The 65,585-nt window shown below is 37.8% G+C and overlaps 1 protein-coding gene and 1 pseudogene across 2 annotated transcripts; both read right to left on the bottom strand.

Annotated features, from left to right (window-relative positions):
- Window positions 1–37,175: 37,175 nt before the first annotated feature.
- On the bottom strand, window positions 37,176–38,284 carry LOC116136677 (GDSL lipase-like). Of its 2 annotated transcripts, XM_031422353.1 has the most exons (4): window positions 37,985–38,284; window positions 37,786–37,901; window positions 37,532–37,595; window positions 37,176–37,403 (listed from the first exon to the last, which is right to left on the bottom strand). In XM_031422353.1, the coding sequence occupies exons 1-4, from the start codon at window positions 38,238–38,240 to the stop codon at window positions 37,282–37,284; spliced, it is 558 nt and encodes a 185-aa protein (XP_031278213.1). In that variant the 5' UTR covers window positions 38,241–38,284; the 3' UTR covers window positions 37,176–37,281. The 2 variants fall into 2 exon arrangements, with proteins under 2 accessions (XP_031278213.1, XP_031278212.1); XM_031422352.1 differs by having other exon boundaries at window positions 37,176–37,595.
- Window positions 38,285–49,621: 11,337 nt separating this feature from the next.
- On the bottom strand, window positions 49,622–58,969 carry LOC116136555 (annotated as a pseudogene).
- Between the last annotated feature and the right edge of the window lie 6,616 nt (window positions 58,970–65,585).

Raw genomic sequence — 65,585 nt, 5'->3', positions numbered from 1 at the left:
GAACATTCAACTAAATTAAATACAACCGCTTGTGTTTGTGTTGTTTAGCTTCATCGATTTCTCTAATTCTTAAGGCTGCTATTAGATTAAATCTTTAGCGCTTGTCTAGGGTTGTTTAATGGTAAGATTAATTAAGATCGCTTGTTTCCTAATTAATTACAATTAAGGAGAGATAGGAAAATAGTTCCAACGGTGAATATTCAAAGTAAGAATTGATTTACTTTTGCATCAATGATCAGTTGTAAGATTCCGATGGTGGATGTTGACGGAGACCAAGTTTCGTTATATTAATTGATTTCGAATTGAATTGTTTTTGTTTTTGTTTTTGGCTAAGATTGTTTTCTGTTTTACTCAAAACCCCCCAGCCTTATTCACATCATAGAAAATTCGGCTAGACACTCTTCGTGGGATCGACTCTTGCTTACCCTATTTACAGTTCAGTAGTTAGGTTAGGAAGGTTTTTAATCTTGGTTGCCTACGACAGCACACCACTTATGATTTGGTGAATTGGGACTTCATCATCGAAATTCTTAAGAGGTATGGTTTCCCTCCTAGAGTTGTCCATTGGATTGAGCTTTGCATTAAAACGCGTATGCTTCCTATTGCCATTAATGGGGAGTTAGGAGGTTTTTTTGATAGCTCTAGAGGTTTGAGGCAAGGGGACTCGATCTCTCTGTATCTTTTTGTGATTGCTATGGAAGTTCTCTCTTGAATCCTTGGAAAGTGGCTATGGACCCTGGGTTCAAGTTCCACTCGAGTTGTAGTGTAGAAAACAGTACACATCTTTGCTTTGTGGATGATTTCATGATTTTTGTAATGGGGACATGTTATCTATTGGGTTAATTAAGCAAGCTCTGGGAACTTTCAAGGTATGGTCGGGGTTAGAGGCTAACTCTAGTAAGCAACTTGTTTTGTTCCGATGTCTCAAAAGAGGAAAAAGAGAATATTTTGCAGGTTATCAACTTTAGAGAAGGAAATCTCACAGGCTGGTAGTCTGGGCATCCCTCTTATTACATTTAAGTTGAAGTATGTTGATTGCAAAGTTCTTATTGACAAAATTCTTGCACAAGTTAATTCTTGGAGAAGTAAGTTTTTGTGGGGAATCTAAGTTTTTTGGTCCTCAATTTTCATCCTTCCCTCAAGAGTGCACAAGGAAATTGATGTTAGGATTTAATCAAAAAAATAGGCAACGGAAAACAAAAAATTTACTGATGTAAACCCTAGAAGCCCCAAAATCCATATATGAGAGTTATGTTCTTTACATGTTATAGATCATCAAAAACCCATTCAAGGTTTTAGATTCTTACCCACATTGATACTTTACTGCTTGATCATTGAAAAAAGTTCACACTCCAAGGATAGGAGTGAACCCATGATATCCACACAAAGGCAAGAATCAACACACAATCACTTTACTAGTTTGATTTGTGAAGTTCAAAGAAGAAGTGAGTGAGAAAAAGAAGAGAGAAAATTTCTCTTTAGTTTTTCTCTTGGGCAGTGAAATGAGCTTCCTAGGGAAATTTGGGGAAAAGTGCTATTTTATAGGCACACCCTAATTTCACTTATTTAGTTTATTACGAATATACCCTTCCATTTATTATTTAATTAGTTTCCATGATTTTTGAACAAAATCATAAACCGGGTATTAGGCCGTTATTATTTATTTATCTAATAATGATTTTTCAGTATTTGAAACATAGATATACCAAAATATATATTTAAAAAATGACGTTTTATTTATTTACAATATATATACGACAATATTATATTTAAATAAATGATCAATCTTACATATTAAATCCAATACAGGATTGGATCTAGGTAACAACCTTTTCAGCAAATTTAATTCCTTCGTAAGATTACAAAATACCCCTTTGTCAATAAATGACAAAAATGCCCCTCGCTTGTTATATATCTTCATTAAATTGTCTTTTAAGTGTGTGACATGTAGGCTCCTCATCATATTAGTAGTGAGTAATATCGCGATCAACATAGACCAAGATTGGCCTCTAGCAAGGCATCATGGCCACCTGATAGATTCAAATTCAGCGTACTCGCTACTTGTCAAAAGTATGGTTATTGTACAATCAAATCATTTCATCATCTATTATCTCATGATTAAGGTTTGAAGCATAGAAATAATATCAGCTTAAAGTATAAACCACCTTGACATATTCAGATTTGATTATTGAACCAATCGACTAACCAAGCATCAACTCGATTCCACTGTAGCCACAGATTCAAGGTCATTGCCCTTTACCAAAAATCTCACAGAGATAATTTATCCTGCACCTAGGAGTGATATATCCTTTGTCAATCTACCATAGCCATGATGTACTTCTCAATGTAGTCAATCACTACCATACTGATAACCCTATTTAGGATTACGTTTGACTGGTGTCAAACTACACTAATAGTTACACACGACGCTCCGATGATTTCAAGTCTAAGGACCACATGCACCATCATCTGTTAGAGAATGAATTCTATAGACATTGGGGTTACCATCTATATGGAATCCTCTGATGGGCCAATCCGATGAACTCGTGAATAACAAGCATCCATGCATCGCACCAAGTTGTCATTAAACAATCTTGACATGTGAGATCTGTCATTATCTTCTGGTAGGGTTGTTCAACGCTACGATAGCCTTACCGTGTTATTTGTGCCCTAGGTCAAGATAATACTAGGGCTACAAACATTTATAGAATGGTCACCATAAGTGATCATATGGATCTTACAATCAAGACTTATCACTGCTTGATTCCCTCATCACGGTTCAACCACTCTAAAGACACATATTAATGCATACATATGGAATATGCTTTACATAATATAAACAATGCTTTTCATAAATTGAATAATCATGATTCATAAAGTCAACATATAATAATATGATTGGCTCTAGGGCACCTACTCTAACAATTGAGGCCTCCCTTAGGGCTTTCTTATGGTCCTACTTGGATTTGAAGAAAACTGAAGCAAAGATTGCTTGGGGAGATGTATGTGATCCTAAGGAGAACGCGGGTCTAGGCATTATGAGAACTAAGGAATGGAACAAGGCAGCGATGATGAGGCACGTTTGGAACATTGCCCAAATTAATCCCTCCTTGGGATGAGTCTTTTGGATCAAAACTTATCTTCTTAAAAACAAAAGTATTTGGAAATTTTCGATTCCCCATGATTGCTCTTTGACTTGGAAGAGCATCCTTAAGCTTAGAGGTGAGGCTAGGTTAAGAATCAAGTGTGAGGTTGGTGATGGGAGGCACATTCGGCTTTGGCATGATAATTGGCACAATCTTGGCCTGCTTGCCCTCAAATATCAGCCTTGGATTATTTACGAATTCGATTTATCTAATGATGTTTGAGTTAGTGAGATTTGCGATTGAGGTGAGTGGAAATGGTTGGTGGCAAACTCTTGTGGGTTGTTTGAAATGAAAAGGTTGGTTAATTTCAATCTCACCATAAAGGAGGATATAATTGTTTGGATCTCGTCTATGACCAAGGGTTTCTCTATTAGTTCGGCATGGAACAAATTAAGGATGAAGAAAGCTAAGGTTGATTGGTCCCATCTTGTGTGGTTCCCAAAATCCATTCTGGACATGCTATGAATTTTTGGATGGCTATCAAAGGGAAGCTAAACACAAAGGATAAGCTTGAGAGGTATAACATTTCACAAAACTCTTATTGTTTTTGTAATTCGGCCCAAGAAACCTTGGATCATCTCTTTTTCTCTTGCCCTTTCTCTAAGTTTATTTGAAGCCTGATCCTTGCCATTAGTTGTATGGGCTACAAGGTGGTGCCATGGAATGCTTATATTCATGGCTTATCCTTAAATTGGAAGAGAAATAAACTCAAGCATTTTTTGGCGAAGTTGTGTTTTAATACCACTATCTGCTGGTTTTGGAGGGAATGAAACAATAGGGTGTTTGGAGGAGAGTGTAAAGATGTGCTAACCATCCACAATATCATTAGGTAAGTGGTGAGGGATAGGGCCATGTAACTAAGGAAGATGAAGAGGACCACGGGAAATAGAAGCCTTGCGCGAATTTGGAGGTTACCAATGTTTATTTTTTATGGGTGATCACTCTGGGTCTTGTGGTATTGGTGGTGGTGGTGGTGTGGTTTTTTTTTTTTCGGTTCCTCGGCTACTTTTTCAGTCATTTCTGACTTTTTGAATGTTTCTTCAACCCAAGGCATAATATATATATAATTTTGGGAATAATGAGAGTAGGGTTTTTTTTTTTTTTTATTTATTTATTTTGGGTGTTGGATCCAAAGAGTTGATTTGGTCAAGGCAAGCCCTAGGGGAGGTTTTCATGCTCCAGGGAGGGGTGGAATGCGAGAGCTCACATGCAATGCTAGGTGTGCCAATCTGCACGTGTAAGCAACAGGGGCGTATTAGGTGGTTTTTTTTTCGGTTCTTTGGCTGCTTTTTCAGTCATTTCTGACTTTTTTAATGTTTCTTCAACCCAAGGCATAATATATATATAATTTTGCTCGGCGCCTTGAGATATTGGCATTGCGGGTGGAGTAGTTGCCATTTTCGATTCAAGGAGAGGTGGTTTTTTGGTTTTTTTTTTCACCTTTTTGAGCATTGTCTTCCTGACTTTCTTGGTTTTATTCCTAATCTGGGGCATGTCCTGAGGTAGGAAGAGACTTTTGTGTTAATAAATAGTCTTATAAGGGCTTTTTTTCTTTTTTTGTCCTAATCCAAGGGTTTGTCCTAAGATAGGTAGGCCGTTTTAATAGGCCTATTATACTTTTTTTTTTCTCTTTTCTAATGAAAGTTTGCTTATAAAAAAATATATATAAAAATATAAAAAGATTAAAGATAGTTAGATTAATGTAATCAGTTTGAGAAAGGATGATTGTTCGCACTTTGTGATTTCAAATAATAAATATGGCAGATGCACGCATTTGATGGAACACAACTCAAACCATTTTCTAAGTTTAATCATTACATCCATATGTTTCTAAATCAAACACACAAAAAAGTTGGCATTATGTATACAAAACATAATAAATAAAAAATAAAGGTAAATGAGGCCAACATTATGGGTTCCAATGAACATCTCTGGTTGCCTGAAGAAAAAGGAAAAACAATAATACTTTTGTAATCATAAATCATATGGAAGTGGCTATCAACGTAAACAAGATGTGTGATGACAAACACTTATGTCTTAAAATCGTAATGGCTCCGAGCCTCTATTTTAGTGATATAATGAAGAAGCTGTGAACAAGTCGTTCTATATGTCAGAAAAGATTTATAAAATCATAATGGCTCCTGGGTGACAGGACAATACTTCAATTGTTACCCGACTCCTGGGTGACGAGTTACGAGTCTCTTCACAAAAAAGATACTCCGGTGGTTTCTACAGAATCTACCATGCATGATAACAGTGACGGGACAACAACTATCAGATTTAAGTCTCCAGCAACTCCCAGTGCACCACCTTTAAGTTTTAGACAAACTCAATTCATGATTACTCTGGTCATGCCCACTACTGCAGTACGGGAACCTGGACTTTCCATTAATTCTTTTCAACAATCTGGTGCTCCTGTCTATCATCAATATGATCCAGTCACTGGTCACACTCCATTTGATCTTGACTGCCAATGCTCGGAATGCCGTGATGATCCTATTTGGGAAATCGATGAGCATTATCTTCCAAGACGAAACTTTTCCAACCAGAAAAAGAAGAAAGCTCGCTGCAGTCAGACAGATCTTCATTCCCGATTTGAAGAACATGATCCTGAAATTGGTCTTCTTGGTCAACCGTCTGGTAAATTTGACTATTATGTCAAATATTCTCCACCAGCCAGAAAAGATTCACCATCCAGTAATCCCTCATGGGACATCCCTCCTCAACCTCAACCCAAATCACTAAAACTATCCAAACTTGCCAAATCACCTTACTTCAAATAGCCTTTACCATGTTATCAATAGTCTCTGTGGTGGATTACCAAAGAAAATAAACCAACCCATTCACGCCTTGCTCATACTCCACCTGTTCAGTCTGTCATGATGATCCAATCCCCTGAGCCCACAAAGACAGGACAACATTTCAATTATGACATAGATTTTCCTTCCCTTCAAGAAACTGCCACTCAACAACCAAAAGTGGTTCCTTCCAAAGTTATACAGCCTGATGGATCCACACCCAAACTCTCCCAAGCTGAAGCAGTTCTCAATTGGTAGACTGAAAATGCTTTAGCCTAAAACAAAACCATGACCAGACTTGAACAAAAACTGGATTTAGTAGCTCATTAGGTGGACTCTCAGTCTCAGAACCACACTATGCTGATTTCTCGGCTACAAAAACAAATTGATCATCTCCAAAACCGGATTGATCAGCTCTATCAATAATTAATGCACATTGTTAGCAGCTCTCATGGCTATTCAGCTCAGTTTCTTTAAAAGGAAGCAGAAATGAAGTCATTAAAAACCCAAATGGCATCGCTTCAGCAGGAATATCTTAAGCAAAAACTCCGACAACCATAGACTTTCCCTGAAATGTCATTGGTACTAAACCCTTTTGATTCCACAACAGCATGGCCACAACCCTCTTTTTCCCCTTTCCCAAAAATTAGCCAACCGTTGGTCTCACCTCATATACCTTCTGGTGCTGTTCAAGCTTTTGGCAACACTGAAAAGTTATATGTCAAGCTCCGTAAAGAACGTGATGAAAAGATCAAGCTGGAATGAGACCAAAAGAAGTGAGAAAAGTATTTTGCTAGACCGCAGACCCCATCCGCTAATATTCCTGACTCTTTCTCTTCCAGTCACTCAGATCCTCCATCTCCTAAGCCTCATCGTCCTTTATCTAAGGATAAGGCTCCAATTCACATAATGATGATGGAAGACCGCCAACCTTCTGCTAATCCTGACTCTTCAGAAAATCCCGTCTCTTCCAATTTTATGAGCTCTTTTTTGCGAGACATGGCAGAAAGGCAACGTCTTGCCGCCTTGGGTCTTTCTTAGGATTCTCTATCTACCTTCCAAACAGAATCAGAAGCCGATATACCTTCAACTGATGAATCTTTTGAAAGTGACTTTGACTCTGACAGTGATACTTCTGATCAACATCCTCATGTTTATCCCCAACTGATGACCCATCAACTTGAATCGTCTAGACCACCTGTTGTTTTTGAGGTCGATGATGAGATGCTTGGAGGTGATGATTCCATTCCAGACTCTCCGCCTATGTATCGACAATCTCGTCATACTCCGGCTGAACGTGACTCTTATACAGCCTCAGCAAAGCTCCATACTTTTACCGTCGATGATCTTCCTCCACACAAATGGAGAACTCGAATGTATGAATTTCAGGCTTGGTTACAAGCTGAGATGCTGAAACCTAATGCCCAAGTCTTCACTGTACTTACGCAGTTTACTCCTAGATTTTGTGGCATTCCCCGTGATTGGTGGATAAGTCTTCAGGAGTATAGACAAAATTTGTTCATCCAAATGCCAGATATCAACCAAGCCCTGTATCTCCTGTATGATGAATTCTGTGGATTACCTCACCTTTATGAGAACCAAGTCAGAGAAGAATATTTCAAGATGCGATGCTGTTCTCTAAAAAAGAAAGATCTTGATAGGCATTACAAAGAGATGGTAAAACGATATCATACTTAGGGGTATGGATGATCCTAATATGAAGCAAGCCTTTTTGGCATCAATTCCTGAATCCCTAAGTCATGAAGCAACCAAGCTTATGCAGTCCCAGAACAAACAACTTGGATCCACTTCTCTTGGTGAAATTTACCAGTTTGTTATTCTTGCTCTGGAAAAGCTCTGTTCTCAAAAACAATTTTTTGACAATTATATGAAGCGTTCTAAACAGCTGACAAAGGTTTGTCAAAGACCAAACTTGCAGATTAAATGTAAATCTGATCGCTCATGTTCTTGTCCTACCAAGAAAAAGTTTCATTCCAGACGCATAAAGTTTTCTCCACCTAATGCTCCACGCAGACGCAAATTTCGACGTTTCAAGCACCGCAAGTTTCTTCGAAAAGGAAAACGCAAAGGAAAACGGTCTAATCAGTGTTATTTGTGTAACCGCCCAGGTCATTTTGCCAAAAATTGTCCAAACAAGCCCAAACAGTCAGTCAAAATGATGCAACAACTTTCTCAGCTCACAGATATCGATTTTTCTGATGATGATGTTGAAAGTTGGTTTTCCATGGATGACGAACCCACTTCAGACACTATTTTCCAGTTTGCCGCCACTGATACTGAGTACTCTGATTCAAATGATTGTCACTATTTCTACCATATCCAACAAGCACCACAATCCCTTCCATCATTAGCCTTCTTATGTCACATACTTACAGCAAAAGTTCAGATCTTCCCCACCAAATACTCCAAGCCCATTTCAGTCATAGCATTTTTTGATACTGGTGCTACTCGTACCATTATCAACCCTAAGATCCTTCCAGCCTCTCAGTGGAACCTCATCAGGAAATATTCTACACTGCTAATAGTAAGACTTTCACTACTCATCTGATTAGCAAACCCATTAAAATCCAAATTTTCCTAGGATGTTTCACTTTTCATAAAGTTCTTGGTTCCGATCTACATGGCAAAGACATGGTTCTAGGTTTTGATGTTTATTCTAAACTCAATAAACTTAGAATCCTTCCTGATGGTGTTCGGTACAAGATGTTTTTCCAATCCTGGACCACACAACCTAATTTATTCCAGATTGAAGGCAATCCTATTGAGCAAATCAAGACCCAGCTTATTTCTCGCTCTTGTGCACATTCTCATGCTGATTTTCTCACTAAATGTGCCCATCCATTATGGAAGAATTAGGATTTCTTTGTCCGTCTTCCATTCATCAAGAGCGAAGATATCAATCCCACTAAAGCTAGTCATTCCAGCATGTCACCAGAACATCTTAATCTTGCCCAACAAGAATGTTCTCAGCTTTTATCTCAAGGATTGATTGAACCCACAGACTCTCAATGGGCATGTGAAGCTTTTTATGTCAATAAACGGGCAGAANCTTTATGGACTCAATTCAACCATTGCCATTGAGATTTTATCAGAAGATAAACTTTCGTTTTCCATGTAACCCATCAAGTTAAATTGGGCAGACTACAGCCACATATCTTATGCTTAGTCAATAATTTACTGTAATTTATATCATGTCAATAACAAGCCCAAGCAATTAGTCAAAATGATGCAACAACTTTCTCAGCTCACAGATATCGATTTTTCTGATGATGATGTTGAAAGTTGGTTTTCCATGGATGATGAACCCACTTCAGACACTATTTTCCAGTTTGTAGCCACTGATACTGAGTACTCTGATTCAGATGATTGTCACTATTTCTACCATATCCAACAAGCACCACAATCCCTTCCATCATTAGCCTTCTCATATCACATACCCACAGCAAAAGTTCAGATCTTCCCCACCAAATACTCCAAGCCCATTTCAATCATAGCATTTTTTGATACTGGTGCTACTCGTACCATTATCAACCCTAAGATCCTTCCAGCCTCTCAGTGGAAACCTCATCAGGAAATATTCTACACTGCTAATAGTGAGACATTCAATACTCATCTGATTAGCAAACCCATTAAAATCCAAATTTTCCCAGGATGTTTCACTTTTCATAAAGTTCTTGGTTCCGATCTACCTGGCAAAGACATGGATCTAGGTTTTGATGTTTATTCTAAACTCAATAAACTTAGAATCCTACCTGATGGTGTTCGGTACAAGATGTTTTTCCAATCCTGGACCACACAGCCTAATTTATTCCAGATTGAAGGCAATCCTATTAAGCAGATCAAGGCCCAACTTATTTCCCGCTCTTGCGCAGATTCTCATGCTAAGTTTCTCACTAAATGTGCTCGTCCATTATGGAAGAATTCAGATTTCTTTATCCGTCTTCCATTCATCAAGAGCGAAGATATCAATCCCACTAAAGCTAGTCATGCCGGCATGTCACTAGAACATCTCAGTCTTGCCTAACAAGAATGTACTCAGCTTTTATCTCAAGGATTGATTGAACCCATGGACTCTCAATGGGCATGTGAAGCTTTTTATGTCAATAAACGGGCAGAACAGGCCAAAGGAAAACTCAGACTTGTTATCAATTATCAGCCCTTGAATTTCTTTCTTCGTGATGATAAATTTCCTCTGCCTTCAAGACAAATTCTTTTTGCAAATCTCCATAATGCAAAGATGTTTTCCAAATTTGATCTCAAAGCTGGATTTTGGCAACTTGGAATTCATTCTAATGATTGTCATAAGACTGCTTTCTGCATTCCCAATCAACACTACCAGTGGACAGTCATGCCTTTTGGACTTAAAGTCGCTCCTTCCGTATTTCAAAAAGCCATGACGAAGATTTTTGCTCCCCTTCTGCATACATGTCTCATTTATATCGATGATATCCTTCTCTTTTCAAAAGATGAGGAATCTCATATATGTCTTCTTCGTGACTTTGCTGATATCATCCACACTTATGGTATCATGCTCTCTGAGAAGAAAATGCAGTTAGGACCAACAAAGATTGATTTTCTTGGAATGGTGATTGCTGATGGCAAGTATGATCTTCAGCCTCATATTGCTAATGAATTGCAAAAATTCCCAGATGTTCTCACAACCAAAAAACAAATTCAACAATTCTTTGGAATTGCCAATTACATGCGCAGTTTTATTCCCAACATTTCTCGTTTCACTACTCCACTTTCCCAGATGCTTAAGAAGAATCCTCCAGAGTGGTCTGAAAAGTAGACAAATGCAGTCAAGAGTCTCAAGCGCGCATCCTTCCACACTCAGCCGTTGAAGATTCCTTTTTCAAGGAAACGCATTCTTTAGACGGATGCTAGTGATACTCATTGGGGTGCAATGCTTTTTGAACAAGATATGGACAAGGTACGACATCTGTGCGAATACCAGAGTGGACAATTCAAACCACACTAGCAGCATTATCATTCTACTTTCAAGGAAGTATTAGCGGTAAAAATGCCATTGAAAGGTTTGAATTCCACCTTGTTGGACATCATTTCTTTGTTGAAACAGATATGAAGTCTTTTGATCAAATGCTACGTTTCCACAAGAAAAAAGTTCCACATCAACAGTTACTTCATTGGGTAGAATGGTTCAGTAAATATTCCTTCACTGTCCAGCATATCAAAGGTCACACCAACACCATTGCAGATTATTTATCCAAACCTAAAACTAAACAAGTTGGTTTCATGAACCCTAGATCCAAACCTCTTCCATATTTCATGCTCCAACCATTAACCCAGTCCAGTTCATGTTCATCATCCTCTTCACCAAACCGTACTCCCGATGTACCTCCTAAATTCGATGACCTTGTTTGAACTCGTACCATTGATGAAAATGCTACCACCCTCATGTTTTCTTACCAACTTCAATGCATTGAAAAATGTGGTCAATCCATGTATGATATGTTAGGGGTCCATCCAGATTACCCCTTTTCAAAAATCTTTTGTTTACCTCCAGGTCTTGATATCATATTTTCAGAAGAATTATTATGGTTCTTTTGGTATATGTTACACCAATACCACATTGCCATTCAATTCCCGATCCATCATATGTTGAAAATAATTTCCCAATACCAGTCAACCTCAACCCCTGAATTGCACTCTTTGATGACTTTTCTCCGATGGTTCAAAACCCTTGACAAATGGAAATCTGTGTTTGCTCACCAACTTGCCAGATACAAAGGTCCTATCTCTACCAAAATGGCATGGTCTATATTGTTTTTTTCACAGACATCACTCTATCAGATTTGACGGCCTATATTTTTCACAGCATCAAGTAACATTTCATCGGTCCTATCCATATGACCTCGTCCATAATATGTTTGATCATCCTGTTGAGACTAGATCTATTCAAAAAATCCTTTTTGAAAAAAATCAAATCATTCCAGCTGCAATATGGCCATCCTTTCATGATGATGCTCCATGGGAACTCTTTCCTCTAGACTACACTGAGAAATTACTCCGAGCCAAATAGACATGCATACATTCCATCAATGCTCAATTCGATGACAATTCATCTTATCCAGAATGGTGGTACTCGGACTCACAGCCAGATACTGTGTAGGAAGAAGAGCTTCAGCAGTCTCGTGATTACTATCTCCATAAATCTAGGCGACAACAATACGTGAATGCACCAGAAGGTATATGAAGTGAGACCAACGGTTGGCTAATTTTTGGGAAAGGGGAAAAAGAGGGTTGTGGCCATGTTGTGGTGGAATCAAAAGGGTTTGGTACCAATGACATTTCAGGGAAAGTCTGGGGTTGTCTGAGCTTTTGCTTAAGATATTCCTGCTGAAGCGATGCCATTTGGGTTTTTAATAACTTCATTTCTGCTTCTTTTGAAGGAACTGAGCTGAATAGCCATGAAAGCTGCTGACAATGTGCATTAATTCCTGATGGAGCTGATCAATCCGGTTTTGGAGATGATCAATTTGCTTTTGTAGCCGAGAAATCAGCAGAGTTTGGTTCTGAGACTGAGAGTCCACCTTATGAGCTACTAAATCTAGTTTTTGTTCAAGTCTGGTCATGGTTTTGTTTTGGGCTAAAGCATTTTCAGTATGCCAATTGAGAACTGCTTCAGCTTGGGAGAGTTTGGGTGTGGATCCATCGGGCTGTATAACTTTGGAAGGAACCACTTTTGGTTGTTGAGTGGCAGTTTCTTGAAGGGAAGGAAAATCTGTGTCATAATTGAAATGATGTCCTGTCTTTGTGGGCTTAGGGGATTGGATCATCATGATGGACTGAACAGGTGGAGTATGAGCAAGGGGTGAATGGGTTGGTTTATTTTCTTTGGCAATCCACTGTAGAGACTGTTGATAACATGGTAAAGGCTATTTAAAGTAAGGGGATTTGGCAGGTTTGGATAGTTTTAAAGGTGGTTTGGGTTGACGTTTCGGAGGGATGTCCCATGAGGGATTACTCAAATGGTGAATCTTTTCTAGCTGGTAGAGAATATTTGACATAATAGTCAAATTTACTAGACGGTTGACCAAGAAGACCAACTTCAGGATCATGTTCTTCAAATCGGGAATGAAGATTTGTCTGACTGCAGCGAGCTTTCTTCTTTTTCTGGTTGGAATAGTTTCATCTTGGAAGATAATGCTCATCGATTTCCCAAATAGGATCATCACGACATTCCGAGCATTGGCAGTCAAGATCAAATGGAGTGTGACCAGTGACTGGATCATATTGATGATAGATAGGAGCACCAGATTGTTGAAAAGAATGAATGGAAAGTCCAGGTTCCCGTACTGCAGTAGTGGGCATGACCGGAGTAATCATGAATTGAGTTTGTCTAAAACTCAAAGGTGGAGCACTGGGAGTTGCTGGAGACTTAAATCTGATAGTTGTTGTCCCGTCACTGTTATCATGCATGGTAGATTCTGTAGAAACCACCGAAGTATCTTTTTTGTGAAGAGACTCGTAACTCGTCACCCAAGAGTCGGGTAACAATTTAATCAAATCATCTCTGGAAATTTGCCTGGGAATATTGATGCAGTGAGGAGTATTCTGAGAGTCAACAGTAAGGAGCAGTGCATCAATAGTCATAGGGATAGCGAGATCAAGAGCATCATCTTGGATTCACCACACCATTTGATAATGCAAAGTAGCTGCAATACTTCCTAGATTTAAATCTGCACCAACGATCCGTAATTGAACTTTAAGAGCCTTAGAGCAATGAACATCAGAGAGGGACATGTTGAAATTAGGAAACAGTGTCATAATGACTGTCCCAGCATTCAAAGTTGTCTGTGCTATCCCTATACAAGCATGTTGATATTGGACAAATCTGGTGTCCAATAAAGCAATGCGAACAGAGACTGGGAGTCCTTTTCTACCATGATAAGATAGGGCGAGCCGGATAGCACAAAAGTGCACATGAGAGTATCCTTCACAGATCCATTGAGTAATGGATTCTTGAGGGATTTCCAAAGTAACATATTGTTCTTGGGATGTGGCTGGAATGTGACACTTGTCAAAAGTACTAGTCTGGACATACTCTTTGACTGGCTTTCTGGAAGGATGTACAAGAGTTTTAAAGGTTTTAGACAGAGAAGACGAGGACTTGGAAAAGGCTGTATAAGGATTTACAATAGGAGGGATAGTGTCTTGGATTTTTTGATTTTCTGGGATATAAGATATTTCATACAAACTGTCTATCTTAGAAGAAGATCCAGATAAGCTAGTATTTATGGGAGCAGTAAACGTAGATAAAGCTGAAGAAGAGTCCATGTGCGTAAGTTCAACCTCTTGGATGTGTAATATCACCTCAAACGATAAGGATAGCGCAAGACCCAAATATTACATATAAACATAACTTAATAAACAGTGAAATAAAATATAACTAAAACTTAAAGGAGCCAATATCCGAGGGGAGGTAATCCTTCGCACACGCAGAGATTGGAACCGATAAGTAGCTTAAAGAAGTAACAATCTCGCGTCGTAATGGAGTTAGCACCATACACTTATAGGGTCTATAGACCATAAATTGAAGTTTACTTTCTTATCTCTCTAAAAAATATCCCTTGATATATGTATTGTCACTTCCAACTAGATACTTAATTGAAGGTCAAACCTACTAAACAACATAGACTAAGTTCTCAGCTTACTCTCTCCACCACTAAACTCTGCTTCATCGTTCATTTGTTGTAAAAACAAAATGAACTAAAACGGGTTTATGTAGTGTCCGGGAAAGTTCAATTGAGGCCAAAGTCCCAACTGGCAAATTTTGGAAAAGTTCCTCATCTTTGATACTTCTCAACTTGCCCCTTGGAAATTCTACACCTTTATTTGCACTCAAGTCCTCTTGCCAAATTACCTAACAGTCCTTACAACACCCTAAGAAGTTTCAATTTCTTACAAATCACCCCCAAAATAAATAAAATAAACTTTAATAAAATCCCATAAAATACGAGGTATTACAATACATTAATTCCCCACTATACAAATATACTAAAAACTCTTTTGTTGTGAAGTTTGGTAAAAAAAAAAAAAAAAAATAAAAAAAAATAAAAAAAAATTTAACTTAGATATGGACCTTTGACAATTCAAGAAAATTCTCATGTAGGTTAGAATTTTTTTAATTTTCAATAAGAAAAAAGTTTGATGACTGTTTATATGGACTTCATCTCGATCTGATGCTGACCTCTACAAAAAAGATAGATGTATTCATACAAACAATTTCAAGCCCAAGCAATTAGTCAAAATGATGCAACAACTTTCTCAGCTCACAGATATCGATTTTTTCTGATGATGATGTTGAAAGTTGGTTTTCCATGGATGATGAACCCACTTCAGACACTATTTTCCAGTTTGTAGCCACTGATACTGAGATACTTGATTCAGAGGATTGTCACTATTTCTACCATATCCAACAAGCACCACAATCCCTTCCATCATTACCTTCTCATATCACATACCCCACGCAAAGTTCAGATTCCCCACCAAATACTCCAAGCCCATTTCAATCATAGCATTTTTGATACTGGTGCTACTCGTACCATTATCAACACCTAAGATCCTTCCAGCCTCTCAGTGGAACCTCATCGAAATATCTACACTGCTAATAGTGAGACTTTCACTACATCTGATTAGCAACCATTAAAATCCAAATTTTCCCAGGATGTTCACTTTTCATAAAGTTGGTTCCGATCTACCTGGCAAAGACAGGTTTCTAGGTTTTGATGTTTATTCTAAACTCAATAAACTTAGAATCCTTCCTGATGGTTTCGGTACAAGATGTTTTTCCAATCTTGGACCACACAGCCTAATTTATTCCAGATTGAAGGCAATCCTATTAAGCAGATCAAGGCCCAACTTATTTCCCCTCTTGCGCAGATTCTCATGCTAAGTTTCTCACTAAATGTGCTCGTCCATTATGGAAGAATTCAGATTTCTTTATCCGTCTTCCATTCATCAGAGCGAAGATATCAATCCCACTAAAGCTAGTCATGCCGGCATGTCACTAAAACATCCAGTCTTGCCTAACAGAATGTACTCAGCTTTTATCTCAAGGATTGATTGAACCCATGGACTCTCAATGGGCATGTGAAGCTTTTTATGTCAATAAACGGGCAGAACAGGCCAAAGGAAAACTCAGACTTGTTATCAATTATCAGCCCTTGAATTTCTTTCTTCGTGATGATAATTTCCTCTGCCTTCAGACAAATTCTTTTTGCAAATCTCCATAGTGCAAAAATGTTTTCCAAATTTGATCTCAAAGCTGGATTTTGGCAACTTGGAATTCATTCTAATATTGTCATAAGACTGCTTTCTCGCATTCCCAATCAACACTACCAGTGGACAGTCATGCCTTTTGGACTTAAAGTCGCTCCTTCCGTATTTCAAAAAGCCATGACGAAGATTTTCGCTCACCTTCTGCATACTGTCTCATTTATATCGATGATATCCTTCTCTTTTCAAAAGATGAGGAATCTCATATATGTCTTCTTCGTGACTTTGCTGATATCATCCACACTTATGGTATCATGCTCTCTGAGAAGAAAATGCAGTTAGGACCAACAAAGATTGATTTTCTTGGAATGGTGATTGCTGATGGCAAGTATGATCTTCAGCCTCATATTGCTAATGAATTGCAAAAATTCCCAGATGTTCTCACAACCAAAAAACAAATTCAACAATTCTTTGAATTGCCAATTACATGCGCAGTTTTATTCCCAACATTTCTCGTTTCAACTACCACTTTCCCAGATGCTTAAGAAGAATCCTCCAGTGGTCTGAAAGTAGACAAATGCGTCAAGTCTCAAGCGCGCATCCTTCCACACTCAGCCTTTGAAGATTCCTTTTTCAAGGAAACCATTCTTTAGACGATGCTAGTGATACTCATTGGGTGCAATGCTTTTTGAACAAGATATGGACAGGTACGACATCTGTGCGAATACCAGAGTGGACAATTCAAACCACACTAGCAGCATTATCATTCTACTTTCAAGGAAGTATTAGCGTAAAAATGCCATTGAAAGGTTTGAATTCCACCTTGTTGGACTCATTTCTTTGTTGAAACAGATATGAAGTCTTTGATCAAATGCTACGTTTCCACAAGAAAAAAGTTCCACATCAACAGTTACTTCATTGGGTAGAATGGTTCAGTAAATATTCCTTCACTGTCCAGCATATCAAAGGTCCCAACAACACCATGCAGATTATTTCCAACCTAAAACTAAACAAGTTGGTTTCATGAACCCTAGATCCAAACCTCTTCCATATTTCATGCTCCAACCATTAACCCAGTCCAGTTCATGTTCACATCCTCTTCACCAAACCGTACTCCCGATGTACCTCCTAAATTCGATGACCTTGTTTGAACTCGTACCATTGATGAAAATGCTACCACCCTCATGTTTTCTTACCAACTTCAATGCATTGAAAAATGTGGTCATCCATGTATGATATGTTAGGGGTCCTCCAGATTACCCCTTTTCAAAATCTTTTGTTTACCTCCAGGTCTTGATATCATATTTTCAGAAGATTATTATGGTTCTTTTGGTATATGTTACACCAATACCACATTGCCATTCAATTCCCGATCCATCATATGTTGAAAATAATTCCCAATACCAGTCAACCTCAACCCCTGAATTGCACTCTTTGATGACTTTTCTCCGATGGTTCAAAACCCTTGACAAATGGAAATCTGTGTTTGCTCACCAACTTGCCAGATACAAAGGTCCTATCTCTACCAAAAGGGCATGGTCTATATTGTTTTTTTTCACAGACATCACTCTATCAATTTGACGGCCTATATTTTTCCAGCATCAAGTACATTTCATCGGTCCTATCCATGACCTCGTCCATAATATGTTTGATCATCCTGTTGAGACTAGATCTATTCAAAAAATCCTTTTTGAAAAAAATCAAATCATTCCAGCTGCATATGGCCATCCTTTCATGATGATGCTCCATGGGAACTCTTTCCTAGACTACACTGAGAATTACTCCGAGCCAAATAGACTGCATACATTCCATCAATGCTCAATTCGATGACAATTCATCTTATCCAGAATGTGGTACTCGGACTCACAGCCAGATACGGTGTAGGAAGAAGAGCTTCAGCAGTCTCGTGATTACTATCTCCATAAATCTAGGCGACAACAATACGTAATGCACCAGAAGGTATATGAAGTGAGACCAACGGTTGGCTAATTTTTGGGAAGGGGAAAAAGAGGTTGTGGCCATGTGTGGTGGAATCAAAAGGGTTTGGTACCAATGACATTCAGGGAAAGTCTGTTTTGTCTGAGCTTTTGCTTAAGATATTCTGCTGAAGCGATGCCATTTGGGTTTTTAATAACTTCATTTCTGCTTCTTTTGAAGGAACTGAGCTGAATAGCCATGAAAGCTGCTGACAATGTGCATTAATTCCTGATGGAGCTGATCAATCCGGTTTTGGAGATGATCAATTTGCTTTTGTACCGAGAAATCAGCAGAGTTTGGTTCTGAGACTGAGAGTCCACCTTATGAGCTACTAAATCTAGTTTTTGTTCAAGTCTGGTCATGGTTTTGTTTTGGGCTAAAGCATTTTCAGTCTGCCAATTGAGAACTGCTTCAGCTTGGGAGATTTTGGGTGTGGATCCATCGGGCTGTATAACTTTGGAAGGAACCACTTTTGGTTTTTGAGTGGCATTTCTTGAAGGGAAGGAAAATCTGTGTCCCATAATTTAATGAATGTTTTTATTCAAATGAATTACTATTATTGGGTCAAAATATATCTTGACAATGCTTTCAATTTTTATAGCTTTACAGCCAAAAACAGCTAAGCTATTTTAAGAAGGTGGCCAATTTACTGAAACAGCAACTCGGCGATGCAGAGGCCAAAAAGATACTAGCCGATGCAATCTATTTGTCTAGCTTTGGAGGCACTGACTACATATCTTTCATCCAAAGTTTTTATAATCCTACCGAATTACAACAACGGGAACGTGTAAACATGGTGATTGGAAATTTTACAAATGTGATTAAGGTGAAATTCTGCTCAGCAAACTTCTATTATTGAGGTATTCTCATGTTAATCTTCTATATATTTTTTTTCTATTTTTTATGAAGGAAATATATGAAATGGGAGGGAGGAAATTTGCATTTCAGAATGTGGGACCTTTGGGTTGCCTACCATTGATGAAACAAGAGTTCAATCCTAGTGGTGGTGCTTGTGTAGAAGTGCTCCAAGCAATCGCTAGTCTTCATAATAGTCTTCTATCTAATGTCACTGCAGAGTTGCAAAGCCAATTATCAGGATTCAAATATGTATATTTTGATTTCTTCAGTTCGCTTAATGATATGAAAAATTATCCTAAAAAATATGGTACGTTATATATAGGTCTTTTTTTTTTTTTTTGTTATTTTAAATACTCAGACGTAATCTAGCTCTTACTCTTCATTAACTTTTGCTTTAAATCTTGTCTATTGTAGGCTTCAATGTGTCAGACATTGCATGTTGCGGAGTCGGTTTAGATCGTGGTTCTGATTGCGGAAGAGTAAAAGAATATGAACTATGTAGTGATCCTAATGAGTATCTGTATTTCGATGGAGGCCATCAATGTGAACATGCTAATTCTATATTATCCAACTTCTTGTGGAATGGAGGATCAAATTTTACGTGGCCTATTAGCATGAAGCAACTTTATGGACTCAATTCAACCATTGCCATTGAGATTTTATCAGAAGATAAACTTTCGTTTTCCATGTAACCCATCAAGTTAAATTGGGCAGACTATAGCCACATATCTTATGCTTAGTCAATAATTTACTGTAATTTATATCATGCCAATAATTTACTGTAATTTATATCAAGGGATATTTTTTAGAGAGATAAGAAAGTAAACTTCAATTTATGGTCTATAGACCCTATAATTGTATGGTGCTAACTCCATTACGACGCGAGATTGTTAGCCGGCAACTTGCGGGCATAAATATCCCTTGATATATGTATTGTCACTTCCAACTAGATACTTAATTGAAGGTCAAACCTACTAAACAACATAGGCTAACTTCTTCTCGGCTTACTCTCTCCACCACTCAACTCTGCTTCATCGTTCATTTGTTGTAAAAACAAAATGAACTAAAATGGGTTTATATAGTGTCCGGGAAAGTTCACTTGAGGCCAAAGTCCCTGCTGGCAAATTTCTGAAAAGTTCCTCATCTTTGATACCGCTCAACTTGCCCCTTGGAAATTCTACACCTTTATTTGCACTCAAGTCCTCTTGCCAAATTAACACCCTGAAAAGTTTCAATTTCTTACAAATCACCCCCAAAATAAATAAAATAAACTTTAATAAAATCCCATAAAATACGAGTTATTACAATATATTAATTCCCCACTACATAAATATACTAAAAACTCTTTTGTTGTGAAGTTTGGTAAAAAAAATAAAAAAAAATAAAAAAAAATAAAAAAAAATTTAACTTAGATATGGACCTTTGACAATTCAAGAAAATTCTCATGTAGGTTAGAATTTTTTTAATTTTCAATAAGAAAAAAGTTTGATGACTGTTTATATGGACTTCTTCTCGATTTGATGTTGACCTCTACAAAAAAGATAGATGTATTCATACAACAATTTATACAAAATGTGGCACACATTTACATGGTGTATAATTGTACCTTGTGTTGATGCGAGATTTAGACACCAACTAATTGACATGTGTGTAGCGTTGATTGGGCTAGGAACACACGTGAACATGGATTGTCAATATGAAATAAATGCAATGTGAGTTTTTAAAGTGGTTCGGACGCTTAGATAGCAGATCCTACATCCACTGATTTGTATTAATATGGTGGGTCAGGTCGCTAAATCGGGCTGACTTACCAATGATTGAAAAGTCAATACAAAGCTTTGTTTAGTGAGAGAGAGAATACAAATGTAAAAATGATCGAATCCCTTTAATGAAGGGGTCTTCCTCTTCTTATACCAAGCTAAATGTGTGTAATGATCATTAAATCCTTGGGTTGGTGTGTGTGTCAGGATGTAATCTGGCTTTACGTCCCATTACCCATTTTCCAAGCCGATTTCATGCGATTTGGAGCAGGTTAGTGGACATGTGGGAGCACCAGGGCATTTGGCAGGCCTGACGTGTGCTTACCGTTCTGACGGGAGCAGGCCATGTTTCGTCACGCAACTCCACGTCAGCCTTTGATTTCTCAGGCATAACAGAAGCCCCCTACTTTGTAAGGTTTGAGGTCGAACCTTGGAAACTAAGTCATGCCGCGATTAGAGGTTTTGGTTGTTTCGACCTGAATGGAAGAAGCTCGGGACATGACCTTCGGCGAACATGACCTCGCACAATTCTCGCCTAAACGACCTGACAATCATCATTTTAACGACCTGGATTCGTCGGGTGCTCTTTTACGTGCCTTGGAGAGATTCAATGAACCTGTATCCACGCTGTCAGGCACTCTACACACGCTGCAGTGTCTTCCAGAAGCATTAAATGTGCTGTGCTGACTCGGCGTTGTTTTGATAGCTTTAACTGCATGACGCATTTGAAAAGACGACTCCTATCACGGCATTTAATGCGACGTGGGCCGCATTAAATGTGGGGAGAGAGAGAAGTCCGTCGTTTCGGTTCCGAGAGGTAGTAACCGTCGATTCACAGTCCATATAAAAACTCACATTTTTCAGATGAGGTCACGAAAACCCCTTTTGCTTCGAGTGACAAACCTTTGCAAACCAGAAATTATTCTTTTCCGATCGGCGCTTATCAGGCAACCGAAACGAGTTTCGGCCTCGGTTACTCATCCCGGAAGGTAAGATTCTCTTCTTTCTCTTTTTGCATTTGTTTGGTTGGTGGGCAACGGTGTTAGGTCTCCTAGTGTTCCACCAGAGACGTGCCACTGTTGCCGGACTCGAGCTGTGGGTGGTAGCTCGAGTTACTGTTAGGGTTTTAGGAATTTGTCCCCTGCCGCCGCACGGGACAAAATACGAAGGCCTAAATGACCGTGTCTGTCGGTGTTGCAGACTCTGGAATGGAACTGTCAACATCCAGACCCGAGGAAGGAGCCAGCTCGTCCTCGCAGGAAGTTCCCAAGGACCCATCCCTTGACGTCTTCTCGGTTCTCACCCGAGAAGAGCTGGATAGGATTAAGAAATAGTTCAATGTCCAAGCAGAGGTGTTCCTCGACCACACTAGGCCGTCACGGCGCCCACCCGACGGCCTTGCTACGATCTCTGAGGAGATCTTCAAGGGTGGAGGGATGATTCCCTTTCATCCTTTCATTAGGTCGGTCCTAGATCACTTCGAGATCGCAACGATACAGCTCACACCAAACGCGTATGTCATCGCCGTTGCAATGTACATCGTGTGCTGCGAAAGCGGCTTGGGCGAGCCAACGGCGCTGGAGCTCGGCGTCGCCTATTACCTTAAAAAGAGTAGGGACAAGGATTCATATTACTTGTCCCGGCGACCTACCATCACTGAGGGGATACATAGCTGTCCTAGCAATGCGGGGGCTTACGAGACGAAATTCTTCTTTTTCTGCTATGACGGCTACTGCCGCTTCTAGACACCAAGTAGGTTCTTCCTTGCTAGGTATATAACCTGTTCGCATGCTTTATGATAACGACGTATATTCTTTTGCAGTTAACAAAACGACCAGCCAAGACTTACTTAACGACCCGGACAGGCTCGTATCTTTTGGAGTTCTTCCTGAGGAAAGTCGGGATGCGAGGAAGCTCGTGACAACCGCGAACTTGCGGAAATAAGGTTTTATCAATAGCAAAGCGTCTTTAGAGCCCCCAGAAGGTAAGTTACATTGATTTCCTTCCTAGTCGCGGAGTAGCTTCGTTTACTAACGCACTTGCATGCAGAAACTATGCCCCCGAAGGAGTCCAAGCAGCCTCGCCGAGCACCGTTTGTCTTCCCTTGATCGAGGAGGGAGAGAGCGGCCAAAGCTGCTCGTCCCATTCCTGCACAACCGGTGTGAACTGTCGCACCTTCACAACCCCCTGTGCATGAAGCGACCAGGGCAAAACAGGTCGCTCAGGCACCACCGGAGCGCCCAAGGCATAAGGCTCCGGTACAAAGGTCGAAGAAGAGGAAACAGGTTCAGGCCGAAGAGTCTGAGACCGAATCTGAGGAGGAGCCCTTGAGGTCGCGAAAGGACTCAAGGAGGTCAGGCAAGGAACCTACAAGTGAGGCGATCACCGCCGACAAGGCGAAGGACATACCAGTGCTGGACTTGCTGGGGAGCCTGCCCGAGTACCTGCAGTCGATAGTCTATTCTCTGCTCGAGTGTGGACTATCGGAGTCTTACGATGAGTTCGCTGACATAGGCAACGACCTGATGACCACCTCATTCCAGCATCTAAGCAAGGTAAACGAGCTGCTCTTAAAATTTTGTTCTGGTTCATTTCTAACCATTTCTTGCTCGCAGGCTCCACTTGCGATGAGGATGTCTATGAAGAGGACTCGGCTGGGAGCCACGAAGGTGTCCAGTGACCTACAGGAGGAGGTCGCGAAGCTCAAGAAAAGCCTGGAGTCCATCAAAGCTGAAAGAACACAAGTACTCGAAGCGGCGAACAGGTATCTGAACCGAAAGGATGCTGCTTTACGAACGGTGGACTTCCAAAAGGCGGAGCTTGAGCGACATGTGGAGAATGTGAAGGAACTCCAAAGGACAACTGCCAGGCTCTCCAAAGTGGTCAGGGAGAAGGACCAGGAGATCCAGGCAACCTTCATATGGGCCCAGCGAGTTGAACAAGAAAGAGAGGCTTCCAAGAGGGAAAGGCTAGCTCTCGAGGCCGAGCTTCAGGAGAGTCGGGAAAGGATTGCCTCGCTGACTGAAGAGATGCGAGTCCAGTCTGAGGAGGTGGAGGAAAAAGCTGCAGACTGGGCAATTGGGTCTATTTATTCCCTGCGACCCAAGAACCCAGATATGGATATCTCCGATCTCCCAGCAGGGCGACAAGAGGCCTTGCGGATTCTGGCTGAGGAAGACGATCAGGCAGCCGCGGCCACCCAACGACTCGACCAAGCAGGGGGTTTTGGTTCGAAGGGTCCCCCCGACCAACCGTAGTGTAATGAGTCGACTCCTTTGTAATTGGGTCTAACTTTTGTTTGTACATAAATGAAGATACATTTTCTTTTCTATTGCAGTTCGCTTTTTCATACATAAGTTCAATTTACAATCTAGTTTACATAAGCAATATTACATAAGAGTTCTTACACGCGAACAGAACACATATGAACTGTTTCCAGTGAACAAAATTAAGCTTTACGTTAAAAATGAAATTAACATAAACTGATTGAGAGCTGAGTTCGGGATTACTGATAGTATGGCCGGAGGTGTTCGGCATTCCAAGCTCGGGGTTCTTTGGAACCGTTCAGTCTTTTGAGATGGTAAGTCCCTGGTCTGATCACTTTGTCGACCCGGTACGGCCCTTCCCAGTTAGGTCCTAGTACCCCCACACTCGGCTCTCTGGTCCCAAGGAGAACTTCCTTTAGCACAAGGTCCCCGACCTGGAAGTCTCTTCGCTTGACCTTTGAATCGAAAAACCTCTTTGCTCGCTGCTGGTAAGATGCTATCCTTAGCGAAGCCTTGTTGCGATGCTCTTCAACGAGATCCAAACTTGCCCTCATAAGTGCTTCGTTTTCAACCTCATCGTACAAGTCCCTCCGAAGAGAACTAGTTCCCACCTTTACAGGGATCATCGCTTCGCAGCCATAGGCTAGCGAAAAAGGGGTCTCTGAGGTGGAAGTTCTTGGAGTTGTCCTGTACGCTCATAAGACTTCGAGGAGATCGTCAGCCCAATTTCCTTTGGCCGCCCTAAGCTTGGCTTTTAGAGTATGCTTGATGGTCTTGTTGACTGCTTCAACTTGGCCATTTGCTTGCGGTCTGGCGACTGAGGCGAATTTTTTAGGGATGCCCAGCTCGTCGCAGAACTGTTTGAACTCCTCATTGTCAAATTGCTTTCCATTGTCGGAGATGAGGGTGTGGGGAATTCCGTAGCGACACACTATGCTCTTGAAAACAAAGTCCTTCAGCTTTCTGGTCGTGATCGCGGCCAGTGGTTCGGCTTTCACCCATTTCGTGAAAAAATCTACCGCGACCACAGCATACTTGACCCCGCCCTTTCCAACTGGCATGGGACCGATAAGGTCGATCCCCCACATGGAAAATGGCTGGGGGCTAGACATGGTTATCAGCTCGTGCGAGGGGGCTCGCGGAATGTTTGCGAACCGCTGGCACTTGTCACATTTTTTGACAAAATTGTGCGTATCTTCCTGGATCCGGGGCTAATAATATCCTTGACGAACAACCTTGTTTGCAAGAGATCGAGCAGCCGTATGGCTATCGTAGATCCCTTCATGAATCTCCCTCATGATGTAGTCTGCTTCTTCACTGGTTACACATCGGAGGAGAGGGGCACTGAATCCTCTCCTATAAAACTGGTCCCCGATGAGTGTGTAACGAGCAGATCTTACTCGCAAGACCCTTGCCTCGACCTTGTCGCTTGGCAAGGTCCCATCCTTGAGGTACTGAATAATGGGAGTCATCCAGGAATCTGGTTGGGTCACGTTTACGGCCTGTTCGATCGAGCTGGTAGTTGGAGCATCGACAAAATGAACAGGAATGTTGTCTGGAGCCTTTGAGTCCAACGACGAGGCTATCTTTGCAAAGGCATCCGCTATAGAGTTGCTATCTCTAGGGATCTGAGTAATTTCAAAGTGCTTAAACGACCCCAAAGTGGTCTTAGCCTCTTTTAGGTAGCGGACCATGTTCTCTTCCTTCGCTTGGTATTCCCCTAGAACTTGGTTGACGACCAGCATAGAGTCGCTATAAATGTTGATCACGGTTGTACCCATTTCTTTGGCAAGTCGCAACCCGGCGAGCAGGGCCTCATATTCTGCCTCATTATTGGTCGCCTTAAACCCAAACTGGAGAATACCATGAATTTGAGCCCCTTCGAGGCTTACAAGGAGGAGACCCGCACCGGCTTTTTTCCTGTTCGATGATCCGTCGACATAGAGGTTCCAGGTCGACAGGTTCTGCATACTTTCCTGCATGACCTTGCTGGGCTGTTGCTCACTCGGGAGATAGGAAAATTCTGAGATGAAGTCTGTAACAGCTTGGCCTTTGATGGTTGACTTGGGCTTGTACTTCAGGTCGAATTGGCTCAGTTCCATGGCCCATTTGGGCAGCTTACCCGAGGCTTCTGGTTTCTGGAGGACCTGCCTGAGGGGGTAATTAGTCATAACGTTGATTGTATGGGCATGGAAGTAAGGTCGCAGCTTTCTGGACGCGATCAGCAAAGCAAAGGCTAGTCTCTCCATTCTTGGATACTGCATCTCGGCATCTGATAAACGCTTGCTTGCATAATAGACTAGCCACTGCGCCTTTACCTCTTCCCGCACTAAAGCTTCACTGACCGCGAACTGAGAGACGGACAGATAGATGAGCAGGATTTCCTGTGGAAGAGGCTTAAAAAGGAGAGGTGGCTTCCCTAGGTGCTCTTTTATACTCTGGAATGCCTGTTCGCATTCAGGAGCCCATTCGAATTTCTTGTTCGCCTTCAGAACATTGAAGAATGGTAAGCAGCAGTTTGTCAGCCTTGATATGAAGCGACTAAGTGCCGCTATCTGCCCATTTAGACTCATGACTTGCTTCTTGCTGGTCGGGCTTTCCATATTGAGCAGGGCTTGGATCTTCTCGGGGTTTATTTCTATGCCCCGCTGATTAACCATATACCCCAGGACCTTTCCCAACGACACTCCAAACGAACACTTGAGAGGATTTAGCTTCATTCTGTAGAGTCGGAGAATGTCAAACATCTAAGCGAGATGCGCAATGTGTTCTGAGGCGACCTGGGATTTGACCAGCATATCGTCCACATAGACTTCTATTGTCTTCCCGATCTGGTCGGAGAACATTCGGTTGACCAACCTCTGATAGGTCGCGCCCGTATTCTTGAGACCAAAAGGCATAACCTTGTAATAGTATAGCCCCGGTCCGTAATGAAGGACGTATGCTCCTTATCCGGGCCGTACATCGAGATTTGATTGTATCTCGAGTACGCATCCATAAAGCTCAACAGCTCGTGCCCTGAGGTGGCATCAACGAGCTGGTCGATCCTCGGCAGAGGGAAGCTGTCTTTCGAGCAAGCTTTGTTGAGGTCGCTGAAATCAACGCAGGTCCGCCACTTGCCGTTCGGCTTCTTTACCAGGACTGGGTTGGCGACCCAGGTCGGGTAGAGCGCCTCTCGGATGGACCCATTTCAGAGGAGGTTTTCCACTTCCGATTTTAGTGCGGCGTACCGCTTTGGGTCCATCGCTCTTCTTTTCTGGCGAACCGGTTTAGCTTCACTGCTAATGTTTAATGAATGGCAGATAATGTTTGGGCTGATCCCGACCATATCTGCATGCGACTAGGCAAACACGTCAATGTTTTCCTTTAAGAAGTCTTTCAGCTCAGAAGCGAGTTGAGGGTTGAGACAACTCCCAATCCTTAATACTCGGCTCGGCTCTTTTGGATCAATCGAAACTTTGGTCAAATCCTTAACCGGGCCACTAGGAGGAATTTCCTGAACTCGCAGATCTATGTTATCCTCCGCTGGACCGGGCTGTAGCTCGACCCGACCGATCGCCATAGCCTGGCGGGGCACACATCGCGAAATGTCCTTTCCCTTGTCTGCCATTTGTACCGCTTTTATATTGCATTCGCGAGATGCGCTTTGCGATCCGCTTACTTCCCCTATCCCTGTTGGAGTGGGGAATTTCATCTTGAGGTGGTAAATGGAAGTGACTGCCTTGAAGCTTCTCAACAGAGGTCACCCCAAGATTCCATTAAAGGCCGATGGGCAGTCCACGACCAGAAATTCGGTAACCCTAGTCACCTCGTCGTAGTCGCCGAGCGTGACTGGTAGCTGGATTGTTCCTTTGGGGATCAGGTGGTCCCCTGTAAATCCGTAGAGAGGTATCGAGGCGGGCTTTAGGTCGGCCTCGTCTAAGTTCATTATGTCAAAAGCGGTCTTGAACAGGATGTTCACAGCGCTTCCGTTGTCTGCAAGCATTTTGCAGACATTATGGCACCCTATTAGGGGCGTGATCACCAGAGCATCCTCATGAGGATGGTGCAAGCGAGCTGCTTCCTTCTCGCAGAAGGTGATCGGCTCCTCCTTTCTAGCCTTTTGAGGTCGCTGCGAAGTGTTCATTTTCCTGATCGGGTCGTGATATGCTTCATGAGCGTACCTTTCCTGCGCTCCTCGCGTGTTTCCAGCGAGGTGCGGACCTCCGAAGATTATGTTGACACTGCTATATCCGCTGCGATCACGACGCTTTTTCTTTTGCTCCCCTTGGCTCTCTTTTGGAGAGTCATCAATGTACTCCTTAAAGTGCCCTTTCTTGATGAGCTCTTCCATAGCCTGCTTTAGAGCTTGGCATTCATCGATGTGATGCCCGTTATCCCGATGGTAACGGCAGTATTTTTTGCTGTTTCTGGCCATAGCAAGAGTTTTCATTGGTTTCGGCTCACCAAGCAGGCTGGCCTCCTCGGATTTATCAAGGATTACGAAAATGGACACGTTCAGCTGAGTGTATTGAGCTCTGTCGCGGTCGCGACGAGGAACGGGAGCATAGGACTTTTGGTGCTCGTAACGGGGTTTCTTCCCTTTTCGCTGATCATCAATATCTCCTTTGCGATCAGTTCTCCTATTTTCTCCTCGACCAGACATACTGCTGGAAGTGCCGTGATCGTGACGGCGAAGTGCCGCCAACGAATTCTCTATTCGGAGATACTTTTCTGCAAGGTTGTAAAATCTGGTGAGAGAAACATCGTCCTCAGCCTGCAGTTCTTTCCACAGGTCGGTTTGCGACCAAACTCTAGCTATTATGAGTGTTCGGATGGACTCTTCTGGAGCGTAAGCGACCTTGTTGAGTTCCCTGTGGAAACGGTTGATGTAAGATTGTAGGGATTCGTCTCTTTCTTGCCTTATGTTGCTAAGGTAGCTCAAAGGCATCGAAAACTTCCGATTAGCTTGGAAATGCCATAGGAATGTCATGCTCATCTGAGGCCACGAGCTGATCAATCCCTCTGGGAGCGACCTTAACAACTGTTTGGCGTGAGAAGTCAGCGTCACGGCCAAACAACGGCATTTTGCAAGATCCGAAACTTGGTGGAGCTCCATCAGGTCGTTGAACTCATATAAATGATCCTGCGGGTCATGGTTCCCATCAAACGGCCGCATATCGGGCATCCTGAACCCCGGTGGGAGTGGAGCAGCTAGCACTTCGGGAGAGAAAGGGGATGCAGAGGCGACCTGCGCCTGTTCGTTTTGCTGCTCCCTTAACCTATCCAGAGCTCGCTGTAGCTCCTCAATTTGTGGTAACGAAGCCAATTGGGGGTTGCTTTCACCCATGCGAGTCTGGCCTTCGCGATTACTGTTCAGGAGGGTCCGTAGGTCGGATTCCTCTTTGCCTCGGCCGACATTTTCGGCTACACTCGACACACGTTGGCTGGAGGCGTGTGAAGGTGATGGATCGTGCATGGCATTTTCACAACCCTCGCGGTGGTACGAACCGCCCCGCGAGGTGTGGGGACCACCCGCATGATAACGATCGGGATCGTTTTGCTGGCAGCGATAAGAATTATCGCACGTGGCATTTTTGCTTGGGTTTGCCTGTGACGTGGCATGGGACTGCTCGGGATTCACTTTTTCACCGAGTCTTAGCTTTACCGGCACCCTGCTCAGGGCACGATTTGCGCTCGCTGGTCCCTGGGGGCCCGTAGGCTGACCTTTTGCCACTTGCTTGCCCTTACGTCTACGCGCTGCAGTGCTCGCGGCACGGGCTATTGCCCTTTGCTGCGCTTTCGCGCGACTTGCAACCGTCTTTGGCGGTTGCACCGCCCTAGCTGTTGTAGATGACATGCCTTGGTCCAAACGGTCCAACCTTTTGTTGACCGTTTGGAGAGTATTGTCAAACTCTCCAGGTAGTTTCTGATGGCAGGGTCAAGTTGTGAAGCTGCTGGGATATCCCCCGCAGCATTTTGAGAAACTGGAACTTCTTCAGTATGCGGATTAGCTTGCTCTGGCTCAGATTGGCAAGCCATTTGCTGTTGTAGGACCAGTAGGTCAAAGATTCTCCTGATGAAGGGTAGACACTAAATCAGGGCCCTCCTTCTAGCGCCAAACTGTTGATGCGAGATTTAAACACCAACTAATTGACACGTGTGCAGCGTTGATTGGGCTAGGAACACACGTGAACATGGATTGTCAATATGAAATAAATGCAATGAGAGTTTTTAAAGTGGTTCGGATGCTGAGGTAGCAGATCCTACATCCACTGATTTGTATTAATATGGTGGGTCAGGTCGCTAAAGCGGGCTGACTTACCAATGATTGAAAAGTCAATACAAAGCTTTGTTTAGTGAGAGAGAGAATACAAATGAAAAAATGATTGAATCCTTTAATGAAGGGGTCTTCCTCTTCTTATACCAAGCTAAATGCGTGTAATGATCATTAAATCCTTGGGTTGGTGTGTGTGTCAGGATGTAATCTGGCTTTACGTCCCATTACCCATTTTCCAAGCCGATTTCACGCGATTTGGAGCAGGTTAGCGGACACGTGGGAGCACCAGGGCATTTGGCAGGGCTGACGTGTGCTTACCATTCTTACGGGAGCAGGCCATGTTTCGTCATGCAACTCCACGTCAGCCTTTGATTTCTTAGGCATAACACCTTGCTATCTCCTTTTCAAGGTAGAAAATTGACACATGTCCTTCCAAACCTTCAAGATTGTTAGTTGTGGGCAACTATACGCATACAAATTTTGTTAATTAGGTGATAATATTTCCAAGACCAAAAAAAAAAAAAAAGGTGAAAAGCAAACTTTCGTGCAATAGAATTCTTAAAGGAAATGGAACTGGCGGCGGCTTCATCTATATGGAGTCTTCTCTACATAATGTTTCCATTGTACTCTAGCCTTCTTATTGCTCCAGCAAGCTCTCAAGGCGATGAGTCTAGGCAAGCTAACAACAAACCAATGTTTTAAAACCCAACCCAGGGTAAAACCCGACAAAGTTGCCAGGTCTTGGGTTTACCGGTTTAACCGGTTTGACCGTCGGTTAAACTGGTTAATAAAAACTTTTAAAATTCAACAAAGACACCCCTAAAAATTATGTTATGTCCCTATAGGTTTGAAATTTAGCAAACACACCTGAAATACAAATCGGCCGATGACTGGTTGGTGGCGGCGACTCCCCAGATGCAACCCTAATCGTCCCTTGAGCCCATTCCCCTTAAAATATACCCAAGATCTGGCCAAAATAGGTTTGATTTCGGCTAAATCTCACCAACGCCGGTGTCGACAACCCTCCCCATCACCCAGAAATTACTCCCCTTTTCCTCCCGACCAAAACCCACCTCACCCCACCCCTGTTAGCCTCACCAATCACCGGCAAAAGCAGGTTGTTACCGCTGCTAGTTTTGTTCGGTTTCCAGTCGATTCACTCACTGAAAATCAACGTCGTCACCACCATTGCATTCACCGGCAGTTTCTCATTAAAAGCCCCAACATCCTGGCCGTCAATTGTTCGCTGGTCATCCTCCCAAACCCTAGGGTTTTGGGTGAATAGGAAAAACATAAACTTGGCCCGTTGAAGCTTACGGGTCCCGGTTCAACCGACCGGGCCGAGCTAGGTTTTAAAACATTGTAACAAACATGTTGTCATCCTTGTGTTTGGAGATTTGTTTTTCAATCCAGGAAACAATAACTATCTCTATTTTAGCATTGAAGGCAAGGCGAATTTTACACCATATGGAGAGAGTTTTTTCAAATATCCAACTGGAAGATTCTACGATGGCCGAACCGTCCCTAACTTTGCTGGTGTGGTTGCTAGCTAGTGAATTACGAGTATGTCGATCCATCTCAGAATTAATAGTGTTGTTTCATTAAATAATGCAGCAATGTACTTAAATTTTCCGCTCTGGGAACCATACTTACAACCTGGAAGTCATAATTTTAGCAAGAGACCTAATTTTGCAGGTGTCGGAGTTGGTGTTCTTGAAGAAAGTAGTTCAGATAAGGTATGTACAACATTTTATTCAAATGAATTACTATTATTGGGGCAAAATATATCTTGACAATGCTTTCAATTTTTATAGCTTTACAGCCAAAAACAGCTAAACTATTTTAAGGAGGTGGCCAATTTACTGAAACAACAACTCGGAGATGGAGAGGCCAAAAACATATTAGCCAATGCAATCTATTTGTCTAGCTTTGGAGGCGCTGACTACTTGTCTTTCATCAACAGTACTCCTAATCCTACCGAATTACAGCAACGGGAATATGTAAACATGGTGATTGGCAATTTTACAGATGCGATTAAGGTAAAATTCAGCTCAATGAACTTCTATTATTGAGGTTTTCCCATGTTATTCTTCTTTAGATTTTTTTTTTTTTTTTTTTTTTTTTTTTTTTTTTTTTTTTTTACTATTTTTTATGAAGGAAATATATGAAATGGGAGGGAGGAAATTTGAGACCTTTGGGTTGCCTACCATAGTTGAAACAAGAGTAGAATCTTAGTGGTGGTGCTTGTGTACAAGTTCTCCAAGAATCCGCTAGTGTTCACAATAGTCTTATGTCTAATATCACTATGGAGTTACAAAACCAATTATCAAGATTCGAATATTTAATTTTTGCTTACTTCAATTCTCTTAATGATATGATAAATTATCCTACAAAATATGGTACGTTATATATAGGTCATAATTTTTTTTTCCTTTTAAATGCTCATATGTAATCTAACTCTTACTTTTAACTTTTGTTATAAATCATGTTTATTGTAGGGTTCAACGTGTTAGAAATTGTATGTTTCGGCATCGGTTAACATCATGGTTCTGAATGTGGAAGAGTAAAAGAATATAAACTATATAGTGATCCTAATGAGTATGTATTTTTCGATGGCAGCTATCAATCTGAACATGCTAATTCTATATTACCAACTTCTTGTGGAATGGAAGATCAAATTTTACATGACCTATTAGCATGAGGCAACTTTATGAACTCAATTCAACTATTTCCATTGGGATTTTATCAGAAGATAAACTTTTGTTTTCCATGTAACCCATCAAGTTAAATTGGGCAAACTACAGCCACATATCTTATGCTTAATCAATAATTTACTGTAATTTATGTCGAGGGATATTTTTTAGAGAGACAAGAAATTACACATTCAATTTATGGTCTGTAAGTGTATAGTGCTCTCTCCATTACTACGTGGGATTATTAGCTGGCAACTTGTGGGCATAAATACGGATATATGTATTGTCACTTCCAAGTAGATATTGAATTGAAGGTCAAACCTACTATCTAATCATAGACTAACTTTTTATATAGTATCTAATGAGTATCTACTTTTGATGAAGATTAATTAGGAATGTTGATATTCATTTTGAATATCAAATATTCCGTTTCCTGATTATTTCTTGATTTCATGTGATTATGGGTTTATGGCACTGATTGTATTTCCTTTATTGATTTTTACATTTTTTGTATAAATTGAGACATTGTATAGACACAAATACATAATACAAAATATAGAGAAACACGCTGTTCTTCACTTCTTCTTGGCATACTCAGGGAGCATTTGGTATCAGAGCCCTTTAAACAGCTTCCGCTAATTTTCCGTTTTCCTGCAAAAGCAAATCCAATTGTTAGGTGACATTTCCCAAACACCATTCCAAACATACTCCAAATGACAAACACTGCAGAACAAGAACAGGGCTTGCGCATTTCAGGCTTAGAGGCCCATAATGAGTCCACTGGAGATCCCAACCAACAAAGCCCAACCCCTCCACCCACAAATGGGTCCAACCAAAACCAACCCGATCCAAACCAACAAAGCACAAACCCTCCACCCACAAACGGGTCCAACCAAAACCAACCAAGCCCAACCCAATTCCCATTTGTCTTCCCGGGTTTCAGTCCAGGTCAAACAAACTAGAATCAACAAAACCCCTACCCGTTTACATTTCATTTTGCCCAGCAGCCACAAACCGACCAGAAGCCGGCGATGTCCTTTTTACGTCGGCATCCGATAGTCTAGAGCTCGTCGTCATCAAGCAATCGCCCACCGGCGCCGAGAATTATTCCAGTTGGGCCCGTTCCTCTACCGTCTGAGCAGCATCTTTTGTGACATTGGGTCGCTGCAATATGCTGGTCCGTTCATGGATCAGCAGTTGCATCACACCGGAAGTGGCCGCGGGAATCCCTCCAATCGAAAATGCCGCCGAGATGTGGTCCCACATAAAAGAAATGTATGGGAAGTTAGATTTGGCTAAAGTGTTCTCCCTCTGACTACAAATCGTCGAAATTAAACAAAATAATGCAACCGTGACTACGTACTTCAACTGGGTGTTGGCTGTGTGGACCAAACTGGACGCCACCGAGGAATCTCTTGAAGGGCCGCTGGAGACACTGCGCCAATACCACCAAATTCGCGATCGCGAATGCCTCACAGGTATTCTTCTCGGCTTGAACGATAGCTTCCTGTCGTTCAGGACTTAGATCTTCGCCATTGCTCCGCCGCCAACGTTGCACCACATCTTCCAGTTAGCCTTCCAGGAAAATTACATGCAATAGTTTTAAACAGTATATCAAACTCTGACAAAATTCAACAAGCCGTGGCCTCAATCCCACAACTACCTGAAAATCAAACTTTGTTTCTTACATTAACTTTCTCCACTCACAATTTCAAAGTAACTGCCATGTGATGACCACCACCGACGAATGGGTGATGGTTAATAAATTAAATTTAAGTGTAAATTTGAATTATTTTTCATGGGTATTTGGTGAACAAATGCGTGATCTAGAATTGTCTATTATTTGGCTCAACGGCTGATTTCTAATTGAGCTTCACGTGCCTACGTATACCTATTAACTCATCAGTATTCTGCTTCCAGCCATGATCCATGTTGAAACCAAAGCCAAATACACACAATAAAGTAAAACATAACAATAAAGAGAATAAACGATTTACCCTGGTTTATTTTAATTAATAAACTACATCCAGTATTCAAATAGATAATTTTTATTTCATATCACAAAGTTGCCGCAATTACAAAGAATAATGACAATATTTTACTCTCGTTCTATTTTTTTTCACTTTAGGTTTCTCTAAATGAGTCACCCGTAAATTAATAATCTGTCAAGATTAAGAGAAGTATATACTATATCCAACAATCCGGATCTCATCAAGCTTAGACTTACAATTAAGTGAAAGTAAGACCTTCAATAAAATAAACAATTTATCACATTGAACATAATTAGAATATATTAATTCATGGAGAATATAAAAGTTATTAGTTGTTGACAATTATTTTGTTAATAGACAAATTGGAGACATTCCACATTGTTGTGTGTGATTTTTCTGCTAAGCTCGGACTATTATGAAGATATAGTTCGACCCAAAACTAGCTCGGTAATTTTGATTGATCGAACCAAAACCAGCTCGGCAATGTTGACTGATCGACCCAACAGAAGCTCGTCGAGCCATAGCTCGACCCAGCATAAGGTAGTCATGAGCAATCCGAGCGATCATTCAATCAACCTCCGCATTATTTCAGATCCTAGATATTGTGGGAATGACCAGATCAACAACTATCACTACGTAATCACAACGTCCAATCACGAGAATATCATAATTGCGATTCAGATATATTGTAATCCCTTTATTTTCATTCTTTCCTTTGTATAAATCTTGTATATAAATCCCCAGTCAAATGGGGAGGATGGTGTGACGAATTCTTCATAATAATTACATTGTAAGCTCTCACAGCAAATACAAAATAGTGGACGTAGGCTTCAGAGTTAACCTCGCTGAACCACTTTAAAAACTCTAATTGCCTTTAATTTTATTGCATCTTTGTACATTCATCGCTGATTAACTCTAATCACGCACACATTAGTTCCGATCCCAACAAGGTCGATCGGATCTCGCTAATTGGTGTAGAATTTTGTATGAATATTTTGACACTAGAAGAAGGGCCTCCGCCAACGTCTCAAGTATTCCGACAAACATTCACAGCAACCTATCTATTCTAAGCCCAAAATGGTACACACCAGATCAAAAACCACCACCGGAAACCTCAAAGATGTGGCGTAATTTTAATTAATCCTTGACAGTCTTCAAACTGCCAAGAGTTTTTAACCAAAAAAAAAAAAATTATTTTGAATAATAATAATAATCAAATTTTATTAATAATAATTTTTCATCATTGATAGTCTTAAAACTGTCTTGCATTTTTTTGTAAATATTTTTATTTTGTAATTAGTTTATTTTCCTGATTATTTTCAATTAAATAATGGAATAGTGCAATGAAATTATTCATAATATTCTTCATTCAACAATAAATTTAAATATTCAACAATCTTTCAATTAATTTAGAAAACGAAATTGAACAATAGTATGTTTGATACATATTTTTTCCTTGAAACATCAATAATTAAAAAAAGTTTGATACGTACATCGCCATTCTCCTTTAACTTCATCGACCTCTAAATCTGTGTATATTTCTTTCCCCATGAACTATAAAAGATTAAAAATAGATAAATTAAGTATATATACATAAGCTACTGAAAATGCATGCAAATAAAAACATATAGAATGATACCTACAAGGGGGGCTAATATGGTGCGATTCCAGCCAACTTTTTTTTAAAATTTTATTTCAAATTTTGGTAATTTTTATTTCGGATTTTTCTTACAATTTTTCAATTTTCTTTTTGGGACTTATATTTTAATATGATTTCATAAATTATATACAATTTTAATGAAATACTGTTTTGTAATTATCCAAATTGAAGATAGGGGTTTATATGGTTAATTTCCAAGTTAGTGAAGGTAACAAATTGTAACTAACAATTATGTGTTTGTAATTTAGGGGTGTAAGTAACACTAACCCTACAATATATATTTTACGAAATAACAAAAATCCCCTTTTGCTATTAAAATTAACGTTTGAATTTAACAATGGGTAGGTATGATCTGGTCTTCTTTTGATCTCTTATTGAGGTATACCTCTAATTTTATGTATAATTTCTCTTCTTTTATAAAATTTATATTTTCCAAAAAAAAAAAAAATAATAATAATAATAAAATAAAATAAAAAAATGTTAGTGTAACACTAACTTACAATATTTTGTAGTGTTATTTATTCTATCACCAAGAGTGTACTAGTATTTCATGATGGAGTATTTAAATCTTGGGTGTGTTAAAAAATTTTCAACACAAGTACCATTCAATTCAGGGTGATTTGCTTTTGTGGATGGCAAGCAACCTAATGGTCCAACATTCTGGATCGCAAATTTCCTTCCTCCCGGTGCATATATTTCCTTGAACCCATTTGTTAAGTTGGCTACCACCGTCTGCATGAATGCCACTCTTTCAGATTTAGAGGAATTGGAGTACTGCATGTTATACCTAAAGTAATCGTTGCCTCCCATGCTGAATAAGTACACAGAGCTCGTTAAAATGTTCTTGGCTTCTTGCTCACCTTTCTTTTCTACTAATAAAGTTACCACCTTCTTGAAATTCTCCAACTGTGTGTTCAGATTCATCTGAAAAGTAGAGACCACATTTTAGATGTATTACAAAAACATAATATAGTTTAGTTAATATATATATTGACTCGATATTACATAAATTGACAACCCCTACATTAAGGGAATTTAATTCAAGTTGACATCATATTGATGATGTTACATCTCTTTAATTTCTGACCATATATAAATAATGGAAAAGTCATACCACTCCATTACTTTCTCCTAGTACAACAGATCCAGCAGAAGCAAAGTTAGCCCCATTAGTTAAATCAGCTCCTGGTTGCATGTATGGTGGATCCACTGAAAGGTTTCTAAATAGGGCTGCAAAAGAAGTAAACTACGTTGATCAACGTCTGAATTTTTGACCCAGAGAAATGACAATGCAAGAGTTTCTTAAATCTTACCAATAAAATCAGGAACCAGAAGGCCATCCGATATTCTGCCTGTGGATTTGTTGTTCATAGTCATACCATAAGGAAAATACGTTCCTGTGCTTTCCATTGAACTATTGAGGGACTGATTGTTGCCAGGATCAAAGAGTGAGTCTCCAAACACAAACAATAGTTTCTTGGATGACTGCGCAGCTGCATAACACCCAATGAAATTGAGAGCGGTTGCATACAAGATTATCAAACAAACAAGGTTGCTTGACTTCGCCATGGAATTAGAACTTGAATAATATCTCTATATTATACAAGCTAGCTTCACCTTGAATGTTGTTGCTTATTGGTTTGGTCTCTCACTGGCTATTTATAATCGAATATGTTGTGAGAATTTTCTTTTAGTGGCGGAAATTTTTAACCAATAATATCTGCAGGTTGTTCATTACACATGGAATTTTCCCAAGATTATTGGCCCCACACGCATGTTGTAAAGACGCTCCTTCTCTTTAATTTCCACACGGGGTTTTCGTCTAAATTTTGACTAAAATTTCCAAAACAACTGGGACAGGGCTTATGTTTAAGAAGCTTTTGCTCTTAAACCATGAAACAAATTAAATAAGATTGCCCCACGATAACCTTTGTCACATGATCTAAATTAAGCAGAAATTAGATAGGATTACCCATCCATGGGTAGCCTAGTGATAAGAGTGAACCAAGGGATTGTGCATGGCTTCAATCCAGAGATAACTCCTTAGGAATAGTTAAGGTGTGAGTAAACTAGCCTGAACATCTCACTTAAAAAAAAAATTAAAAAAAATAAAAATCTAGATAGGATTTTGATTCTCCAAAATTAATGAATTTTATTAATTTGCACAAGTTGGGGCGGCTGTGAGATAACTTCTCCTTAGAAATAGTCAAGGTGTGAATAAGTTGACCCGGACATCTCACTTAAGAAGAAAACATGAAAAATCTTGATAGGATTTTGGTTCTCCAAAATTAATGAATTTTATTAATTTGCACTAGCTAACAAATAGAATTGCGTATTAGCTGGTTTGTAGAAATTAAACTCTTTTAGCTCTCCTTATCCTTACAAATATTTATGAAATTGAGATTTTAATTTCTTGAAACTGTTTGACTTATTTATCCAACAATCAGAAGATATCGTAGTGTGTGAGAACGAATCATCTCATCAATAGTGGCTAATATGGGAACAACGGTGCTGTATCAAAAGACACAGCCGTAGTTGAAACACAAGTGAGCGATGGAAGACAAGACAAGATACGATGGATCGACATGGAACCAAAAATTCTCCGAGGAAAGAAAACAAATGCAGACAGAGTTGATGTGGGGTACCATAGAAAATGCTTGGAAGCAACAGGTATACTATGGTTTTCATCGATGGATTCCACTGCTTTCAAATCATGGGTCCACTGCCTTCATCATGCATGATGTAGAACTTTCTCAATTTCTAGCATCTATTTCTCACAAGAAGAATTTCGTTGATGTTGATATTTAATTAAAGTTCAAACCTACTAAACAACATTGACTAAAGGTTTTATATAGTATCTAATGAGTGTGTTTAAGATTCTAAGATATGTTTCAAGTTATAATTGTGAGAACTATATGAACAACAGTAGAGAGTAGAAGAAAAACAAAGGAGAAAGAACGAAGAAAGTTTGTATCTGATTTTCAATTAGTAAAGTTTTCTAATACTGTACACTTTATACCCATATTTCTTATAAAGAAGAAAGACACGATAAGTGTCTTAGCTGAGCTGCCTAAAGCAACACTCTAACATACAGAAAACGCTACCGTATCACTTATTCTTAAACGGTGCAGTTTTGTTCTTTAGTCCAATAGCCTCCCTCAAGCTGAACTGCTCTGCAGTTTAAGCTTGTGCAAAACAACAATAACAACAAAAAAAAATAAAAAATCAAACAAAGACACACTGCTCCAGCTTTCTGCTTTTAATTCTATCAACAGCTTTGCGACACTTCAATTTACTTTCAAGCTTCTGCAAATTAATTCTATCAACAAAACCTTTACTCAATTTTATCAACAGCTTTGCAATACTTCAATATGCTTCCTCAAGCTACTGTAAACAAAGATAGCAACAAAACCTTTACTTCATTCAATCAACTGCTCTGCAATACTTCAATATGTTTTCCAAGCTACTGCAGTTTAACTGACCCCAAGCTACTGCAGTTTAACTTCCTCAATACTACTGCTGAATTTTCTCCTCTGCAACACTGCAGTTTACTCCCTCAATTTTCTGCAATTGAATATCCTCAAAAAAAAACTGCTCTGCAATACTTCAATATGCTTTCCAAGCTACTGCAGTTTTAACTGACCCCAAGCTACTGCAGTTTAACTTCCTCAATACTACTGCTGAATTTTCTCCTCTGCAACACTGCAGTTAACTCCCTCGATTTTCTGCAATTGGATATCCTCAAAATAACTGCAAGTTATTGGCTACAATAATAAGAAACAACATTTAGTTTTGCTCTCAATTCTCCAAATTGAGCAGCCGGAAGAGCCTTCGTTAAAATGTCAGCAATCTGTAGCTTTGAGGGAACATATTGCACAATAATTTTGTTGGCTAAAACCTGTTCTCTGATGTAGTGTGTGTCAATTTCTATGTGCTTGGTTCTAGCATGAAATACGGGATTAGAAGCCAATGCTCCAGCACTTACATTGTCACACCATATTACAGGAATTTTAGTAATTGATAGACCCAATTCATTGAACACACTGTTTAACCAGGCTATTTCAGTGGCTGTATGTGCCAAAGCTCTGTACTCAGCTTCCGTAGAGGATAGAGCTACTACCTTCTGTTTTCTAGAGCTCCATTGGATTAGATTGGGTCCTAAGTAGACATAATACCCACTTGTGGACCTTCTGTCTTCTATGTTACTGCCCCAATCTGCATCAGCATAACACTCAATCTCCAAAGTGGCAGCTGGTGTGAACTTAAGGCCATAATCTTTTGTGCCTTGAATGTACCGTAAGACCCTTTTACAAGCCTGCCAATGTAGATTAGTAGGAGACTGCAGAAACTGACTTAACTTGTTCACTGTGAAGCTGAGATCAGGTCTTGTTAAAGTGAGATATTGAAGAGCACCCACGGTACTCCTATACAAACTGGGATCCAAAAACAGTTCACTATCCTTTGGAAACAACTTTGATCCTGTGGTCATAGGAGTGACACATGAATTTGCTTCCATCATCTTTGTTTTTTGTAGCAAATCATTGGCATACTTGGTCTGTCTTAGATGAATTTCAGTGGCTGTCCTGGTAACTTCAAGACCTAAAAAATACTTTAAAGACCCAAGTGTTTTCAATGAAAACTGATCATTAAGTTCCTGCACAAGAGTACTCATATATGTCATATTAGACCTGGTTAGTAAGATATCATCAACATAAACCAAAACATAAGTGATGTGTGCATCTTGGTTGAGAATGAATAGACTTGAATCTGATACAGAATTTTTGAATCCCTTGTTCTGAAGTGCTTGTTTCAGTCTATCAAACCAGGCTCTAGGGGCCTGTTTGAGCCCATATAAAGCTTTGTTTAATTGACACACATGCTGTGGTTTCATAATATCTTCAAAACCAGGAGGTTGCACCATGTAAACAACTTCATTTAGAGTTCCATTGAGAAAAGCATTGTTCACATCAATTTGTTGAACATCCCAATTGTAGGTGACAGCCAAGGTGAGGATAATTCGAATTGTTGAAGGTTTAATAACTGGACTAAAAGTATCAAAGTAGTCCAATCCTGGGGTTTGTTGAAACCCCTTGGCAACCAACCGAGCTTTATACTTTTGAAGAGAGCCATCAGCATTATACTTTACTCTAAAAACCCACTTGTTTCCAACAACATTCATTTCTGATGAAAAAGGTACAAGTGTCCATNGGTCTTGTTAAAGTGAGATATTGAAGAGCACCCACGGTACTCCTATACAAACTGGGATCCAAAAATAGTTCACTATCCATTGGAAACAACTTTGATCCTGTGATCATAGGAGTGACACATGAATTTGCTTCCATCATCTATGTTTTTTGTAGCAAATCATTGGCATACTTGGTCTGTCTTAGATGAATTTCAGTGGCTGTCCTGGTAACTTCAAGACCTAAAAAATACTTTAAAGACCCAAGTGTTTTCAATGAAAACTGATCATTAAGTTCCTGCACAAGAGTACTCACATATGTCATATTAGATCCAGTTAGTAAGATATCATCGACATAAACCAAAACATAAGTGATGTGTGCATCTTGGTTGAGAATGAATAAACTTGAATCTGATACAGAATTTCTGAATCCCTTGTTCTGGAGTGCTTGTTTCAGTCTATCAAACCAGGCTCTAGGGGCCTGTTTGAGCCCATATAAAGCTTTGTTCAATTGGCACACATGCTGTGGTTTCATAGTATCTTCAAAACCAGGAGGTTGCACCATGTAAACAACTTCATTTAAAGTTCCATTGAGAAAAACATTATTCACGTCAATTTGTTGAACATCCCAATTGTAGGTGACAGCCAAGGTGAGGATAATTATAATTGTTGAAGGTTTAATAACTGGACTAAAAGTATCGAAGTAGTCCAATCCCGGGGTTTGTTGAAACCCCTTGGCGACCAACCGAGCTTTATACTTTTGAAGAGAACCATCAACATTATACTTTACTTTAAAAACCCACTTGTTTCCAACAACATTCATTTCTGATGAAAAAGGTACAAGTGTCCATGTGTTATTTGAAATTAGAGCCTCATATTCACACTGCATTGCAGTTTTCCATTCAGTATTCTTCAAGGCTTCTTGAACTGAATTTGGTTCTAGCATGACTGATCCAGTAAGTATAAGAGTTGTATGGTGATTTTTAGGTGGAGTTGAACCTGAAATTTGATGTGTAGGCTGAATTGATGATTTTTCAGGGAAAGAGTGTATCTCAGCCAGTTTAGACCTTGTAAGCATTGGATGAACATTGGTGGAAGTATTTAAGACAGATGGAATGCTAACAAACCGTGAAGGAGTCAGATCAACTTCAAGAGAGCATGATGGTGCAGTTGTTGCAGTTGGTATAGGTCTTATTGTTGGCAATTGTGGTATTGATTGTAAAGAGGATGTAATCATGGTAGTTGATGCAGGTAAGGGTGCTGTTCTGGTTACAGAATCTGGTGCTGAATTTTTTGAAATGATTGTGGTGGTCTGTGTAGGTAACTGGCTGGATTTGATTGTAGGATATGGTGATGGATTGGGAGAGATTGTTGTGCTGGTTTGTGTAGGTAATTGATTGAATTTGGTTGTGAAAGGAGCTGATGTAGAGGACAATAATGGTCTTGAATAGGCTGTAAAATCAATCTTAATTGTTCCAAGCAGATGTGATGATTTTGATGGATGTACTTGTGGGTGAGGTGAAGAAATGGATTTGGATGAGTGAGGGTGTGTAGGATTATCAACAAGTATGCAGTTTTTATTCCATATACTAGCTGAAGGAGAATCGTTAGAAGAGCTAGCCACTGCAGGGGTAAATTTAGCAGGACCAGATTCAGCTGATTGATACGGGACTTTTGGGTGATTTGGTGACACAAAAGGAAAAAATTGTGGTGTAGGATTAGAAGGCTCTACTGATGGTAAAGTAGTTGAACTAATATTTGAAAAACCAGAAGAAAAAGGGAACTCTTTTTCATTGAACTTAACACTTGGAGTGACAAAGATTTTGCCATCTGAATTGAGACATTTGTACCCTTTGTGAACCAGACTATATCCTACAAAGACACATTTTTGAGAGTGATAACTAAACTTATGTTGGTTGAAGACTCTTAAAAAAGGGAAACAAGCACATCCAAAAACTTTTAAAGTATCATACAAAGGTGCAAACTTAAACAACACTTGATAGGGTGAAACCCACTGTAAAATTTCAGTTGGCATTCTGTTGATCAAATACACTGCAGTTTCAAAGGCTAGCCACCAAAAATGCAATGGCATAAATGCATGAGCTAATAAGGTTAAGCCGGTTTCTACTATATGTCGATGTTTCCTCTCACTTCGACCATTTTGTTGATGCACATAAGAACATGAATGTCTAAATTGAATACCTTCACTAGTTAAATAAGGAATTAAGCTTTTATATTCACCTCCTTGATCAGATTGAATGCATTTAAGTTTATGGTTAAATTGTCTTTCGGCTAAGTGATGAAACTTAATAAAAACAGATCTGACTTCAGCCTTGGTTCTAAGTGGAAAAAGCCATGTAAATCTACTATAATCATCCAAGAAAGAAACATAATATCTAAAACCTTCAGTTGAAGGAATAGGGGCAGGTCCCCACACATCACTATGAATGAGTTCAAGAGGTGAACTGGCTCGAAATGCTGACCTAGGAAAAGTGGTGTGATGCATTTTTCCTATTTGACAAGCATCACAAAACTCAACAGAATTCAGATGTGATTTCTTTAGTAAGGAACTCATAATATGTTGATATGCTTTGATGTGTGGATGTCCTAACTTTTTATGCCAAATCATAGAATCGGAACAATTATTCACAGTTAAAGCACATGTTGACATTGGTTCAGTATGATATGCACAATTAGAGATAGATTTTTCATGACTGATGCATTTATGGACAGAATTCGCACATTCTTGATTATCATTAACCACACAAACAGAAGATTCATTATGAGCACAACAATCAACATCACAATCAGCTCTATTGATATTCTGATTGTTACGAATAAAGGAAACATCAGAGTCAGTAATATCACTGTTTTTATTTCTAAAATCTGAAGTACAAGAAGAGATATGTTGTTTATTAAAGACTGAAATACAAGAAGGATCATGTTGTTGTTGCTCTGATTCAGTAGCACTAGAGCAGACAGGCTGACTGTTATTAAGTTTGTCACTGCCAACTTTATTCCTAAAAACAGGATCTAATGACGAACTTAAGGAACTAGCATCATGAATGTAAGACAATACTAGGTTTCCAGAGGGTGACCTTAAGGAAGAGTGTTCAAAGGGAACAGAGGGTTGAACTGAAAGATTTGGAGGTATCACCAGCTGATAAAGCCCTGCCTTAAGATCCCCTTGCAGCAGTGTTGCCCTGGTAACTTTGTCCTTTACAACACAGCAATGAGAATTAAACTCCACAACTACATTGTTATCCTTTGTAAATTTAGAAATACTAAGTAGATTTTTTGTAATTTTTGGAACACACAAAATATTCTTGAGATATAGACATTTGGAATGTAAATTGTTGGGTAAAGAAGAGGTACCAGTGTGAGAGATGTGCAACAACTCACCATTGCCAACTTGCAACTGATCTGTCCCTTCATATGGCTTGCTAACATTCAGGTGAGCTGGATCAGATGCAATGTGATCAGTAGCCCCTGAATCCATGTACCAGATTGGATCAGTAGGAGTGTTTGCATTTGCAAAGGGAATATCTGAATACTGTTGTGGATGCATAGCTATATGTGCTTGCGGGCCAAGTTGAAAACTAGCAGATGACTGTTGACTTGGTAAGCCGGTATAAACAGGTTGATCAACTGAGAAAGTCCTTGCAACTTGATTAGCACCACCAGCTAAGACAGAGGAATTATACTGAGGACCATTCATGACATTAGCAACTTGTGATGGTGGATGAATGATGCCAGACTGATAATTGTTTTTAGACTGAAAACCAGCAACTTCACCAGTTCCACCAGGTCGAAAACTGTTCTGAAAACCTCCAACACCACACTGAAACTGATTTCCAGATTGAAAACCTCCAACACTAGGTCCACCTGACTGAAACTGGTTTCCAGATTGAAAACCCCCACTGTAGGATGAATCATATCGGTGGTAACACTGAACAACAGTGTGTCCCAGTTTTCCACAGACTTGGCAAATTGGTCTCCCTCTATTATTGAACTTACCTCTACCTCTGCCAAAATTTGTATTCACAGCAGGTCTATAATTGTTCCAAGAACCTTCATATGAAAAAGGAGGCATCTGATTATAGGTGCTAGAAGATCCAGACTGAGTTGATGAACTCATAGGTACTGGATAAGCAGAGTGATGAGTCTGATGCTGCATCAGATTGAGTGAGGGACCAATATTTTCACATTTTCCAGAAAGGTTGGTCTGCTGATTAGTAGTTGCTATGTTTGCTGAACTGTTAGAGAATTCCAACGTGTTGAACTTTTCTAGCCTAACCTCATACTTTTGAAACAGAAACTTTGCTTCTTGTAAACTCACAGAGTCTGATTTAGACTCAATTCTTGAAGTGAGATTAACAACTGCTGCATCATATTCTGGACCAAGTCCATCAAGAACATACTGAAGAAGATCTTCATCCAATACAATCTGTCCACTTGCAGACAGACTTGAGGCTATTTCTTTCATTTTCTTAACATAACTGTCAATACTAAGGTCTTTCTTCTGAGTTGTTTGCAGCAAATTTTTTAAGTGAAGTGCTCTAGCTCTAGAGTGAATCTCAAATTCATGCTCAAAAGCAGACCAAATTTCATGAGAATAGCGACATTTTGATACATAATCAAACATTCTCTCAGAAATTGAAGCTAATAACCAGGTCACTAAGAACTTATCTGTACGTTTCCAACTCACATAGGCTGGATTTATTTCTTCCTTAATTTCATTTTCTTTATCTTTAGAACCATGAATTGACTCAGTAACATTCTGTTTAGTAACAATTATTGGAGAAGGACAAGGTATATTACCAATTAAGTAATCTTCCAACTCGTGAGCTCCAACAGCAAAAAGAATCTGCGACCTCCAAAATCAATAGTTGTCGCGCGTAAGTTTAGGGTTCACAACTTGTAAACCAGATGAAAAAGCTGAAGGAACAGAATTAGTTGAGCTGTAGCTGTTCAAAACTTTTCCAGAATTGAAGCACATAGAAGGATCAAAGTTATCAGCCATTGACGTTAATCAAAGCTCTGATACCATGTGAGAACTATATGAATAACAGTAGGGAGTAGAAGAAAACAGAGAAGAAAGAACGAACAAAGTTTGTATCTGATTTTTTTGAATTAGTAAAGTGTTTCTGATACAGTACACTTTATACCCATATTTCTCATAAAGAAGAAAGACACGATAAGTGCCTTAGCTGAGCTACCTAAAGTAACACCCTAACATACAGAAAATGCTGCCGTATCACTTATTCTTAAACGGTGCAGTTTTGTTCTTCAGTCCAACATCGCGATCTTCTTTTTCAAATTTGAAGTTATATTTTGGTTTTCCCTTGTGTTTAGTTGATTGATGCTTGAATTTCCTACATTATCAACGTTTCATTAAAATGAAGCCTTTTCAGATTCATTCAAATACAATAGTTTACATCAAACTCTTGGTACTAGATTTGTAATGTATTGCAGTGCCCCTAAAACCAAGGAACTTTGTTGATATTATTGAATCAACATTGTGACAATGACAATGGAGTTATGAATTTGTTTTGACATTAACTTATTGGATAGGCTTAACTGTCTGATTTGCCTTAGAGATTTTTCAATACCGTGACGAGTTATGTTTATCAGAACTTTTTGTTCTCTTTCTCTGGAAACTGCCTTGTTTTTTATTCTGATTATTACAGTTTAGCTGCTTGGAGAGCTTTTTTGCATCCATGCGAGGACTTCAACATCTTATTGAAGAAGCATGTAAAAATCTAATTTCGGCTTTGGCACATATTTTATCTTTCACTTTTGTATGCCCAAGATTTGTATTGGATATAGTTGTGCTTGATAGTTCAAGCATGAGATTCAAGAGAGACATGGAAGTTTACTGCTATTAAAAGTATTCATGATCATTAGGGTAGTGTTTTTGTTTTCATCGTTTGATTTGTCTAATTCGACTCAAATCTTGCAAGATCTTAGGATTTTATTTCTTGCTTTCTTTTGTCTTCTTGTACATGATTCATCTAAGAACCTGATATTTGCAAGTTAGCTACTTGAAGATACTTTACTGTCAGTGTGACAAACTAGACATCTTATTAAATGATTCGGTGTCAAGTATGGTTCACATTTCTCATAATGCGAAGATTATGTGTATTAAGTTAGAGTTTCTGTTTCCTCCTTTGTAAACTTATTTAACCTTTAAAGGATGTCAATTATGGCGATCTTAGAAAAGATGGAAACAGTGAACGAGTTCGTGATGAACTGCGTTAACGTGAATTTAAATTGCAATTGTTGAGTGTTGGGATGAGATGGAGTAGATATATGTTATAAGAACTACCCTGGCAAAATAAATTATATTTTTTAAGCTTAAGATGGATATTTGGTATATGTGCACTAGTAAAATAGGTTTTTTAGCGAATTCTAATAATCCATGTTGCTGAGTTCGTTTGAGCATTTTTAAGCTTGATGAGGAGAAGAATGATTGGATCAGGTGATGTATGGATTGAAAGGATAAAGTTTTGTTTTGGTGTGGGAAAAAAGTTCTCTATATTTGGTAGAAAGAATTACCGTGAACTTCTCTATATCACATAAGGGATGTTGCAATTTTAAATTCGAACCCATTCCACCAAGTGGTTCTCATCTTTTCTTGGTATTCTGAGATCTTGTAGTCTCGATGAGCTTTTAAACTGTTCAGTTTAAGTTTTAATCAAAACTAATTGCATATTACCAGTCGTTCTGTTTTATCCATATTATTATGTTCCCTGTATATATATGAGAAAAGAACACCAAGCACTTAGTTGCATTGTTTAATGGTTTGTTTTTTTTTGCCTTAATCTGAAAGCAATAACATATTTATCGGTTTAGTTATCCATACGTAGTCTTTATTGGATTCAGACTTGTTTCCTAAATTGAGGATTTTTATTGGTGTTTTGGAAGCATAAGAATTGAGGAAATGGAAAACATTTGACAAAATAATTTACAGACCTCTTATATATAAGATTTAATCTTCTTTTTAATATCCAAGTTCTTACAGAGATATTATCTGTGTGATGCTTTTATGATGCCCTTTTTCAAATCAGTTCAACCTTTAGCAATCTGGGCGTGAGAATCTTATTGGAGTTCATTTATGTTGTGCTTGATAGTTTTAAGTACTCTTTCATAGGATCCTGAAGCCTGAGATTCAAGAGTTATGAAAGTTTAATGCTACTGGAAGTTCTCTATTTATTGCAGATTTGGTTCGAATTATCTATTTTAGGGGATAATTTGAAACTCTATGATCTCTCCTCTTAGCCATGAATTCATTAGGGTAGTTGTTATTTGGCTTAAATTTTGTATCATCTTAAGATGTTTTGTTTACCATAATAAGAAGATCAATCAATATTTTAGAAGGTAAAATTAACAATAATTAAAAGTGTGTATACATATCTAAACCTAGTTTCCATTCATGATTCTAGTTGTTTTCCATCTAAACTAGTATAATCAAAAGTATAGAGACGTAGACTAGTCGTTGGCCGCTTTGCAGCCCCCAAATAAGGCCCTCGTTGCCGGACATCGATTCTTTTGTTTTTTTTTTTTTTTTTTTTTTTTTTTAATTATAAGACTTAAATTCAAATAATGAATATGTTATAAGGTTATTATGTGCTCGAGCAAATTTGTTCTAGTCATGAAAAGAGTAATTTTCTAAACTTAAAAAGAATAAATCAAAGGAATTAAAAAAGGGAAAAAGAATTAGAACTTGCATTACTGAAAATGAAAAAGATGAAAGATGGCCTTCTAATCATCTGACTTTACATAAAACAAGGAACATGAGCTGCGCAGGAACAACTATTAAAAATTATGATACCATTGTCACTCGTAACTGCGAGCAGAGATCCTCCCTTATTTAATCTCAGTCTAGGACTAGCCTACAAAGAATAGAATTGAATGAACAACTACTACGTATCTACTGTTAAATACCATTGGTGTACAATAAATAGTACGACTACAAATTGGCAATCCGTCATCCACATCAACAGCCGTCAACATATTTGTATTGTCCATATCCCAAAATTTAATTTGAAATTCATCACCGGCAGCCAAGAACCGATTTCGTGTTGTATCAAACTGGACAACACCAAAAGAGCGCTTTCTGAAACCAGAATATGTCCTTTTGATAGCTCCTTCACTCTCATTCCACTCAACTAAATGAGATTCGCCTTCTTTACTTGTTCCGCGTGAGAAGAGCCTGCAACAAAAAATATAGAAGTTATTCCATTTTGATGATGTAAGAACGGTTACAAAATAATGGCACATCAAAGGCAGAGAAGTGCCTAAAAAGTCCAGCAACAAAGGATCCTTGGCAGCTAACTGATATACATCCTTTGTACAAGAAGATGTTATCAAAAACTTCAACGAGTCAGTATATAAAGTATCATGTGCACAAACAATATGAAAAATCACCAAATTATATTAGCCAGTGTCCATCTTAATATTAACCATGCTTCACCTGGTTCCACCTGCACCATATGCCATCATGGTGCACCAGTTTCCAGAAGTGCCATAGTCCACTCTAGATCCCAAGCAATCATATTACCAAGCTTTCATCTTTCCATCAAAGGGAGTAGAGAAAATAAATTGCATATTTCAAGTTAGGAAGATGGATAATATGAGATTCAAAGTGATGGTAGCCATCTTATTCCTTTCAGCTAGTTAGCATATAGAAAAAGATGCTGACTCAGATCACCAATCACAACATAGATGTGTTAAATAAATATTGACCTGAATATTTTCTTTGTGGTGAGGGCAGACTGAATACACAGGAGCTTCATGGCCTTCAAAAGTATACTGCTTGCGTCCGGCCACAGCATCCCATACCTGTCACGGAAGAAACTTACTCTATGTATCCCAACAAGTCAAACTCATTAATAGGGAGAAAGTTACAACGAGAATATATAAGTTATGTTTTCCCTAAAGAAGCAGGGCAGACCCTTTTAAGATGATACCTTAATGGTCTTATCATCTCCACATGTAACTATACACAGTTGCTTTTTGGGATGAGCAAACGCAGTCATTAACTCTACCAACATGGGCCTCGATCTAAAAAAAGAGACAAGTGGTACCTACCCATTTTTATGGAAGAACTGATATTCAGGATACAGAATTTATCTAGTGTTGTCTTAGTTCTCTAGTTGGATTGTAAGTACATATCTGAACTATATGTTTCGAAAATGAAACACCTAGACAAAGCACAATTTGATTAATAGAAACGATAAATATAATTAACCAGGGATATGATTTATATACACAAGCAAAGAATGCATATACATACCAAGCATAAGTCCATCTGGCCCCTAAACACACTGATTCACCAATATTGTAGCATCATTCAACAAAGCCATATGGTTATATAAGTTAATTAATGAAGAGACAAGAATGGTCCATGTTTAATTCCTAAATTGTTGGCCATGGTTAATAGGAAAGTATTTGCCAGTCAAGCCAGCAAGTACACTAAATACAGCATTCCTAAGTGTTAGGTGAATAGATATCAATATGAGTTCCTACCCACTAATATTAAATTCATTGCCAACATCAAACTGATAAAGGATGAAGATTTTATGCATTGTACACTTAGGAAGTTAAGATGGTGAATACCTGCAATGGCATTGAAGCAGCTGATATGTCCCAAATTTTGAAAGATTTATGTGGCAGCCTTTCCCAGATCCCACCTCCCAAAGGCTAATGTCACCAACATTTTGTCCCCATTACAGACCGACGAAAAGAAACTTCAATCAATAATAAATACTCTCTGGAAAAAGTTTTATAAATTTTTCAGTGACCAGACATTAAACAATGGTTTTTTTCTTATTTTTTACGAAGAAGAATTGCTTGCTGTAGTGGATTGAAGTCCATGCTCATGACTTAGATCCTTGATTTATGGTTCGCACAATGGCTTTAGTAAGGTCATTTTGAGAATATATGGCAGATAGATGCACCAATGTTTTATATGACAAATAGATGCAAAATACTCACACCATGAGCACCAATAGGTGGAAATGCACCAACCTTAGGAATTGGTCCTACAAGCTGGGCTGTTTGTAGGAGGAAGACAGGCTCCATTAGCTGTAGGGTTGCAAGAATGATCAGTGAAGAGTGTTTTAATATCAAGGTTTGGACGAGCATTCTTGCAATGTTGATGCTGCAAATTTAAACTGAATTTTTTTTTTAAAAAGAGGAGAGTTCTAGAAAACAAGTCTATGCAGAGGAGGTAATATCATCTGCAAGTGTAATGATATCAATCACCTTACAAATATGAGAACAAAAGCGCAAATCCAATGTAGAAATTAACTAATATATAATATACCAATACACATAAATATTTATAAAATGCATTCTCCAGGTATTGTTTTTACCAAAAAACTTGCTGCTGCACACTGGCAGAAGAAAATTAACTGATATGAAAATATTCAAGAATAACCTCTGGTTTGTTAATGTCGTCAGTTGTGAACTTTTGAAGGCTGGGAATGTAAGCTTGTCATAAAACAGGGGGTTTGCTTCAATTAGCTTTTCAAGTTATACAAGCATAATATTGCGAACCCATTTTGTGTCTCCATACTTGGAAAGCTGCTCATTTTGCCTGATCACATAGTGCCAACAGAAAAAATCAAGCAAAAATTTTCATGGCATACCATACCAATTAAAAAGAATGGTGGAGTAGCCACCTAAAGTTATCAAGTGTAAGAAGCTGGGTAAATCTCCTTGAAAAGTTCTTCATTGGAGGATGCAAAAACCTTAAGGTCCTAGACAAGAATCTCAACAGCCTGTGCTCGATTCTGCCTGATAACATGAAGGAAAAAAATGGAACATTATTATGCACATATGGGTTAAAACTCTACAGATGAAAACAAAACTACTTCCCTCTCAATGAATGGCAATGCCATTAATTTTTAATTATACTCTTCAAACCATAGAGCTAATAAATTGCTCTGGGTAAACAATTCCTAGGGCTGCAGACTAAACAAAATCTTAGAAAAGGCTCCATGAATATTCATCGTCTTCATATTAAAATACCGAGAATAAACTAGGATAGGAAAGGTCATTGAACGATTAGCTTGATCATTTCATGTGCCCAAAGAAAAATATTAATAGTATATATGAAAGAGAAATGCTATAATTGCATAGTCAAGTGTTAGGCCGACTCATGCTTGAAAATATTTTTATATTCTTTTGAATTATATTTAATACCACACACTTACCACCTGATTTTGCTGTGTGTTAATGAACATTACCATCTGTTCCTTACTGGTGTGGGAATCTTTCCCATAACTTTGAACAATCTGTAAGCATAAAGAACAACACATTAATAGTAAAAGCAAAAAACTATAGAGAACGCTATCTTCAAACTCTAAATTGATCATAATTTATCAATTAAACAAGAAAATGAAGAATTTATTCGACAACTACTTCCATATAAACTTCAAAAACACATATAAATTAACTTCAAGGAAACATAAATTGTAATATTGTAAGCTTCTCTATATGTAATTGATATTCTATAATTGATTCACTTAGAGGTTTTAATTAAAGACAAAATCAATAATAGTGACTATTGAGGATGTACTATATTAATTCAATGAAGGAGAATGATAAAGTCTACGGATAAAGTATATTGTTAAGTAAATAAATACTTACCATTTTGTAATTGTTGTATGATTGTAGTAAGGTCACTCTCCGAACAATCATTATAGTTCACCTTCTGTAACCTTGGCATGCTTAAGCCTCCTCCAGAGAAAGTCTTCATCTTGGAGCATTTTCTCACAAATAATGTTTCCAAGAATGGGAATTTTAAGGTGTAATCTCCAGAGTAGAAGCATGTGAGACTTTCTAAATCATAAAAGTCCAACTCCTTCAATTTCTCAAAAACAATTTCACCTTTCTCTATATCTCCCTCATTTGCTAATACTTCTTTCATGTTTTCGCATTTTCCTATACTCAACACTTCTAGTCGCACTAGACTTTTGGCTGTTGAGGATGACATTAAGTTTTTCATTCCATTGCAATTCCGTCCTATCAAGGTCCTTAGATTTTCAAAAGATGCTAAAGATGGCAACAAAGTAGTCAATTTGTGACAATATTCCATCTTTAGACAATCAAGATTTTGAAGAACTGAGTTCAATCGAGAGTCTTGTTTCCAAATGCACTTTAAATTTAAAAGTCCTTGCAATTCTAAATCTTTTAATTTTGTGAGTGCTCCAATGTGTTCCTTATCCTCTTCAAATGAGAATATCTCTTCATATGAACTCACTTTCAGTATGAGATTTTCAAGACTGTTAAATTTGTGAAGGATTTGAATTGGAATGTTTGCATATGCATTATTAATCAATTGAAGAGTTTTTACTTTGCCAAAGCTCTCTTGAAATTCTTCTTCCCAAATCGACGTGATGTCCCGTCCACTTAATGTCAATTCCTCCAAATTGGAGTCAACCTAAAGAAAAATTAAAATCATGTAAATCAAATTAAAATAAATATTTCCCTTAAAAACATATATATAATTAAGCAAGAAAAAGATATTCATTTAACCTTTTTTTTCCCCTTACAATTACCATGTAATTAGTCCTATTACTTTATCGAGTCATATTACATACCCTTGAATCAGAATAAAAAAAGTTAACCTGAGGGCAGAAATTGATACCTCTAATTAATGTTGACATGTAAAATATGATAGTTAAAAACAAGAACATGACATGCGGAATTAGCCCAACCACTGGAACAAATTGACTTTTTGATGAGCCTTATGCTAGGATAAGCCTAGTTTTGCATAACAATAGATTAAAGCTTCCAGTGCTGGAAGGAAATATGTGAATCTTTTTCTAACGCAAAATTTGCATTACAATACTTATACACAAACTAACTTTAAAAAAACAGTTTATTATAATTAACCCTAAAAACAAAATATTATTATAAAATAAATATTTAAACTAATTAACTGAATACATGTACCTTTTCTTTGTGTACTTGTTGAATGGTTCTATTAAGTTCATTCCCCTCAATCTTTACTTCCGTTATTTTCTCCCACTTCCATTCAATCTGATTCCGGCTCTTATAATTGACTTTGTATAACTTTGGTATGCTTAAAATTCCTTGAGAGAAAGACTTCATATTGGGACAATCTATTATATTTAACTCTTCCAAAGATGGGAAATTAAAAGAGTAATTCCCAGAGCAAAAGCATGTGAGATTTTCTAACCTTCTAAGTGACAAGAACTTCAAATTATCAAAAACAATTCCAGTACTCATTGTTGCATCTCCTTCTCCCTCATTTTTAACTATTTCAATCAACATTCCACAATCCTGTATGCTCATTGCTCTCAATTGCACCAAGTTTCTAGCTGTTGAAGGTATTATTAACTTCATTAAGTTTCTACATCCACATACACTTAGAACTTCAAGATTTGGAAGATTGGGAAAAAATAGCTCTTGGTATTGATCACACTCACACAAAAATAGTATGAACTTTATTGGACTTTCAAATCTTTGAAGAAGTTCAAGTGGAATATTTGTTGAGTTATCATGTGAGATCTTAAGAACTTTAGAGTGACTCTGCCATATAATCTCTTTCTCACCATTCTTTAAATTAAATACCACCAAATCTTGATTGATCTACAAGATCCATCAAAAACAAAATCCAATTAGCTTTATAATTATATACTTAAAACAAAAGTTTAGTTATTGGCTCAAAAGTCATAGGCCAAACCCAATCAAATTTTGACAAATCAACTACAATCTATTTTAAAACTAGTAAATTATATTTTATCAATATTTAAAATTTAAAATCAATATTAAAAATTGCATTCAAAAACTATTTTTGTAAACTACAGATTAAACATACTTTTTTGTTTTTGTTTACATTATTTTGGAAAATAGAAAATAGAAACATGCTTTTCAAATGAATTTTATTTTTATTTAAACGAATTTAGATTTTTCTTCAAAGGCCTACCATGAATCAAATTTGTGAGCAAATGTTTCATTTATGTGATTTTACCAGTTACACCCCTTGAAACCAAAAAACTCCACTAACTTGGAAAACTATAATATACACCTCCTCCTATTGTCTATTAAATTATTTGAATTTAAGCTACAATCCAATGGAAACGGCTACAGATGCAAATCATAGCCACAAATCGCATGGCTGTGGCGCAACCTTAGATTGTAGACATGATTGATGGCTATGACTTCAACCCCATATTGCAAACTGCGATCTAATGGTTGTAGGCACCACTACAACTATTTTCAATTTTTTTTTTTTTTCACATTTTCTTAATTATTTTAAGAATAATTTATAATGTTATTTTATTTTTAAAACAGTTATAGAAATTAAATTAATATGAATTTCTTAAAAAAAAAATTTCCAAATTTCTATTATTTGAATTTTCAAATTTAGTATTTAATGGTTACAACTTTAAAAATATAATTTCAGATTTTGTAAATATTTTTTTTCTTTATATTTTCTAATTTTATCTTCAATTTTAGAAATATTCTTGTTTTATCTTTCCTTTTGGTATGAAATGTCAATTTTCTCCTCCTTGATTGGACTTTGGACATTTACTTAGTTATTTATTAAAGCTTCTAATGCAATTAATTAAAAAATGTGGCCTATAACATTATCAAATAGATGTGATAATTGATAAGAAATCGGTACATAATTTATTGATGGTTACCCTAATATAATTTGATTCAAAATTTAATTGATTTGTTACTCTTGGCCACCACCAAATCATTTTAAAATAATTTTGAATTTATGATCCCGTTTAGGAGGCTTCAAGTTGCAAACTTTTTGTAAATAATTTCTTCAATAATAAAATGAATCACTTGATAAACAAATTTTTAGTAAAAATAAAATTTCACTGTCGATTTCTGGAATTCTATTGGATGATTTATTTGTTTTTTTTTTTTTTTAAATCTAGTACGTAAATGAGTTTAAATGATAAGGTCCTAAAGCAAAATTGTTCAAATTAAATAACCATTAACTTTTCTAAATTTTCTTTCCAAGAAAAAATAGAGATGTTAAGAATTCCATAATTAAAGTTTTTGAAATAAATGTAATATATATGAAGTAAGTTAATTTTCTTTTTCAATAAAGAATGAAATAAAACATTCGTACCTTATCGTCCAAGAAGAGAGATTTTGGCTCGGAAATATGAAGTTCACCCTCCTCACCATTTTCTCCGAAGCTCATATGTTTTGAAGTGAACTTCTCACAATCTATCACCACCAACTCTTTTAACATCGGCCATTTAGAAGTATGTATTCCAAGATAGAAAGTTGTAAGTTCTGGTAGATTTTGAAGCTTCAATAAGGTTATATTCGGAAAGACAAAATTGACAACTGCATTTGCTCCCTCCTCTTTTGCAACAATCTCTTCTAAAACTTTACAATCCCCAATCTTTAGTTGTTGGAGTTGGTGGAGGCTTTTGGCTATGGAAGATGGAAATGCATATTTTATGTTTCCACAATTCCAAAACGACAAGTGTGTCAAATTTTGATAGAAGGAAGTTCGATGTTGGTTGTAGGAAATCTTTGTAGAATTGATATCCTTGAATGTCCATAACTTCAATTCAAGGGAAATGTCCTACAGTAAAAGTTAATAGTTGTTTCAATATAAAGTAATTAAAAATAATAATTATTGTTTCTAATATATTAGAAAAATGTGTCTTTTTGTAACTCTTAATAATTTCTGAAAGGCCTAAGCCCAAAGTAAACTAATAATAATATTATAATGTCACCCCCTAACCTACAGTCGTTTATTCAACTTAGATCAATACTTAAAATTGTCTTCTTGTCTTCTTAGTGTTATGCACTTGTATGGATAAACTAACAAAACTTGGATTACTTGCAGTATTGTAGCTAAAATATAATATTATTAAAATATATAAAAAAAAATGCAAAAGTAATTAAATATTTAAACTAACTACTTTTAAACATACCTGTTTCTTGTATGCTCCTTGTATGCTTTTATTAAGATCATTCCCCTCATTCTCTACTTCCTTTATTTTCTCCCACTTCTCGTTAGTCTCATTGAATCTCTCATAATTGACTTTGTGTAATTTTGGTGTGCTTAAGATTCCTCGAGAGAAAGTCTTCATATTGGGGCATTATCTTATAATTAACTCTTCCAAAAATGGGAAACTGAAAGAATATTTCCCAGAGCAGAAGCATAAGATATTGGGACATTCTCTTATAATTAACTCTTTCAAAGATGGGAAATTGAAAGAATAATTCCCAGAGCAGAAGCATACGAGACTTTTTAAGTCTTCAAGTGACAACTTCTTCAAATTATCAAAAACAATTTCAGTACTTGTTGTTGCATCTCCCTCATTTTCTACTATTTCTATCACCATTTCACATCCCTCTACGCTCAATTCTCTCAACTGCACCAAGCTCCTAGCCATTGAAGGTGTCATTAACTTCATCAACTCTCTACACTGACTTACATTCAGAACTTTAAGATTCTGGAAAAAAGCTAAGGATGGTCCTAGAGTTATCTGCATATGTTTCTCGTCTTTTCCACATGAGAACATTTCTTTGTATCCACAAGAATATAATCGAAGCTCTTCCAGATTTTCAAATCTCTGGAGGAGCCCAAGTGGAATATTTGTTGACTCATCATATATGATCTCAAGAGTTTTAAATCGACTCTGCCATGTAATATGTCTCAACTTATTCTCTAAATACAAATCCTCCAAATTATAATTGATCTACAAATCCATTGAAACAAAAATCTAATTAGTTTTTTAATCATTATTCGAATAATGTAAAAATCTGTGGCTTCTAAACAGTACCCACTTTCATTATAAATGAAGATTCATGGATCTTCAAACAGTAACGAATTAGATGATTGGTGAGAGAGAAGAATATAAAAAAGTGTTAAATCTCTTTTTGAAGGAAAATCTTAAAAAGTTAATTAATTTGATAATGTCACAGTCACAGTCACCCCTTGGTTTTTGTGAATCTCCTTGACATTATGCCATTTTAAAGATTTGCTTCCTCTTATGTTTGTTGGATTCTTTTAGGTTTTAGGTTTGTTAATTGGGCCTGAGCCCATTTTGTTCCATCCATACTCAATCACCTTACACCATTCTTGTTTCTTCATTACTGCTTCTGTTACACTTTCCAAGTTTTTCTTTATATTTTAACCATTGAAATTGGTTTAAATTAACTGCGAGAAGGACAAAGGGTAATTGCATACGATTCTTTAATTTACTGGTCAAATTAATTTCATAAAAGACACTACTATCCTATTAAAACTAAACATGTTCTAAACAAACTTGTCTTTTTATGGCTTGTATAGAAAAGAGGAGTCCATTTTTGTCATTCTCCCTATTATTATATGGGTGTTTATGTCTTATAATTTTCTCTCTCTTAAATTTAATGGTAACTAACATAACTTTGTCTTTTTTAAACTGATTTTTTGCTTTTAAACTGATTTTTTGCTCATCATGTTAAATAATTTTGAATTTGTGATCTGGTTTCCAATCATAAGAAGGATCACTTGTTAGACAATTTTTTAGTTAAAATAAAGAGACTGTTATCAATTGAGGGATCATGTATTAAGAAACTATAAGAAAAAGAAGACAAATTCCAAAATAGTTTTAAAAAGGGATAAAATGTTATTAGAGATTGTTAGATTTAACATTTTGTAAGGGTATAATTTTGTACAACTTTAAAATATTTTTAGTTGAAAAGTAAATTTGTATAAAATAATAATAATTAAAAGATTTATTATTTTTATAATAATTAAAGAAAAAAAAGTAAATTAAGCAGGGCCTTGGCCAGCCGCGCACCACTTGCAAGGCCAGCCATGTTGTGAGAGGAGGGATTTGGCAGGTGCAAATTGTGAGTAGAATGACTTTGGTTTTGGGGAAGTATCAATTGATAATATCTATATCTTCTCCAATACAAACTTAAAATATTAATAACGAAAGGTTCTCTTCCAATTGATAATATCCGAAAATAAAATCATATTGATAATTTCTAGTAAATATTTGATAATTTCTAGAATTATATTGGATGATTTAAACATAGTGCTCTAATGAGTTTAATTGACAAGACTCGAGTAACAAGATCGTCCAAATCCAACTGACCATTAATTTTTATTTCTTTTTCTAAATTTCTGTTAAAGAAAAAAGAGAGATGTTGAAAATCACATTATTCAGCTCTAATTTATGTAAACAAGAGATTCGTACCTTATGTTCCAAGCAGAGGGATTTTGGCTCTGGAATATGAAATGAATTTTCTTGGAAGCTTAGACATTTTGAAGTGAATTTTTCACATTTGTTGATCACCAACGTTTTTAACATCGGCAATTCACAAATATGTATTCCATGATAGAAAGCTTTAAGTTTTGGTAAATTCTCAAGCTTTAAATAAGTAACCTGCGGAAAGGCAAAATTAACAGTACCTTTTGCTCCTTCTTCTTCCGCAATAATCTCCTCTAAAACGTTACAATCCTTTATCTCAAGGTGTTGTAGAGTCAGGAGACTTTTGGCAATGGAAGATGGAAACACATATTTTATTTTTCCACATCTCTCCAAGATAAAGCGTGTCAATTTTTGATAGGAGGAAGACATAAGTGTTGGAAATTGGCTGTCCCAAATCTTTCCACAACTAACATTCTTCAATTCCAAGGCCATCAAATTGGTGAAAATAACCTGCAATCAAAGTCAATTGTTGTTTCAATGTTTACAAACTCATATGAGATCAATTTAAAAAGAAATAATTGATTCTTATAAATTTATAGATGACATGCCTTGAATATTTAAAATGTGTTTTCTTGTCTCTAATAATTTTCATCATGGAATCAAGCATGAATTAATTAAATCAATTCAACAAAAATTACATAGTATAGAGCTTGAAAGAGAAATATTTACTAGTGAAATTTAACTGAAAATGTAAATCACCAGAATAAAAGGCAAAAAGAGAAGAACAAACAAATCAATACCACAACTGTATGTTAACAAATCAGAAAAAACCTAAGAGAAGAAAATAAGAATATATATAATAGACAAGTACAAGAGGTTATAGTCAATCAAACCTTTTCGTTAAGAAGTGGTGTGAGAGTGATAAACTCATTAAAACTATTCTCAGCATCTGAAAATTCGGCTAAGAGTAAGATTTCAACATTCTTGATTGCTTGTAATTCTTCTAAGGAGATGGTCGAATTAAGTTTCAATTTTAACATCCTCAAACCCTCATCTTCATAATTTCCAATGTATAGGAGTGACCAATCTCCTATTGATATTTTGTACCTTTTAAGCTTTATGGAAAAAAAGTCTTTAGGTAACATCTTGCTATCGTTAATATCTAATTCTAAACAGGCCAGTTGAGACAAGAGCTTCAATTCCTCAAGTACTTCAACCTTCCACTGAATAGGGCATCCCCTTACATAGAATTCTTCCAATTGCAATAATTTTGATATCACATTTGGTGCAATAATTTCCAAACTTTGACAATGGCTTAAATCAAACAACTTTAGTTGAGTCAACTGGCCTATTTCTATAGGCAATTCCTTAATAGCTGAATGTTGCAAGCTAAGGACTTTTAGATTCTCTAGCTTTCCGATAATAGCAACACCTTCAATATGGCTCCAATCTAAACGCAGTGTTTGAAGGTTTCTAAGAAGATCAAGTGATGACGGCAATGACGATTGCTGCATATTAAATAAATTTAAAACTTTGAGCTTTGGCATCACTGTGAAGAAGTCTTCTGGGATTTCGAAAGAAGAGTCCCACGTACTAGTCGTATAGAAGAATTCAAGATCTGGACAATCCAAATCTTTGCACCACAACTGACTAATACTGCTACCAGGTAAGGAGATTCCTGTGCATTTCCTAAGTTTAGCTTTATCCTTCCATACCCTTTCAATGTCATTTCTCTCTGTAAATACATGGTGGTCTGTAAATGCAATTGTTATAGCAATTGCACGAATAACATCATGCATAGAAAATTGTTTATCTGTAAAACCATGAAGTAACAAACAAGAGTATTTGAGTTCCCTAACCACTTTATCTAGTCTATTTCGTGCTTTTTCCATTGTGAGGTTATCTCCTTCAAGTATATCCAAACTCACAATATGTTTGAACAAATCTGAAATAGAAGTATTATTTTTCATTAGACTAGAAATTAGAAATGTTTTCTTGAGCTCATCTCTCAAATATTTGTAACTCAAGGCAATCTTCTGGTATTCCTTTTCCAAACATCCTATGAACTTTGTCGGTGAAGGTGCTCTTAATTCTCGCAAGGCATCTTCCCATTCAAATTGATGTCTCTTGTTCCTTAATGCTCTCGCAACAGTAGCAATGACAATGGGCAAACCTCCACATTCCTTGCATACATCATTTGGTAAGGAATTCAATTCACATGTTTGAATAACATTACCTGCACAGGAAGGCTAGGATTAAACTAATTGCATTTTCCATTCACAAGCTTTGAATTTTAAACAAGAGTTCTTTAGCTGTTATCTTACTGGTTCTTTTCTAAATAAAACCATCAATTTTTTTTTAAAAAATATCTATAAAAAAAAAAAAATCCACTTAATTTCAAACAATATTGCTCATAATTATATTTATTTCCACTCTTCATCTCTAAAAACATAGAATTACATTTGTCTTATCAAGAGATTTGAGGCTTGAAGACTTACGGTTTTTATAGAAAAGAACAATAGCAGGGGGGTTACAGAAAACAAAGAAAATATAAAATGATTGTTGAATTTATACAAGAAAGTCCTATAACTGTTCCTTTTAATGATAAAAAGTATAATAAAACTAACTTAAGCTAAGCTTTAACTGAGAATGCATACTGCTCAACACGGGAAACAAAATGTATAACGAAATATAAAACAGAAATTCAGAAAGCTCTGTGTATTCATGTCTAATAATTTATATTATATTGCACATGTGCTCCGAGTTGGCTTGGTGATAGTTTAGGCCCAAGACAAAAATTTTAGGCCTTTACATAATAAAAAAATAATGATAATTAAACTTTTATATCCAAATTTGCATAGCACATTTAACTTTTTTCCTTTCTAGGAGAACAATTTACACAAGGAGATCAAACATAGAAATTTGATGTTAAGAATAGAGTAAGAATATATAATTATAAAATAAATAACAGCTCTTTCAAGAGAATTTTTGACAAAATAATGAAACTGAATGAATATGCTATTAATGTGACCTTAATGCATGAGGCAATTGCCTTTGTTTGTGTTTCCCTTGAATCAACACTACTTTCTATCAAGTACGGAAGTGAAATTGGACTTGAAGTTTCAATAGTTTCATGTTATAATTAATCAATAAAATATAATATAATATATGATGAAAAGTGAGAATTTCATAACTTAAATTACCTGCCATCTTCTGGAATAGGTTCCAAGCTTCTTCCTGATTTAATACATTCATCCCAAAATTACTTTTCGAACCCATCTTGTCCAACACATCTAGGTTTCTTGTTGTTAGCAGTAGCTTACATCCATCATGATTGACTCCCAAAGGAATTCCGACAGTCTTCAAATCAAGATCTTCCCAAATATTGTCTAAAATTAAAAGGATCTTCTTGTCATTCCTCAATCTATCATATAACTTACTTGTTCGTTCACTCTCGTTATTGAATTTGACTCCTAACTTATCTGCAATTTCTGTTTGAATCCTTTTTACATCCAGAGTTTCTGTTACCTGCAAGACAAGAAAAATATTATGACCAAGTCAAGAACAACATTATAAAGAAAATACACTAACAAAGAAAAAAAAAATCTAAACTGATATCTGATTTGTTTTAAGGTATTCATATACAAAAAGTAAGGTAATAGCAAGCCTTAAACGTATAAACTGAGTTAAAAGGAAGAAATTATATACTATTGAATGCTTTTTTCTCTTTAATTATGAAGGAAACAGACATCTTTTATATATAGACGCCTAAAGTCTAATTAATTTCACTCAAATAAAATTTAATGATATAAATTAAATACTAATAATTATCACTCTAATTAAATATCCTAATAAAGTTAATTTAAACATCACCTCAACAAAAACAATTTCATCAAAGAGCTTATCCTTCTCGGCTTTCCTACCAATTTCCTGCACAAGAGTGGTCTTGCCAAGACCACCCATTCCATAAACACCCATCATGTAGATTTCCTCATCATGTAAAGCATCCAATAAATTCTTCACAGTGGAGTTTCTTGATTCGAATGCCGAATAATCTTCATTAGATCTAAGCCATATCTCCTTGTGAATAGTAGGATGGGAAACTTTATCGAATCTTTCCCCTTGCTGCAAGAGTGGACCAATATTATCCACCATTAATTTGGATGCTGCCTTGCTATTTCGGTAGCGGCTCTCCCAGTCAGTGCTAACGGAACTTTGGTTTTCAATCAACTCCTCTGCTTTAACGATGATAGAGTCAACATCCTCTAGCCACTTCTTCACATCCTCTTCAATCTCTTCCACGTTGTTTTTAGCCTCCTCAACCTTACGCTGCACTTTGCGTCTCGCATTCTTCAGCTTCAAAACATCATCTCCGAGCTTGTCAAAGTTCTTCTCGTAGTCGGATTGTTGAATACTTGAATAGGAAACTTTATGGAATCTTTCTTCTTGCTGCAGGAGTGGACCAATATCTTCCACCATTAATTCGGATGCTGCCTTGCTATTTTGGTAGCGGGTCTTGCGGTCAGTGCGAATTGAACTTTGGTTTTCAATCATCTCCTCTGCTTTAACGATGATAGAATCAGCATCCTCTAGCCACTTCTTCACATCCTCTTCAGTCTCTTCCCCCTTGATTTTAGCCTCCTCAACCTTACGCTGCACTTTGAGTCTTGCATTCTTCAGCTTCAAAACATCATCTCGGAGCTTGACAAAGTTCATCTCGTAGTTGGATAGTAGAGTAATTGAATAGGAAACGTTATCGAATCTTTCTTCTTGCTGCAGCAGTGGACCAATATCAGCCACCATTAAATCGGATGCTGCCTTGCTATTTTGGTAGCGGGTCTTACGGTCAGTGCCAATTGAACTTTGGTTCTCAATCAACTCTTCTGCTTTAGCGATGATAGAATCAACATCCTCTAGCCACTTCTTCACATCCTCTTCAATCTCTTCCTCCTTAATTTTAGCCTCCTCAACCTTACGCTGCACTTTAAGTCTTGCATTCTTCATCTTCAAAACATCATCTCGGAGCTTGTCAAAGTTCTTCTCGTAGTTGGATTGTTGAATACTTGAATAGGAAACTCTGTCGAACTTCTCTTCTTGCTGCAGGAGTGGACCAATAGCATCCCGCTTTAATTTGAATGCCTTCTTGCTATGTTTGTAGCAGGTTTTCAAGTTGGGGCACAATCCCTTCAAACATCGGGGGTTGTTTGATTTATCTTGAATCAACCTCTCTGCTTGAACAACGGTCTTCTCCACATTATTCTGCCATTTCTTCACATTTCCTTCAATCTCTTCCACATTTCTTTCAGCAGCATCAACCTTACGCTCCACTCTGTCTTTCGCATCCTTCAGCCTATTAACTTCTTCTTGGAGATTGTCAAAGTTGGTATTGTAGTTGTACAAATACATAAATTGATGCCCAATCGGAGCAGCCAACCACTTGCCAGCTTGGAGAACAACACCCAAGACACTCGAAATATTCCCGGCAGGTTCCACCATTTTCAACCCTTTGTCAAGTTTGATAAACAGAAGACAACGAAAAAAAAATGAAAATAAAACAGAAATAATAAC

The sequence above is a fragment of the Pistacia vera genome, unplaced genomic scaffold, assembly GCF_008641045.1.
Source record: "Pistacia vera cultivar Batoury unplaced genomic scaffold, PisVer_v2 Contig317, whole genome shotgun sequence".
NCBI classification, from domain to species: domain Eukaryota; kingdom Viridiplantae; phylum Streptophyta; class Magnoliopsida; order Sapindales; family Anacardiaceae; genus Pistacia; species Pistacia vera.
This window is presented reverse-complemented; position numbering and strand designations above follow the sequence as displayed.

What these genes read in the sequence shown, in the direction of transcription:
- LOC116136677 (XM_031422352.1), bottom strand. Translation starts at nt 38,240, where the DNA reads ATGGCGAAGTCAAGCAACCTTGTTTGTTTGATAATCTTGTATGCAACC. An exon ending in TCTGGTTCCTGATTTTATTG is followed by an intron (nt 37,902 to 37,984) that starts GTAAGATTTAAG and finishes CTTCTTTTGCAG; the next exon opens with CCCTATTTAGAAACCTTTCA. An exon ending in TAGGAGAAAGTAATGGAGTG is followed by an intron (nt 37,596 to 37,785) that starts GTATGACTTTTC and finishes TCTACTTTTCAG; the next exon opens with ATGAATCTGAACACACAGTT.